Source organism: Artemia sp. Qi Xiang Cuo, chromosome 7 (assembly GCF_049724085.1).
Source record: "Artemia sp. Qi Xiang Cuo chromosome 7, ASM4972408v1, whole genome shotgun sequence".
NCBI classification, from domain to species: Eukaryota; Metazoa; Arthropoda; class Branchiopoda; order Anostraca; family Artemiidae; genus Artemia; species Artemia sp. Qi Xiang Cuo.
Window position 1 is genome coordinate 38,813,704 of NC_142800.1, and position 72,089 is coordinate 38,885,792.

The 72,089-nt window shown below is 35.1% G+C and overlaps 2 protein-coding genes across 6 annotated transcripts; one reads left to right on the top strand and one right to left on the bottom strand.

Moving 5' to 3' along the window:
* Window positions 1-1,870: 1,870 nt before the first annotated feature.
* cni (protein cornichon) lies at window positions 1,871-32,776 on the bottom strand. 5 transcript variants are annotated; one of them, XM_089091527.1, is made up of 6 exons: window positions 32,733-32,776; window positions 17,574-17,730; window positions 13,167-13,235; window positions 9,168-9,280; window positions 4,908-5,051; window positions 1,871-2,061 (listed from the first exon to the last, which is right to left on the bottom strand). In XM_089091527.1, the coding sequence occupies exons 2-6, from the start codon at window positions 17,652-17,654 to the stop codon at window positions 2,031-2,033; spliced, it is 438 nt and encodes a 145-aa protein (XP_088947653.1). In that variant the 5' UTR covers window positions 17,655-17,730; window positions 32,733-32,776; the 3' UTR covers window positions 1,871-2,030. The 5 variants fall into 5 exon arrangements, with proteins under 5 accessions (XP_088947653.1, XP_088947651.1, XP_088947652.1 ...); XM_089091525.1 differs by lacking the exon at window positions 32,733-32,776 and adding an exon at window positions 32,614-32,726; XM_089091526.1 differs by lacking the exon at window positions 32,733-32,776 and adding an exon at window positions 32,684-32,708.
* LOC148950253 (uncharacterized) lies at window positions 24,201-24,938 on the top strand. The gene is given in 1 exon segment (XM_089091814.1): window positions 24,201-24,938. A coding segment is annotated over 1 exon segment (738 nt).
* Window positions 32,777-72,089: the final 39,313 nt, after the last annotated feature.

Below are 72,089 nucleotides of genomic sequence, written 5' to 3' on the forward strand. Positions count from 1 at the left end.
CAAACTCGAGACTCGGTTTTGGTGGACCCCAAAACTATTTAAGAAAAAATGCGTTTTTTAAATTGTGAAAATTAAATAATGGTATACCTCTCCGAGGAGTTCCCAACGCCTCACTCGGTATTGGCAAACTCAAAAATAATTACGATTCTTAACTGTGTATTTACTTAAGCTATAAAACAAAAAATCTATCATCCCTATTTTAAAAGCAGATCTATACAAAAAAAAAAAATGAATATACCATAAACCATCCCCGACTTAAAAAAAAACAACTGTGTAACATTCATAGTTAAATTCAACTCTTTAACGATCTTAAATTGATTAATTTAAAATAATCTTTTCCAAAACAAGTTATCGAAGAATAGTAAAGAGCCATTTTAAAACTAAAAATGATCAGAAAGGTCACATAACAATTCAAACATAAAATAAACAGAAATTACTATGAATGATTAAATGAAACCTAGAAAGAACAGCCTCTATTCCTATCGCCTCTATCTCATTCCAACATATGGAAAATTGACGCCTGAGTAAAACTTTAAACCAAAAATTGGTAATTTTTTAAGCAATCTGCTTAGTTTATTGAAGCAACATTTTGAATTGACGAGTGAATCTATGTTTCACCATTGATTTTCGACACAATCGAAAGAAATGTGTTTAAAAGGAGAAAAGTATGCATAAAATGTAATGCATATCAGATTAACGAAACAAATTAACATAGCCAAAATAAATTTCAGATTTAAATTCTGCAAAGGGACCGAAACACAACAAAAATGTAATTTCCAAGCCAATTCGAGACAGAAAAAGTATGGCCCCATTTTAGGCGTAACGACTGATTTTGTTTTTTGGTCTGGTATGATCAAAACATTTTAAAGCCAAGTAACTCCTTTTGGTTTAGGCAAACAAACTTTAGACGAAACAAACTTTAATTTTCAAGTTTTTCCTTTGTATAGGGGTTCTTTTGACTCAGGAGCTTCTGGATATGCTTTAAGCTTTTAAGATAAAAGTGGTTTGACCCTTTTTGGGTAAAGATATATTTTCGACAGAAGAAAGTTTTTGTATTTCTAATCCCCTACGCTCAACAAAACATTTGAAGAGCCTTTGCCCTCTCTCTCGTAACACCAATTGAAACTACAACTGGATCCATCTAGCCGTTCCCGCGATGTTTCAGATACCCTATTTTGACAACCTGGGTAAACATAGTCTCTCTTGATTTACCTCGTTACTTTACCCTGAATAGATTCTAAGTTCCAGAGGGGCTTAATAGTGCAACCTTTTTTTAGATGGATTGTTGAGGACGAACGACTTTTAGCCCCCTTTTCACCTCCCCCTAAACACACAATTTAAAGTCCTCTCAACCTCCCACAAATACTTTAAGTTTTAACTGGATCACCCTGAGGTGTTCCCGAGATATTGCAGATATGCTATTCTGGTAACCTGGATACATCTGGTGTCTTTTGATTGACCTCCAGCCCCTTTTTTAAATTAACATTCTAGATTCATTGGGTCGCTCTAAACTCCCTAAAAATTTTAAACCAATCCCCCAAGCCATATCTGAGACGGTGCTGATACGCTAATTTGATAAACTAGGTACACGCAGTGTCGTTCTATTGACATTCTACTTTAACCGGGATAGTTTCTAGTCCCATAGCGGCTTATCGTGCCAAAACTTTTAGGGGATTGGAGACAAGAATATTTAGCTCCTACTTCCTCCTCTGCCACTCCACAAGCAAAAAGTCGAGGTTGACCCCTCCTCCCCCCCTGCAACACTACTTCAAAAATTTTGACTTTACCCCCAGCAATTTTATAAAATGGCTTTGCTACTCCCAATACTCAACATAATGTCCGTTTCGTTCTAAAATTAAAATAATTTAAATAGTATACTAAATCTTTAACTTTATTTCTAAAGCAAATTTATATTAAAAATTAATCACAAAAAACAAACAAATTTTGTTCTTAAGGACGGGAACTCAAAATCCTGCTTCGTGGGGTATCACGATAATTAATGTCAAGCTTGTCCTAATTTTACCTCTTATCTAATTTGCAGAGATCAACGAGTAAATCATCCTGAAAAAAAAAAATAAAACGTCAAAAAAGATAATAGAATATAAAAATAACAGTGCGAAATTACAATAAGACATGTTAAAAACAGTATAGATTACTAATCAGTGAGGAAAGCTTTAGCATTTAAATCATGTTTCTGCTTCTAAGACAAGAAGACCTAATATCGAAGAGAGCTCATAAATATTAATGTTTAGCTGCTATCTCCTATAAAGTTTCATGGTTGCATTTTTATAGGCCACATTTCTAGAGCTTTCTGAACTTTGTTGGTCATAAGAAGGTGCAAATTCTATAGCTTTTTCAAAGCAGAGTATAGAGGTTAATGACTCCTAGATACACTCATTCTCGGATAGCTACTTTATTCTAGTGTAATGAATCTCATCAAGATTACCAAAAGAATAGATTAAAGCTTGTGTAAATTAAGATACAGTAACATAAATTACTTGCTTTGGACTTTCAAGGAGGCACACTTGTGCCTCTATAAAGAGGCGACCCACCACAATTCTAAGTGATTTCCGGTCCTAGCGGTCGCAGAGAGACAGCGGTGATCGCATTTTGTAGCCCAAGCTCCAACTAAGAAACGTGCAAAATTTCACCCCCTCCGACTTTATCTTCATGGGTAAGTGGGCCGGAAGTTTCGACCCTCCGACCACAGCCCCTCTTTAACGTTGTCCGATGGGTTAAAATCTAAAAGTCGAGAATTGCTCGGGCCCAGGAGCTTATCCTTGAAATTTCAGCTCAATTCGATCACTCCTTCCCTGTTTTCCAAAAAACAAACATAGCCACTTAAAGTGCATTTTTCTTTTTTTTATCAGCCACACCTTCAGGCCACAGTTGGCAACGGATCCGGGTGAATGAGGACTGATTCGAACTGGAATTCGACCCAGCAGGGCCTTTTGATATTTTCAGACCGAAAAAAATTTCCCCCGAATTTACATTTACGAAAAACCTCGTTTTCCTATAAGAGCCCATGTTAATTTTTCCCACCACAGCCCACCTTTAACGTTGTCCGATCGGGCTGAAATTTAGAGGATAACCTTTCCTGAGGCCTGGAAGCTTATCCTCAAAATTTCAGCTCAATCCGATCACTCCTTCCCTGTTTTCCAAAAACCAAATATCAAGTATTGTGAGGATTTGCTTCCGTCAAAAATAGATTTCAGAGACTAAAAATAATGTAACGAGTGTCTCTGTGGTACAGTGGTCGCTATTCCTGACTGTCAGGCGGAAGACCCGGGTTCGATTGCCGTCAGAGAAACTTTTTTATATATTGAATTTAAAGTTTAAAAAAGAAACTCAGTTTCTTTTTTAAATCCAATCTATTAAATCCTTCGGCTCAACAGACGTCTCCAGAAGAATATCACAGTCGGCCTTCAGGTTACAGGTAAGTCTCCAATGCTTTGATAACATGCCGTATATCCGCAAGCTCGAAGAAAAGTTGAAAAAAGAAAATCTTACTGTGCATTTGATTTGAGTATTCAGGAATTAAAAGCCTTAACACAAGAATCTTCAAAAGCGGGGGGTTTAGGAGGCGGCAGCCCCCCAACTTTAACTCCTGACACGATCAGCTAACATTTAGTCAAGCAATAATAAGTAATAAACTGTACGAAAACGTGCAGGAATTATTTGAAAAAACTACGTTTTCTAAAGAGTTAAAGAGGCTGAGTCACAAGTTCGAACCTTAAAACGTACGGAGATTAGGAGGTACAGTTGGGGACTGCCGCCCCCAACCCCCCCCTTTTGCAGCCTTTAAATAAAAAAAAACAAGTTTTTTAAACTGAAAGTAAGGAGCGACATTAAAACTTAAAACGAACAGAAATTATTCCGTATATGAAAGGGGCTGTGCCCTCCTCAAGACCTTGCTCTTTACGCTAAAGTTTTTATTGTTTAAAAAAAAGAGTTGCGAGAAGTCAAACTTTAGCGTAAAGAGCAAGGCGTTTAGGAGGGCACAGCCCCTTTCATATACGGAATAATTTCTGTTCGTTTTAAGTTTTAATGTCGCTCCTTACTTTCAGTTTAAAAAACTTGTTTTTTTATATTTAAAGGCTGCAAAAGGAGAGGGTTTGGGGGGCGGCAGCCCCCCAACTGTACCTCCTAATCCCTGTTCGTTTTAAGGTTCGAACTTGTGACTCAGCCTCTTTAACTCTTTAGAAAACGTAGTTTTTTTCAAATAATTGCATGAAGAGAAAAAACAAAATAAAACAATAATGACAACTTTTTACAATAAAAATTATTTACAGTATGTGCAAACAACAAATTTGGCACAACTATCTCTCAAATTTTCAATTTTTTTGTTAGCTTTTTTCACTCATTTATTAGCTCAACATTTCAAATTTCTTCAAACAACTGGGAGTCCCTTCCATAGAAATGAACCCCCCCCCCCAAAAAAAAAACCAAAGAAGTAATGCAAAAAATGTTGTTTTTTTTCAGATTTTGACTACCTACAACTTTCAGGATCAAATTTGTGCATTTATGGCAATAAATCACATAACAATTTCTCAAAGAACAATGGATTTGGAGTAAAAAAAAAAATAAAAAAAATAATAGGTGCCAAAAGAAAGTAAATTCTTTAAACATTTAAACTATTCGATTTTTTAAAGATCTCTATCCATTTGCAGGTGTCAGCACCATGACATCCTTAAATTTATTTCCCATTTGGGTAAATTCAACTGTGTGAGCTAGGTCTATTTATACATATTCTAGTAGCACTCGTGAGCTTAGTACCTTATTGCTGTTTATAATAATTATTGATAATAATTCTTCCAATAAAGACTAAGTAAAAAATTAATGCTTCACATTACTGTGATAAAATTCTACTAAACTACAGTAAATATACCAACAATAAAAAAGCTTACCCGTAAAGGTAATAGAAGAAGGATAGAAGATAAAATATCATTTTTATCCATCCTTCCCTCATACACGCGTTTAAAACATCAGCATTCATAATATTCGTAGGATCATAAAGACCATATGATGACATTAGCGGCCGTTTTGAATACCTAAAAATAATCAACATGCGTTTTCAGAAAAATTTTCAAAAAGGAAGATAGACTTCCAGTCAGCACAAATTCGAAAAAGGAACCAGAAAACATCCTTATGATTAGAAACTTAAATTACATAGGATGTTCACAAACTTTTTGGGGCACCACCCCTAAAATATATCTACCACCTTTTATATTCTTAACGCTCACACCATCATTGAAAATAAGTCTCGATAACACCTAAATGTCGTGTCAATATATATCACGGAAATTAAATATCCCTAATACTTCCTGAAAGAGTACAATGTCCATAGGGTGCAATAGCACGAATTAAGGAGACCTTACAGCTGTGTGTACACTTAGTAATAGTACAGAGGTCCCAAATATTATTAGGATTTGTCTGTTCACCCCCTCCCCCTCCCGCTTAATATCGAGGAATAGGGTAAGGATTTAAACTACCCCATGTCTGTTTATTTAAAACCTCAATCAAGAAAAGAAGAGAAAAGGCTCTTTTTTAAAAACTAAATCTGTTTTGCTGCTCAAACTTATTTATATATTTATTCCTTATTGAAACACTGGAGAATTACTTCTTCCATCGGCTTATTCAAAATCTGCAAAAGGTGGTGGGTAATATCAGTTTTTTCTCATTTCACAATCAACACTTTTTTAATCACTTAAGCTACAAGAACATGCATAATAAAGAATAAAGGGAAATTGAAAAAAAAACCTGGCAAAGTAAATTAAACTGTTTTACACGACATAAAAGAAATAGCAAAAACGGACTTAAAATATAACTTGTTAAAATAAAAAGGATCAACCGATTCAGCTTCAATCTTTGCTTGACGACTATGTGACGATCAACTTAAGATGCCAAAGCCAATTCTCTCTTTAAACGCAAAGAAAACGTGTATTATAGCAAAATTCAAATTTCGAAGGCCATGTCATTGACCTACTGGCTAATTATACAGAATACACCCAAAAACGAAGTTAGCTTAATCCTAATGAAATATAACAAAATACGATGAAAATACAATACTTTACTAACAAAATTATGGGAACTACAGAAGAAAATTATGGAAAGCAGACTGACCAAAACGCATTATTTTAAATACCAAACCAAAGTACCAATTCTATATATTAAATACTTAATTAAAATATACCTACAATGTAGTTTTTCCACTAAACCAAAGCGAATTGTCTCCAAATACAGATATCTAAACCGGTTTTAACCAAAATATTGCAGATCAAAATTCTCGAGTATATTCTGAATAATTAACAAGTACCGTCATTGATACAGAACATATGGAAGAAAATCCATACTCCCACCTGCCCCAGGCAAGTATTTTTTGAAGACTGATAGCCTTATTATTTCCATGAAACATTAGCAGGCCCCGGATATGAAGTAACTATTCAGAACACTTCTGACTGATTAAAAAAGAACTTGGTATACAGCGATTTTTTCGTACTTGTTTTATATGAACCAATCTAATTGCATGTACTGTTCCAATAGTAGTGTCAGGCTAATATTTTTTTCTATTTTCTTCGTGTCAAATTATTTGAGGAATCAATTTATTAATTGTTTTCTTGGTCATCAATCTACCAATGTGTTAATTGTATGACGGCAAAACTAGATTTCAACTCTACCGGCGAATTAACGCATTGGTTTTCAGACATTCTTACCTTTCTCCAAACACCATTATTCTTAGCCTTGAGAAGTAAAGAGTTCAACATGAGTATTGAAGAAGTCTTCACAAAGGCTATCTCTTATCGGTGAGATTACAGACGAAACTTATTTTTTTTACAACTAATGGGATAGCAAGAATAAAGGCAATTTTCGGGATTGTACGTTTATGCCAGATGAAAAGGAAAAAAAAACAGATTGGCATCTTAAAAAAGAATTTTTTTTTCTCACGCTTTAAGCTAAAGTTTAAGTTTTTGGCTCAATCCTTTAAGAAGAACTCCTTAAAAACAAGGGTTGTTAAAATGGAATAAGACGCACATAATTTTGAAGACCACACTACCTTTCCATGACGATAAATAAAAGTTCAAATAGGGATAAAATCCTTTTAATAGACAGTGTTTCAAAACAGTGATAGAAATTCACAAAAAATACCAGATATTTCGGTCACATATGCAGTGACCGTCATCAGTAGTAAAACTAAAGAGTTTAGTTTTACTGCTGATGACGGTCACTACATATATGGCCGAAATATCTGGTATTTTTTGTGAATCTCTATCACTGTTTGTGAAACACTGTCTATTAAAAGGATTTTATCCCTATTTGAACTTTTATTTATCGGAATAAGACGCTTTCTTAAAGTACTAGAAAAAATTAGCGTAAAGAGCGAGGGATTAAGGACGGGGAAGCACGCCCCATATACGGAATAATTTCCATTAGTTTTCAGTTTAATATCGCTCCTTACTTTCAGTTGAAAAAACTTATTTTTTTTAAATTTAATTTCCGATCCGTCTTCAAATAATGCCAGGAAATTCACCTCACCCCTCCATGGAAATTCCCTCCCCCCCTCAAAAATCCCCCATGGAAAGTTTCTCTCATCTAAAATATCCCCTTCCCCAGGCAATTCTGTCATCTGTGAACATTCCCCCTCGGAAAATTTCCTGCAGACAATTTCGCCAGGAAAATTTCTCCTTAGCCTACTTTCCTTGGAAAAATGACTATATTTTTCAAATCCTGCCAAAAATCCCGCTCCATGGAAATTTTTTTCCCCCAATGGAAAGTTCCTCACGCGGAAAATTCTCCATGGAGAATTTCTCCTGCGGAAAATCCCCTTGCCCATCAGAAAAATCTCCCAGACAAATCCAACCCTGCTGAAAATTTCCCCCGGAACATCTCAACATGTAGAACTGAGTTGCTAAAGGGAAAGTGAGAAATATAAGGGAAATTTCGTATATGAATTCTGTCAAATTCCGCTCGTGTAAAATTTCCCCTGGAAAGTTAACCCCCGAGAATTCCCTCCCCACAGAAAAATATCGCCGAGGAAAATACATCCAGAAAAATATTTGTATTCATCCCAATAACAAAACTATAGGCAAATAATTGGTAATTTTCATATTTGGCAGCCCTATCCCCAGCGGCTATCGAAGGTCTTGTCGTTCCCAGAGGCATAATTACTGACTTATAATTATTGAGTATATCTTTCAACTATACTGAACAAAATGGCTACCTCAAATTTTTGGTCGGATAACTTTGGGGAACCAAGTGGCTTGAGAGGGGCGCTAGTGACTTTTTATTCTTTTTGGTCACTTAAAAACGGCACGAAAGCTGTTGATTTCCATTCGTTTTCAGCCCTCTCTCGATCTTCTAGAACCATTGTTTCAATACCATCACTCCTGGTAAAAACAAAAACAAATAAACACGCATCCGTGATCTCTCTTCTCACAAAAAAAATCCACATTTTTGCAGATGGGAGCTTGACACCGCTACAGTAGGGTTCTCTGACGCGCTGGATCTGATGGTGCAATTTTCATTCAGATTCCTTGACTTTGTGGGGGTGCCCCCCCCCCGTTCAAAAATAACGCAAATTTCCTCAGGCTCGTTGTCTTTGATGGGTGACATTAAACTTAATGAATTTTATAAATTTGGGACCATCATAAAAATCCGATTCTTTTGATGTATGTATTGTTATCAACATTCCGTTTTTTAGAGTTTCTGTTATTATTGAGGCATGTCGCCCGTTACTTATAGTTCGTTATCACGAACTGATTGATAGTCGGTAAGTGTCTATAACTTCCAGCCAATGACCAATCTGAAAATTCATATGATTTTGTATACGGGGTACCTGAACAGCATTTCTCCATGACACTATCAGTCAGAAGCTTTCGGATCCTCACAAGAGAGTATGCTATTTTTCTTTCATAGGTCTGTCGTCTGACAGGCTCTTCTGCTAGTAAATTAAACGAAATTTTATATCAAAACCAAATTTTCATGCTACAATTTCTTCAACCACTTGGGATTTCAAAAACGTTCATTTGGTCTGCTTACACATTATTAGTAAGTAATTATTGATTCTTTATATGAATGGTTTGTTATAAACTTTTACGTTCTACAAACAAATTATGGCATATGGCTTAAATGCTTCGGAATACAATGTTATTATATGAACAGAAACCTACCTATAACAATGATAGGCAATTAAAGGGACGTTCAAAGCCACAGTGGTCCATTCACCGGCAAAAAGGAACAAAAGGTTCATAAATATGTGGATCAAATACTCAGGTAGCACCAACTAGAAAAAAAAAACAACTAAATAAAGTATTTTGAAGATAAAAGAACAAGAATAAAAGACTTAAAACTATAAAGATAGATAAGTCAGCTAGATTGATACACACCAGTCATGTCTACACTAAACACTGAAACGATAAAATCATGATCACAGTCAATCTAATCAACGACGATAAAGGTCATAAGCCCAGGATATGGTGTCTGGTTCTTTACCACAGGCGCAGTAACAGGGGGGGGGCTGGACCATTCCTCTAATATTTCCCAAAACAACTACTTTTATAAGCGTTTTAAATCCTCCTTTGACAGTGACGTATTTGTGGAAATTAAAAGGCTCTCTAAATAACCTAAAGGAAACAAGTCAAAGTAATCAAGGAGAAACAGCATTTTTAGATATCACGTAAGTAACTAAAGTTAGCCATCTCGATTAAAAAAACTGGTAAGTATCATAAGTCCTAAAAGTAACAAGAGTTCACAATCCTAAGAATAAAATAAACATTTTAAATAAATATTAGTAAGTTATTTACACCTGCCAGGCAAAACAAAATATATGTAAGAGCTACTTTTTATACAGCTTAAAAAACACAATTGGGGTCTCAGACAGTATACAACAGAAAATAATATTTTATAAGCCAAAACAGAGATTCATCTGTAACTTAAACTTGGAAGAAAAAAACAACATATAAATTAACTTAAACCCAAAAAAATGTATGATTATGGATCAGAATGCTTAACAGCACAACTATTTTCGCTTACTAAAAATATTAGGTTGCATCTTATTGAACCATTTTGCAATAAAGTGGGCATGAGTTTTTTTTCTTAAAATTCAAAAATAACAGTTGGTTTCATATCAAACTTTCAATTTACGTTTGTATTTTACTGCTGAGAAAAAATGGCTAAAGACGTGAAGCAAAATAGGGTTGAAGTTAGTTTGTTTTAACATGCTCCCTTATTATCTGAGAAAGACGTTTTTAACTTACTAATACCTATTTAGTAGACTTTAGATAAATTTTGGAGGCTTTATTGTTTTCGCAAGCTTTTGCTCTACAAATTTCAATTATTTCATCTTATTGTGTCCAGCACTGAAATTGTTACATGTAAATTAAATCAGCATAATCATCATGTAACAAAATAAGCAAGATGCATGTTTTTTCCATGAAAGAAAGAAAAGAGTTTGCTTTCATGCCTCGAACAATATTTTCCCTGCAGAGTAGTTAATTGCTAATTAGAATAGATAATCAAAATGCGAAATATGCTGCAACATTTTTCTGATGTAATTAGAGATTCTGCCATGAATGTCACAATCTAATTCACTGCTATATATTCGTCCATATATTGAGCAAATGACTTACAAATACAATTCTTATAAATGCAAAAAAGAATAAATTAATTCAATGATTAAAATAATCAATTAATTTATCATGCTGATGGTACTAGAACCATTCTATTGAAAATTAAGAACCATATCAATTTTTCCTTAACAAGCTCAATAATTATATCGGATAAATTAATATTCTGATTGTTATTTAGTTTCTCATATACGTAATTTACCAATTTTTCAAGCTTCCACAAAAAAAACCCACTAAATATATCAAAATAGAACAGATAATATTAAATATACAACGACTTGCCTTCTTCTAAACATTAATTAGAATTTACCCCTCAATTTCAACTTAATCGATATTATCATACTTTTATTTTCAAGACTTTGAGGTTACTTTTAAATTGAGTACCCTTTAACGCAAACATTGAAAAAAAAATGGATAGACAGAAGAATCTAAAAATGGAGACAAACTCACAAAAAACTGAACATGGTATTTTTAATTCTAGAAGAAGATAAACAGGAACTGAAAATATCAGTCCTATTGAATGATCCAGTTGAATCAAAATATAAAAAAGGTAAAAACAAAAAGGCACAAAAGTAAGCTACATAAAGAAAAAAAGCATATAAGGCATGTGATTAACGCACAAGATTTACACTTCGGTATCTGAAGACTAAACCCCTGTTTCCTAACAAGCACATTTTATAAATGTACCATAGGAATGAGTGTGTTAAAAAATACCCAAAATTAGGAGGAAAGCTGAAAAAAAGTCGAAGAAAGACCGTACAAAGGATTTCGGGAACAGATTTCAGCAAGGGTGTATTCCACGTCAAGTGATTATAATTAATGATGCTAAGGAGGCGGGGCTTAGTGACGTTTCACGGTGATTAATCATCCTTAATTACGTTCTAAACAAAGAATGTACTAGGGCTTTAGAGCTTTAGGCATGTAATTTATCGTATTTAATGATTATCATAAATTAATCGTAATTAATGATGATTAATCACCGAAAAACGTCAATGAGCCCCGCCTCTTAGCATCGTTAATTATACTGTCACTCGACGCATTCCACATCACTCGACGTGGAATGCACCCTTACTGAAATCGGTTCCTGAAATCAGCTACGTGTGCTTCGCCCTTAAGATGGATTTATGGATTAAGTAGCGTTTATGGTCAAGCACTGTTTTAGGGATTGAGGTGGATATTTTGTAGCAAAAGGAGTAAAGAGCAATAGCAAGTAAGAAATAAATATTTTTTTCAGTGAGCTACATTTATCACCTGTAATGCTAATTGAATTTTAGTCATACCAGAAAAAATGAATTTATCAGAATCCAGCAAATGACATTAGTACAACCACAAACCAGCAATTGGGCCTATAGCTTCAGAGTTTTCATAGGAGATGAAATTTATTTGGATGAAGCTTATACATCAGTCATTATATCTTTTACAAGCAATACAAAGAGCATAAGATAGAAAAGTCTACAAAGAAGCCAACAGCTTAAATTTCAGGTGTTTTCTAGCCAAATCTCTCAGTAACAAGAGCCATCTTCCATGAAGATTTTTCCTGAAAATTTCTGAGCGAAAACAAGAAATATATCTCTTTATTGCTAGTGCATGGGTTTTAAATAGGAAATCTGTAGTCTATTTAAATTTTCTGCGGAAGTTGCACAGAAATGTTGTTGGGAGTACAAGGAAATAGGCCTTCGAGCTATATTAAGAAAAAATGGAATCTAAAACAGGGACGTGCGCAGGGGGGGGCCTCCGGGCCCGCCCCCCGAAAGCTCACGATTGTTTTCATTCTCCCATAATTTCTGATACTTCTCACAGAATAATGGGTTTGAAGGATTTGGCCCCGCCCCTCCGAAACAAATTCCTACGCACGTGCCTGTCTAAAAAATTTTCCTGAATAATATACATAGCCAATATTAAATTTATTCTAGATACATTTTTTCTAATTGGGATGTCTTGACATATATTTTCTATATCAGCAGATAGCTTATATAAGTCTCTTATATACTTCTTGGTCTAAAAGCCTTACAGTATGTTTCTCAGAAATTTATGCTTCATTTTAACACAACGTTCCTCAGCTCCAGGGATGTAGCTTGGCTCTAAGTTTAGAGGAAGATATAAAGAATGTGCCGACAAAATTGTCCAGTGTGCAGACAAATGCGGAAACATAGGCCAAATTAAAATTAAAACATAAGCTAAATTCCATGGTGTTGGCACGGTGTGCCGACACCTTGGTATCTAGGGCAGGGTCATTCCCCCACCCTCCCTTAGCTGCGCCCCTGCTCAGCTCAACATTTTGGCTGAGTTTACATAATCTGTCCCATAACTAAATTGCGAAGTGAATTTCCAAGAAAAATATACCGACGAAAAATAGCTAGAGCCCCCCCCCCCCTTCTTAGCTGCACCCTGCTCAGCTCAACATTATCGCTGAGCTTACATAATCTGTCCCATTACAAAGTTTCGAAACGAGTTTCCGAGAAAAATACACCAACGAAAAATAACTCAGGAAAATGTATAACATAATGAAAGTATGATGAAAATTGGGAAAAAAGACATACTCACTGGATTCAAGCTGCTGCAATGATCAATTGGATTTTTGTATTCCGTTTTTAACTCGTCAAATGCAATTACCTATTAGAAAAAATGAAAAATAAAGATTTTGGAGTAGCAAATATCATTCTATAAAAAGTTCAGTCAGAATACAACACCCATGTCCTCAGGCTTAGAAAAAAATTGAAGTTTGTAGGTTTGTTTCTTTCCTAGATATTAGCAACCACGTCATTTTTTTCTTACACCTTGCTTAGTTTCGATTCGGCTTCTAGATATTCTTTCGAATATCTAGTAAAGGAGTTTATCGAATCTCAATCAGACCTTATGAAAAATAAAAATAAGTGTCACAGTAAGGCCTTTTGGGTTCCTACCTTACTCTGTGGGGGGAGGGGGAGAAGTAGGTGGTCCCCAAATTCATTTCATTTGAAAATTTACCATAATAGATTACTTACCAGCAACCAAACTTAGTGGGATGTCAGAGTGAGTGGCTTAATTGTGCTTCTTGGGAGTCCAGAACTGACAAGACCTCTTTGATGGAGGAAAAGGGACATCTCCATCAAGACAGCTAACAGGGGGAGTTGTACGATATCTACCAAACTTATTCAAAGCAATATTGTGTGTCAAAGCCACAGTTTATAGACAGTAAGCTTATCGCAGATCATTTCTGGTCTTCGGTCTCGGTGCGAACAAAAAGCTCCTTTCACTTATTTCTGCCTTAGCGGATTAGTCTGTTACCGACCGTCAATCACTGAGAAATGGTTACCAAGTGCATTATTCGTAATTGCGAAAGCAGAAAAAAACTTGGTGAGCCAGCCAAGTGGTTTGCAAGTGTCCCATCTCACTTGTATTAATTAATTTATATAAAAATTATGAATTAATATATTTTTTACTTTACCTCCCCTGATCGGCCTATTTAGGTTTTTCTAACACCGGGGGCGGGGGGGTGGAGGAATTTTGTGAAAATAAGGAATTTTTTCTTCTTCTAATAAGTGGTGGAGTAGGTGTGATGGTTTCAGGGGCGGATCCAGGATTTTTTTAGGGGGGGGGGGGAAATAGGTTGATCCGACAAACTTACGTTAGGAGCAAGTTTAATTAATACAAACTTGCGTTAATTAGGTAAATTACACTACTTTAGACTACTTTACGGGGGTAACCCTCGCCCCCCCCCTCTGGATCCACAACTGGATAGTTTATCATGTTTTTCACGTCGTGATATTTATTTTCTCAGATAATAATCTCAGGTCATAATCAAATGTCATCGCTTTATGGCTTTGTTCAAATAAAACTTATTTTTTACTTGATTATCGTCGTAAATTTATTATTTGTCTTTCTTTCCATTCTTAAACCAATGTTATATTTATCTTTTGCATTATTACAGCCCACTATATATACATTCATATAAATTTATATGCAGTGTTACCGCCATACCAATTATTCTCCTTTCCTTTTTTATTCTTTAATAATAATTTCTGGTCGTTTTGAGTTTGAGTTATTGTAGGCTTCTATTTCTACTGATCTTAAGTTTAATATGGCCTTTACTTTTCTTTTGAAAAAAACTTTCTTTTTCGTAAAGTTTTCGTAATATATATATATATATATATATATATATATATATATATATATATATATATATATATATATATATATATATATATATCGGCGCGTACAAACAGCTCCTCTCATTTGATCTGCTATCAGCGGCCCAATTACCCTGGAACACGTATTTTGGCAGGAACTTTCTCAAAATGCCTTTGAAACCAACTTGAGACTTCGAAACCTATTTTTAATTCCTAAAAACGTCTAATAATAACATTACACTACTAACTACCGGTTTTCATGTATGTATTGGAATAAATTAATTTAAAATTAGTTTCTTCAAAATTAGTGTTCCAACGTTGAAGCCAAGTTTCGCGTCCAAGAGAAATCTGACTTGTCTACCCGTGAAAAGATCTGACTTCGCTTATGTTTATATCTGCCAAAACGTTCTCCGGAGCACTCGCACCCCGGTCCGGGTTTTTATAATGGGTGAGATAGAGAATGATCATACTGCTAATTATAGAAACTGTGGTCAAAGCTGTGTACTTTGCTATTTAAGATTTTTCTAAATCTCACTTTTTTTTCTTTTTTTTACAGAATCCCAGTTTGAAGCGAAGAGAAATATAGTAGACAAAGTCATTTTCATAAATATAAAAACAAAAATTAACTTCGTTTTCAAAATGGACTAAAAAGTAAAAAGCAATTTTTTTCTTGAGAATATATGAAAAAGGTGAAAAGGAGGGGCTTAAAACGGGTTGGGCTTTAAATAACATATGTCTCAAATTGACCTAAGATATAAATGCAAATGATTGTGTAATTCATATATATGATTCCAATGCATGTCATCTTTTCATACAAAAAGCTAACACACTTTTCTTTTATTCAAAGAAAGGTATTGCTTGAACTCTCTAACACTGGCAATTGTATGTAACAGTACTACATTATTAGCAGCATTGCTACAACAGAAAGTGACTGCTACAACTTGACAAACCTTGTTTTCTGTCTTTTTTTTTATTCTAAAAAGTTTAATTGTAACTTTTGATGACCTATTTTCTATTTATCCTGGAAAAAATGTTCTGCATGGTACGTTTTTCCTTTGCTTTGTTAGAAAAGATCCCATTGCTCAATGATAATAACATTTGTACCAACTATATCCAGGCACATGTAAAGTAGTTTATCTCAGAGGCTGATACAACTTCAAAAATAATATGCGTTGCACAGAATATAAGGAAGAATATGTACATAAATAGCATAAATCTACAGTTTTAGAAGGCCACAGATCTTAACATCTTCTTCCCCTTTATACATTCCTAGTTGATTATTTATAAGCGAAATATAAATGCTGTTATACTGATAGACAAATAGTAGAAGAGACTAAGCAGTTATTACAAGAATTCTGCCCTTGTGTATAAAAAAGCTTTACTACAGTAAAATTTACCAAACTTCGTTTTCTATATTTTTGTCATTTTGGCAACATGAAAATGTTCATAGTTCTTGTTGTTTTTCCTTTGTAAGACCTTATTATATATTATGTAACAAATACTGTAAGAAAAACATTTTTAATACCAAACTGGATTAGGTAATGTGACTACTAAAGTATTCTTGGAATAAGAATTGTCATTTGTTGGCCCTGACGTCTTAATTTTGATTATTTTAAAAATATCTTTTGCGAAATTTCTCTGGTGTAAAGGTGCTCCTTGGTTTAATTTTGGAGAGGACTATGTTATATCTCCTCCCTTTTTGTTCCAGTATTTGTATGCGTTACTACTAAACTTTTTCATTTTCTACTAAACGTTTTAAAATGTAGAGCTAAGAAAAAAGTCTCTAAAAATAGAAAGTAACTTGTTTCATTAAAGATAGAGCTCTAAATTTTTGCCATGATCATGTCTCAGATTTTTTTTTTAGAGTTGCCCCTTCAAGGGCCAAGCCTAAATTAAAGCTCTCCTTCCTCTTTACTCATTCCATTTGCTTTATTTTGCTATAAATTCTTGAATGGGCACATGACTGTGCTGATCCTAATGCATTTGCCATAGAGATGCCTGACCAGGGTCCCCAGAAGTAAAAAGATTTTGGCTTGTTTAAATAATTTTACACGCATGTCTGCACATATTAGGGGGGGGGGGGGGTGTCATCCGATGGCATAAAAATTATTATTTTTGGTTTTAGCCCCCTAGAAAATTTCTCTGATCCCCCCTCCCCCTGTCCTAAGAGCCAGAATTGTGTCTGCCTATGTGTTCATGAAAAAATATTGACCATATTTGGCTTTGGCTAAAGATAATCCTAAACTGGATAAATTCTACCCAAAGTTTTGTGCATTGGTGTCACTTATTTCACTTCCCATAATCTTCTCTAGGCTACGAAGACAGTAATACCTTGAGGGGAGGGTGTAGCTTGTGATGGATAATCCAAAAATAATCACTTGTCACCTTAAAGTCTCATCTGTGTGAACTGATGTACACAAACTAGCTAAATCAAAGGTGAACATAGGGAGAGGCAAAATTTTCGTCAGAACATCTGAAAACCTGCAGTGTATTTTAATATTCCAACTGTTTTCTGGAAGCAACAATTTTTTCTGGATATTGTTAGTTCTATTCTGCCACAAATAAAGAGCTAAAATTGATGTTTTGCAAAAAAGTTAGGAGTATAACGCCTAGCAAACATGTGAATTGCTTTGTTTTGCAATATATTCTTCTTGTTCTCAGATCTGTATCAAATGCTGTATCCCTTAGAATATTTTGCTATATCCCTTAGAAGCTGCTTTGCAAGAAGATTTTGCACTCTTTTGTCTTTTTTAACTATAAGAATAACCATCACGCTTGTCAAATTTATCAGAAAAAATACAAATTTTTATTTTATTTAACAATTTCAAAGCTAAGCACTTACATGAAAAATGGAGAAGAAAATCAGAACTGCATCTAAGACAAGAGCAATTATATAACTCAATGCAGCAAATCCAAATGCCATTTCTTTTCTTGAGTCAATATCAGTCAAGCTATCAAATTATCTCATATCTTCATTACAAAGCACACACAAATGACGCCTGAAAAAAAACAGATGCTTTATACTTTATAGTATGTACATTCAACATATTATTATAAATATATATATATATATATATATATATATATATATATATATATATATATATATATATATATATATATATATATATATGTATATATATATATATATATACACACACACACATATATATATATATATATATATATATATATATATATATATATATCATATATACATACACATATATATACACACACATATATACACATATATATACACATATATATACACACACATATATATATATATATATATATATATATATATATATATATATATATATATATATATATATATATATATATATATATATATATATATATATATATATATATATATATATATATATATATATATATATATATATATATATATACATATATATATAAGGCACTAGCCCTCTCAACTTCTAAATGATGAGCCCTTTTTGAAGTTTCTACAACAATACTTTCTATAAAAACCTTATATGCCACCAGGGCATAACTCACAATGTTTGCCCCGAGGGCTAGGGGGGGGGTGTCATCCTCAAAGATATAATTTCCAGAACTTATAACTAAGTTGAACAAAATGCCTATCTCAGAATTTTGATTGGATGTGATTGGGGAAATAGTGGGCATGGAAAGGAGGGGGGTAGTTTCCCTCCAGTCATTTTTGACAATTAAAAAGGACAGTAACCCTTTAAATGTCCAATCAAATGAGCCCTTTTCAAAGTTTCTATGACAACTACTGCAATACAATGAGCCCCGGTCTAAAACAAACCAAAAAAAAAAAAAAAAAAAAACAAAAAAAAAAAAAATCAAATATTGTTGGTACAATATTTGTGCCAAATACATTGTGCCAACAATGTTCTTTACTTAGGTAGCGCTGTTGCGCTGCCTATGAAAAGCTACACCCCTATAATGTAACTTAATTGAGACCAGTTGGATCAATATGTTATTTTGAGTGCAGATAAGAATGGAAGGAAACATGAAAATATAATTAACAGAGACATACTGCATTTTCTAAAGTAAGTATATCTGGCAGAGTGGCAGCAATTCAAAAAAATATAAGGCAGGGGGGGGGGTAGGAATATGTTTTTTTTTAATCTAGGGGGACAATTTTCATTTATTTATTTTTAATTCAAACACCAACAGAAGGTATTTTTCCACAATAATACAAAAGGAATTTTATGGGTATGCCAAAAATCTGGTGCTAAGGGGGGGGGGGCTTCTCCAAATTTTCACAACAATACAAGTATTTTGCCTTTATTTTGGGATTTCAATCTCTCCTTCAGTAATTTGAAAATGCATCTGATGTTGGTTCAACAGGATGTGAAGCTAAATCTAGGCCTTGGTTACAAGTTTAAGATATAGATTTGCATATCTTTAGAGCCTTAAAAATTAGGATTGAGAAAAGGTATGCGGCTAATAATACTTTCCTTTTACTTTCCCTTAATAGTACTTTCTCATTTGAGCAGTACCGGTACATCTATTTCTCTAGGTTTCACTTTTATAACACAAAGATTTAAAAGGTTGTCAAATGTCAAAGATTTGACATATAGCTCAGAAACACACATAATTTAATAGTTCCTGAATTTAATCACCTAAATACTGTAATTTGTATAGGCCTATAGTTGATATCTGAAAACATGAAATAAAAAAAAGTGATACTTGTTTCATATTGATATGCTGAAACAATATAATTTAATGCCAGGCTTAAGGGGGTGGGAACTTAAAGATGTCACAAAAGTGATAAATAAGAAGGATTTTATTGGGTAAGCTCCACCACTCACACAAATAGACATGCAAAATTTAGGCAATTGGGCTGCATCATTTTTGAAGATTCACATCTATCCTTTGGAAAACATCAGAAACCCTTCCATATTCCAGAAGTCATCAGTTGTTCATCTAGTATCCTTCAGACATGTTGTACTCTGGATTTTCTGATTTTTCCAGATCTTACCAATACAGGAACTTATTGCATATAAGCAAAAAAAGAAATATAGATAGCAAAACCAGAAATATACAATTTAATGTTTTGTTCTAATTATTCTATTTTATAAATGAAATAGACTTATTATTATGAAAGGTTATCAAAAGTAATTGCCTTTTGGAATGGGGATGAGGAAGAGGTAGGTACTTCAAAATACCTCATTGAGAGATCATTAAGGCTCTGGATCCCTTCCACAGACTTGATACACCAAAATCAACTACTTTCTAAAATGCCCCTCTTGGGGCTATTTGGTAAAAATCTGGATGGTGATTGAAATTCTTACTATCTTGGAAATTAGCTAGGTTAAATGAAGAGAACTTTCAAGAACAGATCCATAGCCTCAATCATCTCCACCTCTTCCAGCTCCAAAGGGCACAAATCTTTGACAATCTTTGTGCTATGAAACTGAAGCCTTGAAAAATATAACTAATGGTCAAATAAAGCACAACGGAAGTGTTGTAAGACTCATATCTAAATCCTGGCTTAAAAGGTGTTACAAATTTGAAAAATCTATTTCTTCAGTTAAAAAAACAAAAAAAAATAGACATTCCTTAAAGCCTTCTGAAATAATAGGAATTGGACTTTCAAAAACAAGAGCCAAAGAAAAAGAGACTGAGGCATCAGTTTAGCGATTGACCACTTCCAAAGGGAACATTTTAACTAGGTAAGATTAATACAATTAGATTCCCTATTTTATTGTCTTTCCAAATATCATGGTTGCTTTTCTAATAATGAATGCTATATTTTAAATTCTAGGTTCCTTCCTTAAGGTCCATTGACCCAGCTCATCTACTTCCATAGATAGGAAGAAGTCCCTCAAATAGAATTTCATTCCATAATTTTCAAAGGAAATATTTTAAATAAGTAAAGTGAGTACCATTACATTTTCTATTTTGTGCTCTTTCCAAATATTATTGTTGCATTTTTGACAATGGAAAGGGTAGAGAGAGAAGCTTGATAACACTTTTGCATGCTGTATTTTAGACTCTAGATTCATTCCTAAAAACCCCATTGGCTAAACTCAACTACTTTCCAAGGTAGTATGCCTCAACTAGAATTTTGCCCTAGGATTTTACTGGAGCCTCATACAGCAAATGAATGTGCTGTTATTTTGTTATTATTTGCTTCCCTTAGAAGAGCTATAATTCTATAGTGTTATCCCATAGACTATAAACTAAACCCAGATGTGTCATGCATAAAGTGCCTCTAGTGCTCCAAGAGGTAACAGTATGTTATGGCCCCTGTAGCATTATGTGATACCTTGCTTTATGCCTGTGGATGTGCACCAGCTTGCTATTGCATGCTTATGCTTATTTGCCTAGATGCGTTATGCTTGTTTGCTTTGCTTATAGCATTCTTTATTATAGGTACCTGGGTTTTAAATAAAGATTTATCTACCAAACATTACATGGTTTCAGAAGTGAGTGATGAGTAATGGATGTCAACCAGCCAAGTATCAGTTGGGACTCGCTGTGTCTTCTAGATGAGTGGAAACGATTTGAGCAGCATGCTGGTCTTATGTTTGCGGGCTCCTTATCTGGGAAAACTGAGAAGATCATGTGTGCCTACCTACTTATCAAACAGTTCATGGTAACGAACTGTAAGTAAGGAGCGACCCGGCTCAATGGTAACCAAAACTCTAAAAAACGGAATTTTGATACCAATAGATACATCAAAAGAATCAGATTTTAATTCTTATTTCAAATATATAAATTTCATCAAGTTTGATTTTACCTATCAAAAGTGACGCACCTGAGAAAATTTGGCTGATTTTCGAAAAAAGGTGGAAAGACCCCCTAACAATTATTGAACCTTATTCAAATTCACAACATCATATTCAGCGTATCAGAGAACCCTACTGTAGAGGTTTCAAGCTCCTATCTACAAAAATGTGGAATTTTCCATTTTTTGCCAGAAGAAAGATCACAGATGCGTGTTTATTTATTTTTTTTCTTTTTCCCAAGGGTGATCGTATCGACCCAGTGGTCCTAGAATATCGTGGGAGGGCTCATTAGAACGGAAATTAAAAGTTCTAGTGCCCTTTTTAAGTGACCAAAAAAAATGGAGGGCAACTAGGCCCCCTCCCATGCTCATTTTTTCCCAAAGTCACCCAATCAAAATTTTGAGATAGCCATTTTGTTCAGCATGGTCGAAAATATTATAACTATGTCATTTAGAATGACTTAATCCCTCGAAGCCCCCAGGAGGAGGGCTGAAAGTTATGAACTTTACCCAATGTTAACAACATATAGTATTGGTTATTGGGACCGAGCTCAATGGTAACCAAAACTCAAGAAAACGGTATTTTGATACAAATAGATACATCAAAAGAATCGGATTTAAATGCTAATTTCAAATACATAAGGTTCATCAAGTTTAGTCCTACCCATCAAAAGTTACGCGCCAGAGAAAATTTGGCTGATTTTCGAACAAAGGGAAAAACCCCCTAAACGTTATAGAACCTTAATGAAAACCCTACTGTAGAGGTTTCAAGCTCCTATCTACAAAAATGTTGAATTTTGCATTTTTTGCCAGAAGAAAGATCAAAGATGCGTTTTTATTTTTTTTTTTTTTCCCAGATGTGATCGTATCAACCCAGTGGACCTAGAATATCGTGGGAGGGCTCATTGGAAAGTAAATTAAAAGTTCTAGTGCCCTTTTTAAGTGACCAAAAAAATGGAGGGCAACTAGGCCCCCTCCCATGCTCATTGTTTTCCCAAAGTCACCTGATCAAAATGTTGAGATAGCCATTTTGTTCAGCATGTTAAAAAAAAATTGTAAGTATATCTTTTAGGATGACTTAATCCCCCAAAGTTCCCAGGAGGAGGGCTGAAAGTTATGAACTTTACCCATTGTTAACATATAGTATTGGTTATTGGGAAGTATACAGTACAGACGTTTTCAGGGGAGATTTTTCCTGGTAGTGAGGGGGGGGAGTCGGGCAGGGACGTACGCAGGGCGGGGGGCCTCCGGGCCCGGCCCCCCCCCCCCCGAAATCTCACGATTTTTTTCATTTCCCCATAATTTTCTGATTTTTCTCACAGAATAATGGTTTTGAAGGATTTGGCCCCCCCCCCCCGAAACAAATTGCCCCCCCCCCGAAACAAATTCCTGCGTACGTGCCTGGGGTCGGGGATTATGTAGGAGGATCTTTCCATGAAGGAAGTTTTCATGGGGGAAGGGACATTGCTATAAAGGGGACGCCGGACTTCCCAGCATTATTTAAAAAAAGATCAGAAATTAAATATAAAAAAGCAAGTTTTTCAACTGCAAGAGCAGCAACATCAAAACTTTAAACGAACAGAAAATATTACATATATGATTGGGTTCACCCCCTGGTCAATACCTCACTCTTTAAGCCAAAGATTTTTTAGTACTTTCATAAGAGCTATTTATTCTAATTAATGGCCTTTGTGATTAAGTGGTCATTTTTAAAGAATTGGAACTAAATTCGAACTTTAGCGTAAAGAGCGAGGTATTGACTAGAGGGCGAACCCCCTAATATACGTATTAAAAATATATGAATATAGAAGTTCGTTACGTAAGTTAGGTATATTTATTACTAATAAAAACATTCGTAAATAAAATTAAACAAGTTTCGAGAAAGCCATTTAACCAAATAAAAGTAAATTAATATGAAAATTTTTTTTAATTATTCATGTACTGTGAGCCAAGATCAAAATCTGCATTTATTCAAAAAGTTCAAAAATTAAGTTAAAAAAACATGTTTTTTTTAACTGAAAGTAAGGAGCAACATTAAAACTTAAAACGAACAGAAATTACTCCGTATATGAAAGGGGCTGTCCCCTCCTCAACGCCTTGCTCTTTACGCTAAAGTTTGACTTTCTCACAACTCTATTTTTTTTAAACAATAAAAAAGTTTAGCGTAGAGAGCGAGGCGTTGAGGAGGGGACATCCCCTTTCATATACGGAATAATTTCTGTTCGTTTTAAGTTTTAATGTCGCTCCTTACTTTCAGTTAAAAAAACTTGCTTTTTTTTATTTAATTTGGGTAGGAGACAAGGGAAGAGATACTTAATACCTTCAACTTCAGTGAGAATGAAAAGGTCAAGCTTGAGCCATACATGACAAAATTCAAAGATTATGCAACACCTAAAACAAAAAGCGTTTTTGCTAGGTACATCTTTCAGAAACGTGACCAACATGAGGGAGAAAACAGAGAAAGCTACATAACAGAGGTGAAAACCTTGGTTAAGGCCTGTAGCTACAGGGACGATGACGAAATGGTACGAGACAGAATAGTCTGTGGAATACTGAACCCACATATCAGAGAGCGCCTGCTAGTAGAAGGGGATGCCCTAACCCTTGAAACAACTATAGAGAAATGTTGCAAGTTTGAAACAACCCAGGCACAGCTAAGAATGTTTGATGAAGGTAGCATAAAAAAAGAAGTTGATTCCATTCACAAAATCAATTGCTGCCCAAACAGAAGAAATGACGAGTTCAAGACCACCAGACCAAGATCTAGAGAATGCACGTGGAGGCAGCTACAGCCCTAATCATTCATGTCCTACAAAAGGAAAAACATGTTCAAAGTGCCGCAAGCCTAACAATTTTGCACGCGTCTGCAGAAGCAACAAGGTTGTAAATGTAGTTTCAGGCACCAACAACACACTTGAAAACTCTGATGATGAGGACAAGATATTTCTGCATGAAGTCTCGGAAACAAATAACAAGGAAGAAGCCATAGTTTCCCTCGAAATAAACGCCCAGTTGCCAGTTGGTTTCAAAGTTGACACAGGAGCACAAGCAAACATCCTTCTTATCAAGTATTTCAACATGCTCTAGCCATAGCCAGAAATAACCAAGGCTAGGCAGAAGCTTACTAGTTACTGTGGTGACAGGATTCCTATTCAAGGGGCATGTACTTTGAGCTGTACCTACGAACAATCAAGGCCTTCCAACCAGCAGTTCTACATTGTAGAAGCAGACTCTGTTCCCATAATTGGCTTCAGATCAAGCTTGGATCTGAATCTTATTAAACTGATCATGAATGTCAACTCTGCTGCAAGCACTGAAATACCAATCTGCAATTCTGTTTTGGAGGTTATTAAAGAGTTTAATGATGTCTTTGAAGGGCTAGGAAAGCTGGATGGCAAGTGCCATTTTTATTTGAAGGATAGAGGTTCATGCTGTAAGGAAAATTCCATCAGCTCTTTGCAACAAGCTTAAAGCAGAGCTTGAGAAAATGGAGAAAGATGGTGTCATTGAGAAGCTGACTCTCCCTACTAAATGGGTCAACTCCATGGTGGCTGTTGAAAAGTTGAAGACTCTATATCCAACTTGCATGGAGCAAAGTACTTCACAAAGCTAGACGCATGTTCAGGATACTGGTCATTGTTGCTAGATGAGGAATCCTCCAACCTAACTATATTCAACACTATCTTTGGAAGATACTGTTTCAAGCGTATGCTGTTTGGCATTATATCAGTGCAGGACGAATTCCAGAGGTGCATTGAGGAAGTGTTTGAAGGTCTCACTGGCTTTATAGTCGTCATAGATGATCTGCTAGTTTTCAGTTCAACCTTGGAAGAGCATAATCAGCATCTTGTTGCTGTCTTAAACAAGGCACAAGCAAAAGGGGTGAGGTCCAACCTCAGTAAATGTAAATTTGGTGTACAAGAGGTATCATACTTTGGCCACATGATTGGCGAAAAAGGGATGCGCCCTGATCCAGAGAAGCTATGTGAAATTAACGCAATGCCAAAGCCAGAAAACAAAGAAGAGCTGACCACCCTCCTAGGAATGCTAAATTACTTAGCCAGGTACATCCCAAATCTATCAACAAAATGCAAGGACCTTTGTGACATCTGCAAAGACAAAGACTTTGTTTGGGAAACAAAGCACAATGTTGCCTTAAAGGAGATAAAGGGCTCCATTGTGTTGCACTTTCATTTCTTTGATCACCAAAGTACCTCAATTGACCTGACAGTTGATGCCTCATCACATGGCCTAGGAGCATACATCTCAACAAATGGACAGGCAATAGCATATGCTTCTCGAGCCCTTACGCCTACCAAGCAAAGATACTCACAGCTACAGAAAGAGCTTTACACCATTGTATTTGGCTACCAATACTTCCATCATTACATTTATGGAAGGCAAGTCAATGTGTTCACTGATCATTGCCCTCTTGAAACCATCTTACAACAGCCTTTGCACAAGGCCCTTGCAAGACTACAAAGGATGATGCTCTCGATTCAGCCATACAACTTGAGTTTCACTTACCAACCCTGTGCTGAAATACCAGTTGCTGATGCTTTATCAAAGCTCCACCTGTCAGACATTGACAAGGCAAGCCAGAGAGAACTCAAAGCGTATGTACACCAAGTTGTCAAGTTACTTCCGGTGAGTAATTCAAAACTGCAGGAAATCCGCAACCTGTCTAAAGAAGACCCCCAGCTAGTTGCACTCAGACAAATTATAGAAAATGGCTGGCCAGTTTGCTGCAAGCTATGTCCTGGTCACGTACTGCCATTTTGGGGAGTCTGACACAAACTCTGCATCAATGACAAAATCATATTCAAGGGAGACAGGATAGTGGTACCAGCATGTCTGAGATCCGACTCTGACAAGTTAAAACAGCTACACACGTCCCATCTAGGGCTGGAGAAAACTAAACAGAGAGCCAGGATGCTAATCTACTGGCCTTGACTGAACACAGACATAGAAAATCTCATTGTCAGCTGCTTCAAATGCAAAAAAAACAGAACGAGTCTACAAAAAGAGCCATTAATCTGCTCACCAGCTTCAGTTCTCCCCTGGCAACAAGTTGCCTGTGACATATTCACCTGGCATGGAGCCAGCTACCTCCTAGTGGTGGACTACCATAGCTGCTTTTTTGAAACTGATCTATTGTGTGAATTAACATCTGCAGAAGTGATTTTGAAACTGAAGTTGCATTTTGCCTGTCATGGCATACCCCAGGCATGGGCACCCATAAGCTGAATTCCAGGGGGGGGGCAAACTTCGTCTAATTGCTACTTTTAATGCTATATAATAGAAATCTCAGAACAAAAATATAAAAATAAGGCAGCATCATTCAGCCAGGGGGAGGGCAAGAGCCCCCCCCCTGCCCCCCATATGGGCGCCCATGACCCCAGGTCATTATGTTCAATAATAATAGACAATTAGTGTCCCAAGAATTCAAGAGGTTTGCCAGAGACTGGGGATTTGAGCTAAAAACTTCCAAGTTCAATATACCCCCAGTCAAATGGATTAGTGGAAAAGACTATCCAGACTTGCAAGAGCATCATGACCAAGGCAAGTGAAAATGGATTGGACCCATACCTCGGAATTCTGGAATACCATAACACCCCAATAGATGGTTTAGCTGCCCCCTCACAAATGCTCATGAGCTGCCAGCTCTGCTTGAAACTGCCATGCACAGAAAAGCACTTGGAAAAGAGAGTGGTACAGACTTCTCAATTCTTGGTGAGCAGAGAGATGGCTCAACACAGACAGAAATCCTACCAAGACCAGCATGCTAGAGAGCATCCCGAACCCAGAGCAGGTGACCAGATCTTCTTCAGAAAACAGCCAGAAGTGCTGTGGAAAAGCAGCAAAATAATTAAAGAGGCAGATGAGCCTAGATTGTACTACCTATCAACTAAAGATGGTACAATCCTTTGCTGCAACCAAAGACACTTAATCAAAGCAGCCTCTCCACTCACACCCGATGATAGACCTGCCATGAAGTACCCCTCCAGGGCTGTGTCAAGGTCACTAAACCTGGGACATGTTGGAGATTATCCTAAAACTACTGCAAGCATGAGTCTGCACAGATCATTGCAGAGATTCCCAACTACCACCACCAAGCCCCGTTTGGCCATAGCTGAGACCCACCTGCCAGCAAGTGAATCGTCTAGCACAATTCAAGCACAAGCAACAGCTGTTCAGGCCACAAGATCCAGCAGAGTGGTGAAGCCACCAGAGAGACTACACCTGTAATGAATAACAAAGTGACAATGAGGCATTTGTGTCTAGTGTAGGTCTGCCAAAACCCATTGGCAGCTGATGGGAGTGATCCTTGTGCCTCTCAGTGTAGTGTTCTGTTGTGAGCGATAATTTGCCAAGTTATTGCCAGCTAGCAGAGTAAGTCTAGCGCCTCCATGCCTAGAGATAGAAGGAGCTCATCTCTTGGAAATATAAGGCATGTTTTTTAAGTAAGTACCGTTTTGCAATTCCGCTGCCACAGCACTAAGGTCGTGATTCTGCGCATGCGCGCTGGTTACCTACATCTCTTGTCTACGCACTGACGCCATTACAGTCTGATTCTTAATTGTATACGTTGTTTACTGAGTGTTTAAGATGCCTCCGACAATCATAAGTCCTGCCGATTGTGAAGTACGGGCGGTTATACAATTTCTTAGTGCTAAAGGTGTAAAACCAATCGATATTCATCATGAGATCTGTGAAGTTTACGGACAAAACATTATGAGTGATGGAATGGTAAGGAAATGGGTGAGAGCATTTAAAGATGGCCACACAAATGTGTATGATGAAGAATGGAGTGGGCGTCCTTTGGTCTTTAATGAAGATTTGGTGCAAAAAGTGGAAGAAAGTGAGAGAAAACAGACGCTTTACAATTTCATCAATGTGCGACTGGTTTCCTCAATATTCTCGTAGTGTTTTGTATTGCATTGTGACTGAGAACTTGAATTACCAGAAATTGTGTTCACGTTGGGCTCCAAAAAAGTTGACGGATTTGCACAAAACCCAACATTTAGGCAGTGCATTAACTTTCCTTGAGCAGTACCACAATGAAGGTGAAGATTTTTTAGACCAAATTGTTACTGGTGACGAAACATGGGTGGCCTACGTCACACCAGAATCAAAACAACAATCCATAGAATGGCGACATTCATCATCACCCAAAAAAGTGAAATTTAAGCAAACAATTTCTGCCCGGAAAATCATGTGCACAGTTTTTTGGGACAAAAAAGGAGTATTGCTTGTGGAGTTCCTGCCTCGTAATAAGACAATCAATGCAGCGTCTTATTGTGAGACATTGAACAATCTGCGTTGTGCAATCCAGAACAAAAGACGTGGCAAGTTGAGTAAGCACATCATTTTGCTGCATGACAATGCCCGTCCACATGTGGCTAATCGGACCAAAGATCTCATCATATCTTTTAAATGGGAAACTCTAGATCATCCTCCATACAGCCCTCATCTGGCGCCCTGCGACTACCATTTGTTCCTGCACTTGAAGAAACACCTGGGTGGTCAGCGTCTTCAAGATGATAACAAAGTCAAAACAGTTGTGATACAGTGGTTAACAAGTCAGGCGGGAGAATTCTATGAGGAGGGTATTCAAAAACTGGTGTCACGTTATGACAAGTGCCTCAATATTCACGGAAATTATGTAGAAAAGTAGATTAAGGTACAGGTTTTCATGTAAAAATAAAATTATTGCAATATCTTTGCACGTCTTTTTTTAATTCCAAAACGGTACTTACTTAAAAAACAACCCTCGTAGCTGAAGGGGGATGTAGCATTATGTGATACCTTGCTTTATGTCTGTGGTTATGCACCAGCTTGCTATTGTGTGCTTATGCTTATTTGCCTTGATGCATTATGCTTGCTTGCTTTGCTTATAGTGTTTTTTATTATAGGTGCCTGGGTTTTAAATAAAGATTTATCTACCAAACACTGCAGCCCCAAAAGGTAACTTATTATCTTGTCTATAGTCTTAGACATGCCTCTGATGTAAAGTTAAGGACTAATTAGATATAAAAATTAGCTTTTAAACAAGGCCTTGAACAAGTCTCTATGATGTTTTAGTTCCCTGTTAGCAACAAAAAAATACAGAGCAAAAAGAAGGACAAAGAATGTTACTCATCAAAAATTGAATTTAAAAAGAGCAAAGGATGATGTATTTGCTTTCTTCCTAGCAAAATTATATTCATATATATATATATATTCATATATATATATATATATATATATATATATATATATATATATATATATATATATATATATATATATATATATAACTTTTGCCTAAATAGGATGGGAAGGAGTTTTAAGGGTAATTCTGTTATAAGAAACGACTTTTAGAAAATTAGAAATTTTCAGACAAATAAAGAGGTAAGCCTTGAATATATTTGGTTAGAGGAGCATACACCACTGTGCTGGCCTCAGTCAGCTGGACACTGCAGTGAAATGTTAGCAGAAGTAGGGTGAGACCTCTTCTTTGGCATTCTGGAAAAATAGCAATGGGTTTTTGGACCATCCCTCTTTACTACAGCATGATGCAATGTAAGGGCAGTAACAAGAACCCTGCCTTCTTGGTCAAATTTGCATCAATAATTTGTCAGCATAAATTAAAAATATGGTCTTTATTTTGAAAATTGCAAGGAAAAATTATATTTTATATATGTGATTTATAGAATAAATATCAAGCAATAAAAGTTACATTTCTAGCATCAGAAAAAAATCGGCTTTCTGTTATATATACATCAAAATAGGATAATTGGGATAAGAATATTTACATCAAGATAGGATAATTGGTATTTGCAAAAAGAGGTCCTTCTAGGTATGTCAATAAACTAATAGTTTCAAGTGTTTGATCTTAAATAATTTTAATAATAAACATATTGATGCATAGCTTAGACTTTTAGCTATTCATTAATATATACAATTTTTCTCAATTCCCCTTTGGTAACAAGGTGTGAGAGTTTTAGTTTTACATATTTTTGCTCAATTGGATACTGGTTTTTTACCCTAGCAGGCAAGGCTAGCAATGGTTCTAGGCTGTTTTATTGTTAAGTTTCCTTCTGTGGGGCCTCTACTATAGATTAAAATCCTTTATGAAATCCTAGGCTATACTTTACAGTAAATTTTTTGCAAATCATATTATTGAGTTAGAAATAAAGTAAACATATCATTCAATGCCTTTTCTTATGCTCTTTCCAAATATAATAATCATTTTTGTCAGAAATGAATTTTACCCCCACCCCTATATATACCAATTAAGGGTTAATATTTGCACATTAGGGGGTAGGGGTCAAGTTTAAACTTACCTCCCATTTACATAAGAAATAAATTTTACCATGCCCACTCCCCCTAATGTGCAAATATATACCCTGAATTGGTATATATATATATATATATGGGTGGGGGCTAAAATTCATTTCTGACAAAAATGATTATTATATTTGGAAAGAGCATAATAAAAGGCAATGAGTGGTATGTTTACTTTATTCCTAAGTCAATAATATGATTTTCAAAAAAATTACCTACTTTACCACCTTTTGAATATTTTTAATGTAGCATAGAGTTATCCAAGTTGGTAAATTTTGTTATTCATATTATTGACTAATGAATAAAGTAAACATACCACTCAATGCCTTTTTTAAATGCTCTTTCCAAATATAATACTAATTTTTTTGGAAATGAATTTTATCCTCACCCCTATATAGGCTATACCAATTCAGGGTATATATTTACATGCTAGAAGGGGTGGGGGGGGGGGGAGTTTAAACTTACCTCTCATATACATCAGAAATAAAATTTACCCCCAACCTCCCTGCAAATATATACCCTGAATTGGTATATAGGTAAATATTTACCAAATCATATTATTGACTTACAAACAAAGTAAATAACCACTTGATGCCTTTTTTTATGCTCTTTCCAAATATAATAATCATTTCTATCAGAAATGAATTTTTTCCCCACCCCTATATATACAAATTCAGGGTATATATTTGCATAATAGGGGGGTGGGGATATATTTGATTTCCAATGTAAATGGGAGGTGAGTTTAAACTTTACCCCCACCCCCCTAATGTGCAAATATATACCCTGAATTGGTATATATAGGGGTGGGGTAAAATTTATGTCTGACCAAATGATTATTATATTTGGAAAATTTGTAAGTCAATAATATAATTTGGTAAATATTTACTGGTATATATAGGGGGTGGGGGTAAAATTCATTTCTAACAAAAATTATTAACCTAGCCTATATTTGTAAAGGGCATAAAAAAAGGCACAAATTGGGAGGCTATGTTCCCATTATAAATTGATCACTCCTCTTAACAGGTAAACATTTACGGTAAAATTCTACTTTAGCTACTTTTGGCTATCTTGGGAAGGGGTTAGGTTAGGAAAATGAGACTTTCAGGGATGGGTCTACAGGCTAAAGTATGTCCCGGGAAGGTATTTTGAAGTACCTACCTCCAAACCTTCTCCCTCTAGAGGGTCATGAAATTTGCCTACATGACAGGTCTATACCCATTGAAATTTTGACAAAACAACATTTTACCTTAATTTTCAGTTATCAGTTTCTTTTTCTCTGGCTTTAGCTCTGAAAATGCAATTTCTAGTTATTTGAGTAGAATTTTAAGACATATAAATAGTTAATTTCCAAAATTTAGGAAATGTATTTGCATATCTTTAAAACCTCTATAAATTGGGATTGAGCAAAGTTGTGAAGCTGAAAACAATTTTGTTGTACTTCATTTTCAGCAGAAGATCTATTTTGCAAGGTTTCACTTATATAACTCATATATTTTTAAAGGTCATCAAAGGTCAGGACTCTCTAGAGAGAGAAGGAGCAGAGGTGGATACTTCAAAATACATTCCCAGAACATAATTTAGCCGGTAGGCCCATCCCTAAAAGTTTCATTTTCTTAACCTAACCCCTTTCCAAGATAGTCAAAAGTAGCTAAAGTAGAATTTTAGCAAATTTACCTCCAAGTTAGCTCCAGTTCAGAGCTGAAATAGGCTTAGTCTAGCTTTAAGGTGGCTGGGATAACCAAGATGGGGCCTTGCAACAATGTTTTTATTTATTTTTCTCTAGCCAACAGGAACTATTTTTTAATACTTCAGCTACCTGACTTTCACCCTTGCTAGAAAAATTAGAATGTGAATTGTGAAATAAAATAATCCAAGAAGGTTCCCACTGCAAAAAAATATTGTTAGGCTACTATTCAGGTTCTAAAAAACACTCACACTCAGGGTTGCCAACTGCCGACGTCAAAAAAGAGTGCAAATCAAGGCCAGAAAAGAGTGCAAGTTGTTAAAAGCGTGTGGAAGTCAAAAAATTTGCGCGCGCGCGGCTACCGCCGTGCGCGCAGCCCCTTTCACTATTCTGAGTTTCTGACCATTCTTAGGCCATTTAGACATAATTACCAGTTATCCTTCGATCGATAAACATATTTTCTTTAAATTTTTCAATTGTATTTTAAATAAAGTTAGGAAGTCAACCTCTAAATAATAAGTTAGATAATTATTATCACTCTTTTTTTAGCCTAAAAGATAATGCTCTGCATGAAATTTGCAGAAGTTTATCTTGATTCCTTGGATCTTTAACTGAACTATAGTTGACTGCATCCAATGTTTAATTAAAGTTTTGTCGCCATTTTATCCAAACGTTTTGAAAGGAATATAAGAGGTCCAAGTAACTAGTCGTGAACTATAGCTGACTTTACTGTAGTCAAGTCAAGTACCGTACCCTAGAACAGCGAAAAAAAATGGAAGCAGAAACAAAACAGATTTATCATCCTTTAAAACAGCACACAAAATTGCGCGTTTATTGCATTTTCATTTGCATTTTAACACGTTGTGCCTCAGTGTCCCCCAGCAAATTTGGAAACCGTTGAAGAAGAGGCACAAGAGTGTTCACATCTCCAGATAAGGCAACATTTGGACTTGAGCATTTGAGATTTTCCAACGTTAGGTCATTTTAATAGATCCGTTTGCTCATTTGTGAGTACAACTCCAAAAAGAAATTCAGACAGCTCATCTGGATGCAGTGAACCTGCTGAGCACTCAATTAGCCAGTGTTTTGCAGGCTTCTAATGAGTCACAGTACATTTGGTCCCAACTTTATACAATCAAGTACAAGAAAATGAGCTGGGCTCAACTGAATTTTAAATGGATCTTGTACTCACCCTATTTCTTTCTTTTTGACATAGCACTTGAGGAGCAACAAATACGTCTTTCGCATTGTTTCCAAAAGCCTGTGAATCCATGTTCCCTCAGCTTGAAACTCTGTGTTTAGTATATTGATATTTTGTTAGACAAATGAAAGACAATATAAAATAACTTTCACAGATGAATCACGGATAAAAGAAAGAATTTTATTAGCCTTTTCTTTGGCTCCTCTATCCCCAGCGGAGTCAGCTTTTCCATGGTTGGTAAAGAATAAAAGGAGTGGGTTCCACTGCGCAAAGATCCGTTCAACGGAAGCTTCAAGGGTGAGCCATGGTATACTTGAAGTCTGCAAAAACTTATGGTTTTCCACACGACAGAAATTTTGGTAGATTTTTAGTTCATCCCGTCTTTTTGGGCTATTTGCCACATATGCAACTACGTCACGAATAAAAATGTCAATTCCATCTGGCAACTTCTTAGCTGCATATGCAGGACAGAGAGCAAGAGAATGGCTAGTGCAGCCTATCACAAGAAAATCTGGCAAATATTCTTTTAACAGTTCACCAAGACCTTTTTGATGCCCAGTGTTAACACTGGCATTGTCAAAGGTAATCACCATCACATTTTGCAAAGGTATTCATAGGCTTTCCAAATGTCCAAGTATTAGACGTTTTTACCCTTCTGAACTGCCCTCACTTACTTGCAAAAGACCCAGATTGTCTTCTCGCACTATATCTTGGGAGTCTTTGTACTTTGGTGTAAGGACCAAGACCTTCTGCCAAGATTTATCGGTAGATTCGTCAACTACTAAAGAGATATGAGCTTTCTTCAGTTCACGAGAAAGCACATCTCTTTCTACAAGGGTAATGACGTGTCTAATTATCCCACTAGTTTTAGTTCTGCCCTGATTGAAGCCTTTACAAAGTTATGAGTCTCCAAAAGTACTTTTCAGGACTTTGATTATAGGGTCCATTTTTGTAATGGGAATGTCTTCCAAGACGACCCATGACATAAGTTTCAAGCTGGCTTCAATTATAGAGTCAGCATGTAATTTTTTGAGAAGTTCTTCGTACTGCAGCATTGATGTTTGAATGTTCTGAACCCTGCTCTTGTGAAAATTTGTTCTAAGATGGCGCCTTACGTTTGCCAAACATCCGATTATGTCTTTATAACACACTATACAGTCCTATAGTCCCGCCCAATTATGTCTTTTCCTAGGTCCTGGCACCATTTAAAAAACTACCAGAAATTATATAAAAAAAACAAATTTTCTCAATTGAAAATTAGAAGCAACATTAAAACTTCAACCGAACAAAATTACAACATATATGAGGGGGGTTGCCTGCTCCTTAACACCTTACTCTTTACGCTAAAGTTTGAATTTTCCCAATTCTTTAAAAAAGACTCTTGAAAAACAAGGGTTGTTTAAGTAGAACACTAAGAAGCTTTTTTAAAAGTACTAAAAATCTTTAGCGCGAAGAGCAAAGTGTTGGGGAGGGGCGACCCTCTTCAAATACATGGTAATCTCTGTTCTTCTTAAGTTTTTAGGTTGCTCCTTACTTTCAGTTGAAAAACTTCCTGTTTCTTTTAATAGTGTTAAAAACCAAGGCTGAAATAAGTATGCAAAAAAGGAAAAAGGCTTGGACAGAAATACTAGGCACCTGTTTTCTTCTTGTCTCTTGTACAAGATTACTTGCTTACTGTATAAGCTCTCGGGAATGTTAAAACGGGTTATTAGCCTATTCGAGAATATAGGCACTTAGTATACCTCCCCCAACTGAAATTTTTAGTCTTTAAAAATCTTATCAAACCTAAGACAGGCCCGCATAATTCAAGCATCCACAGAAAAGGATCATTTTTTTAGTATACATGTCTTTTTGGTTCTATATTGTTTATTTTTTTGGTAAATATTGAGCAGTTCATATTATTGACCCATGAGTAAAGTAGACATACCACTCGATGCCTTTTCTTATGTTCTTTCCAAATATACTAATTGCTTTTGGCGTAAATTCTCTTTACTCCCAACCCCTAGGTTATGTATTTACTCTTTAGGGGGGGGGGGGAGGGGGAGCTTGTAAAGTTCATTTCTGACGCAAAGAGATGTTAAATTTGGATTCAGGATGAAATTCTGACTATAGAGGTAAGTTTGAACTTTACCCCCATCCCAATGTGCAAATATATACCCTGAATTGGTATATTTGGGTGTGGTGAAGTGAATTTGCGCCAAACACGATTATTATAGTCGGAAAGAGCACATGAAAAGGCATCGAATGATATGTTCACTTTATTCATAGGTCAAAAATGTGAACTGCTCAATATTTGCCCATTTTTCATTGTCATTTTCAATTGACTCGAATATTTTTGGCCCTCGATTCATTTCTGAAAATGTCATTCACCTAACTCAACTGCTTTCCAGGGTAGCAAAAAGTGTCTAAAGTCATATTTTCCTAATTTACCCTTTTATATCATTTTGATAGTATGGGTCCCCAGGGGCATCCTGAGGGGGGGGGGGTGGGGGTGGGGGGAGGGGAGGTGCGCACCGCCCCTCCAACTTTTTTGGCATTCGGTAAAATTTTCGCTGAAGGTGAAAATTTGGCAGAAATTTTGCAAAATCGGCTGAAATTTAGAAAAATTCTTCATTTCTGCAGAAAATTTAGCATAAATCAAATAGCGATTCGGTAAAACTTACAAAGATTGCCCCCCCCCCAATAAAATGAGCCTCAGGACGACCCTGTGGGTCCCATCCAAAGCAAATTCTTGGACCCCTGGCGGGTAAGATAAGATGTTTATTTCAGAAACAATGGCTATAACAAGAAAATATGGATCATTTACGCTTTTAAATGGTACAAAGGCATAAAGGTTTGGCATAATTTTATCAGTTTGAGATTAGACTTTAGTAGGTTAATTTTGATTGTTGCTTCTACATCGCCTTTGTTCATGTTTCATAATCACTTTTCCATTTCCATGAAGAACAGTTGTGCCCAACAGCTTTCAACTTCCTTCTATAAAACTTGATTTGAATTCACCACGTTTTCACTGGTTATCTATGCTTTGATCTACTTATTGGTAAATGGCTGAAAACACGAGAAAGAGGCCTGGGGAACAGCCAATGCATAGATTAGACCCCGAAGCCGCGCCGAAAAGTCGGCGGCGCGCCGCCGAAAAAAAGACGGCGGCGCGCTGCCGAGCTTGCATCAGCGCGCTGACGCTGCCGCTGATTCTATCGGCTGCGGCGTCACTAATACACCGCCGTTTTTTATTTTTTTTCTCTCGTTTTTGGTTATCGATATCGACCTCCGGGCTTCAACCGTCATCCCGGCTAATCTGTTTCTTAAAGATAAATACTTTCATCTTGGGCTCGCCATGTATATCGGTTCGTAGGAAGGAGAAGAAGAAATGTTTCTTGAAACAAAAATTCTACCTTCCACTTTAAAATTCTGTTCATTTTTCTTTCTGATTTTTTCGGATGAAAAGAGGTGGATAAAAGAGCATTGGGCAATTCAGGATGATATCATAGGCAGCGCAATCGAGCTGCCTAAGTAAACAACAATGTTAGCACAATGTATTATTTTTTTCCATACCAGGACACTTCGTATCAAAGGAGTTGTCGTAGAAACTTCGAAAAGGGCTCATTCGATTGAAAATTGGAATGGCTAGTGTCCTTTTTAATAGTCAAAAGTGATTGGAAGGCAACTAACACCCCTTCCATGCCCACCATTTCCCCGAACACATCCAATCAAAATTTTGAGATAGCCATTTTGTTCAGAGTAACTGATTTCCAAAGAGAATATATGTTTTTTGAGGAGGTTACTCCCCCACAACCCTGAGGGCAAGGGTTTTGTAGTTATGGCATGGGGGTATATAAGAACGATGTTGGCACAATGTATCATTTATTGTTTTTTCCATTACACAAGGGCCCTTCAGATCGAAGAAGTTGTCGTAGAAACTTCAAAAAGGGTTTATTTAATTAGAGATTGGAGTGGCGTGTGCTCAAAAATGATTGGAAGGCAACTAACACCCCTTCCACGCCCACCATTTCCCGAAACACATCCAATCAAAATTTTGAGATAGCCATTGTGTTTAACGTAGTTGAAAGTTCTGGAAATTAGGTCTTAGACAATGACAACCACCCTCAAGGCCCTTAGGGTAAGGGTTGTAATTTATGCCCTGGAGGCATATACGGTGTTTATAGAAAGCGTTGCCGTAGAAACTCAAAAAGGGATCATTCGATTGGAAATTGAAAAGCCTAGTGCCCTTTTTAATAATCGAAAGTGATTGGAAGGCTTGACATTTTTTTTAGTAGAGATCGATGTGGGTATAATGTATAATTTTGTTGTTGTTGTTGTTGTTGTTTAGACCAGGGCACTTCGTATCGAAGGAGTTGTCGTAGGAACTTCGAAAAGGGCTCCTTCGACTGAAAATAGAAAGGGCTGATGTCCTTTTTAATATTCGAAAATGTTTGGAGGGAAACTAATGCCCCTCCCACGCCCACCCTCCCATTTTCCTTTATGTTTAAAAAGTAAATGTTGCCTTAAGATTAAATCAAAATGCACTGTGTTAATGCTAATTCCCCATAAGGCATCTCAGCAGTATCCCAAGAACAACTGAGGGTATTATATTCCAACTTTTGGAGTTTCTTCTGCTCTTAAAATTTGACCAAATCAAAATAGCGTAAGTGTATCCAAGCTATCAAAGAAAGTAAACAAATGTTTTTGCGAATGTTATCAAGTTTTCCATTTCAGGTCAACTACATTAAACACTACTAAATTAAACACTACTATTTGTGTCCAGATTTTTAAAATAGTCTATTTTTTTAAATGTTGCTGAAATTTTTTTTTCAGCCTACAAATAGCAGGCCGAACTATAAATTCTTAAAAAAACGAAGAATTTAAAGTATTATTTTCTTTTTCCCTGAAAAGACTATGTCAATATAAAACGAACAGAAATTAATTAAAAAACTGTTTCCGTAAAGTAAGTCTTTCAAAGAAAAGCAAAGAACTCCATTAAATAAAAAATTATCAAAATTAAAATCAAATAATCTACCAAGCGTGAAAATACCACAAATCAGCATCGATAAATAAACGAAAACCAAAACAAACAGAAATTACAATAAATAACTGCGTCAAACTCAAAACGAGCCGAAATTAACATAAGTTGGGCTCAAAACCCCTATCTCTTCCTAAGGCCAGAACATAATTTGCACTTTACAGAAATAAATACAAATGAATATGCATTGTCAGTTTAATATACATATACTGATATTTAGAAATCGAAATGTTAATAATATTTGATTTATTAAAGTTATAAAAGTAAAAACATTTATATTTTTTCAGTAAAGTGAAAATCATGCTTTGCCTTGGGAAGGCATAGGGGTTTTGAGCCCAACTCATGTTAATTTCTGCTCGTTTTGAGTTTGACTCGGTTATTTATTGTAATTCCTGTTCGTTTTGGGTTTCATTTATTTATCGATGCTGATTTATGGTATTTTCCCGCTTGGTAGATTATCTAGAGCTAGTATAGAAATATATCTATAGAAATCAATTACATTTTTTTGCACAGTTAGTAGAGCACACTGAAGTTTAAGCAGCCTTCAACTTTGACTTGAAACGTTATAACTTGACCACTTCTTTCAGAAAAGAATTTAGGAGGGTTATTCCGTGTTGATAAGAAAAGAGGGTAAAGGTGCAGTTTAGTTCTCCCTGTAGTGTAGGGCACAGGAGCCCTATGGTAAAGGTGCAGGTTAGTTCTCCCTTATAAAACAACTTATTTCAGCAGATACAAAGAAGAAGCCCGTTTGCGGTATTCTGTGGGACCCCAAGGTCCAATACTAGTATCAGATACCGCGAGTGGCAGTTTACGCTCGTCAAGTTCTGGCTGTACCAGCCAAATGTGCCCCAGCTAAACGGCTTTTTAGCATGACAGGACTGATTGTGACTGCAAAAAGATCAATGGATCCAGGCGGAGCGAACAAACTCACTTTTGTTACATCAATTGTAACTGAAGTGATGTAACCGCTGATTTAAAATAGTTGGTGTTGTTAAGCCATGGTATCTGATTTGTATACAGATTTTTTTCGATGTTGTTATTTGTTTTTTTTTTTCACGTCTTTCTCGTATGTATTTGATGAACAGGAGATATTTGAATTTCAGACTTTGAAAGTTATACACATATTAGCCGAAATAATTAACAATAAGGAAATGACTAAACATGGGATTTTATAGTAACAATGCGATGTTTAACATAAACACAACAACTAAGTAAGTCAAGTAAGTCATGTTGTTCCATTATGTTTTTAGCCAACCATTTAAAAATCCTTACTAAAATCGAGGTTTAACGTGCTTGGTGACGTGGAAGATTCTTATTATTTTTAATCAGAAAAATCTGCACGCCGTGGCGCCCCGCTGGGCTAAAATCGGCGGCACACCGCCCAAAAAATTTCGGCGCGCCTGACGGCACGCCGCCGCCGATACTAAATCACACATTCGCCGCCGTCATGTCGGCGTGGCGTGGCTTCGGGGACTAGCATAGATAACAAAGATGATACTGGCCAGCTGTTCTATCTTTTGCGCTTAAATAGTATAATTTTAATTTTTTATTTTGCTTAATACTTTCTCTATTATCATTTCATAAAAGTGTGCAAAAAAGAGTGCAAAGAGCAAATAATGAGCAAAAAGAGTGCAAATCCGGTCCGTGGTGTGAAAGAGTGCAATGAAAAAAAAGAGTGCATTTCACACGAAAAGTGTGTAGGTTGACAACCGTGCTTTTGATCCATGTAACAGTGTTGCCAAATCAGCTGCGTTGCCCCCTGACCAGAAAATTTTGTAACTTTCAACACTTAAAAACGTAACATTTTCGTAACTTTTAATAGGAAAATCTCTTTTCAAAGCAGGATGCTTTAATTTCACTATCAAGAGCGGTACTTAAAGGGGAGAGGAGACATTTGCTGCCTGTATAACTTGAAAAAATATCTTTTTACGTAATCTCATTACAAATCCTCCCTCCAACTTTTAAAAGGTGCCTAAAAAGTATACAATAATAACAATTCATACTTCTTTACCTTCAGAAAATTCCTATTTATTCAGCTGTAAGTGCTGCTTTCAGTTTACCTGCACAACAAAAAGACAACCCCCCCCCCATCGATGCGTTTATAAAACCCCAGGCTGCTATTTTGCTTATCTTGTTATTGTTGTTGTTTTTAATTTCCATTATTGGTGTTTTAAACCAAAAGTTGATGAGTAATACGTACAAAATAAAAGGCAACTCAATAAACACAGGATACTTTAAAGTTTTAAAGAAAATAAGAAAACCAACTAGATTTTTTTATTATTTATTGTTAAATTTCAATAAAAACGACCTTAATAAACCAGCTTCTTAAAAAGACCCAAAAAATAATTTTAATCGCTCCCTTCCCGTCTAATATTTTAGATTGGCTCGGTCTCAGTCTCACTTCCTCTAGCTTTAAGTTTGCATAGCTCCAACAAGAAGATTTACGCAATTCCGAGTGACAGAGTTTTTGTTTTGTTTTTATTTTATCGAACAAAAAATATCTCAATCATTGTCTTCAGTTCGTATACAAAACAACAGTAATTTTGCAAGTTCAAGTTCAAGTTCCATTTATTTCCATAAATAACAATAACAAAAACAATATCCCAAAGGGCTCAATGGCCCGTTATTTGGGAAACGACACAGAATAAATGACTAATATTAAAACTTGGCATAAACAATACTAAACAGTGTTTAACTTATAAATCTATAAGTAAAAGAAGTCAACTCACCGACAGTCCACACGAAACAGCGACCCTCCTATCACCCTAAAATAAATAAATAAATAAAAAATTAAAAATTCTCTACAACATCGAGGATCCAACCCCAACAAAAAAAAACAATACAACAACTATAAACTAATTAATATTTAGCTTAATAAGAAACTTTTCATCTGTCTTTTAAAGGAGCCAAGTGTTTGTGACTGACGAATCTCAGCAGGAACCAAGTTCCAAGCACGTCCCACAGTCACGACCAGACCAAAGTCTGAACGAACCGAGGGAGTAGCCGGAATCATAACATCCTCCCTGTTTCGAACTGAGTAAAAATTTATTTCCCCTACTGGCTTAAGTAGTCCCGAAAAACAAAATGGGAGATCTCCGTGGAAGAATTGATATGCCAACGAAGCTAGAGATATAACATAAATATCTCTAATCTTAAGGAGATTAACAGGAGAGTGTGTAGTCGACTGGAGAACTGTTATCGCTTTCTCATGAAGAATATGAACAGGAGCAAGTACATAAGAAAATGTAGACATCCACACAGACGAACAGTAACATATATAAGGGAAAATGAGAGAGAAATATAAAAGACGGAGTATAGGAAAAGGAAATAAACGCTTTAATTTACGGATGATTCCAAGTCCACGGGAAATTTTCACTCTTATTACTTGAACGTGCAACTTAAACGATAAATTTTCATCCAAAAGAACTCCCAGGAATCGCACATATCGATCCGGGGGCGACTTATGGAGCCTCTTGGTGTAGGAAGCTCAGTAATTGTGGGGCAGCTCACACCTGTACGGGAAAAAATAAGAAGGTACGACTTTTTTACATTTAAAGCTAGTTGATTTATGTCAAACCAATTGAGTATCTTTTCAGTCATTGCTTGAAGCTTTAGAATAAGGGATGACTCATCCGGAGCTGCAGCACCTAGAGTAGTGTCATCTGCAAATGATACCAGTTCTTCTCGACTATCAGATGTGGACGCCGACATAGTCTGAGAGTAACATTTGTGACACAATCCACAGCAAACATTGGGAATTGGGGTGTTTAGAAGTCGGTAGAGGTCGTTCACATATATCAGGAATAGGGTTGGCCCAAGAATAGAACCTTGGGGTACTCCGTATTCAATTGGAACTTCCTTGTCTGTATCTTCCATGGCAATAGATCTGTCAGTAAGGTATGAAGAGAGCCAAGACAATGCTTCCCCACGCACACCATGATGAGAAAGTTTACCAATGAGAATCTTGTGTGTAAGGCTGTCAAAAGCTTTCTTTACATCAAGAAAAATGGCTGCAGGAATAAGATTAGAGTCTAAAGATTGTCGTATAAACTGAAGAAGTTTATTACAAGCATGTTCTGTAGAGTACTTTGCGCGAAACCCAAACTGATGCTTATGGAAAAAAGATTTAGCTTCAAGAAACCTTACCAGACGTTTGAGCATTGGCCTTTCAAATATCTTAGAGAACACTGACAAAAGAGAGATCGGCCTATAATTCCCAGGATCCTCACGGTCACCTCCTTTAAAGAGAGCTATCACACGCGACAATTTAAGACGTTGAGGAAATACTCCTAGTTGAAATGACCTATTAATCAAATGGCAAAGTGGGGTGATAATCGATGGAAGGATATGTTTAATTACTTTAGCAGAAATTTTGTCAAAACCTGTTGAAGAATTCTTTAAGGACAAAACAATATTTGTAATTTCCTGCACTGTAACGTCCTCAAGAGCCATTGATTTCAAGCACGGGGGCCTAGGAACTGCTTCCAAGTCTGAGACACCGAGCAGTGAGAAACACTATTAGCAGTTGATTGCATAATATGCATTTTTCCGTTTGTAATTTGAATCGTAACTCCCAACCAAAAGAAAGTCAGAAATAAAAGAAGAATTCACACAATTCATTCCTAAGAATGTTTTTCTAAAGCTGTTTTGATGGACATCATAAGTCCAGGCACGAACAAAGAATTTTTAGGGGAGGAGGTCAAACATTAAAAAAAAATCATTTTCAAAATGAACCAAAAAGTTTAGAATTATTTTTTTTTTCTCAAGAATATATGAATATAAGCCAACATGAAGGGAACAAAAAATATTGGGTTTTACATAACAAAAACACCAAATTGATCTAGATTTTTAAATGCATAAACGGGAAAAGTCGATGAGTTGAGTAAAACAAATGAAAAAGATCAAATTATGCAAAAACGAATCGTTTTTTTGCCCCGAATTTTTATTTATATTTAATATTTTCAAATTTTTTATTTTCAAATTAAAAAAAAAATATATAATGTCTCATCCAAGATTACAACCTAAGCTAACACAGGCTTGAGATGTGCTCTTGCCTTGTGCTATACTGATAAAAGTGGGAAGTAACTGAACATTCGGAAGTGGTTGAAAAATAGTTCACAAATTAAAAAAAAAATTGTGTGACAAAGAAATAAAAGGAAGATGGAACAAAAAGATCAGTGAGTTAATAAAAATGAACTGGAAATGGTTTAATTGGAAAAATTAAGGGGGCTAATAAAAAAAAAACTATAATTTAATAAAGAAATGCCGAGAAATTTACGTTTTCAGAGGGTTGGGGCCCCAATCCAGCCTGCTTGGTCCCTATGAATCAGTTTTTAAGTAAACTGTAAGCCTACCCTATTCAGATACAAGACTGTTTATCTTCTTCATAAAAATGGGCATTAGTCTAGTTGTCGTTTTCTAAGACCAAATTTTTAGTGATTGTCCTTTTCTGAAGAAAATATGCTAAGCACACAAGCAGCACCATTAAATTATTTATTTTATACTATTTCCAAACATTATCGCCCCTTTTCTGAAAATACACCCACCCCCTTAATAGTCCGGGATATATCCCTAGGAAAATATTAGAAAAAAAAAATCAACCAATAAAATTCTTACTTTACTATATGAAAGAATACGAAAGAATGTAACGATAAAGAATGTCATCACCAGATTCGACATAACGATGAAATGTATTTATACAGTTATATATGGGACCGCAGATGGGGAGGGGTGTATAATGTCAAAAAAGTGACCATGATATTTGGAAAAAGTTTAGCATAAAATCGAAAATTCCGGCTCAACTAACCCACCCCCCTCCTCAATGCTTAGATATAACCCAAAAATGGCTCATTTTTCCGGTTTCATGTATTTTGTCAATACAAGCTGTTCATAATACCATACATAAAGAACAACTTTTGTATATAACCTGATATTATGCCAAACCAATCAGAGGGGGGTGGTGAGGCTGTTACGGAAAGAATCATACATATATCATCGGTACTTGTCAATTAGCTGATACACACGCAAGATAGATGCTAAAGGAAACTAGTCAAACGGGTATCAGTCAGTAGAGAATTGGATCGCAAAGCGTGGTTTGTCATTGCGTTTACAATATTTAAACAATTGTTTTTTGGGGTTTAGGGGGAAAAAAGTACTTAGATTAGGTTAAGTATTTAATTTATACTATGCTTTACCCCCCCCCCCCCTCCCCTAATGTGCAAATGTATAGACCAAATTTGGTTCTAAACTTTTTTATTTTTATACGTACCATTTTGTTTTATTTTATCAGCAGTAAATACTGGTAATAGACCCCTCTCCATATAGTATTAGTCTAACTGTTGACGGAATAATATTAAATTTAAACTTATTACCTTGAAATTAGGCCAGGTTACTAACTGACTATTGTCTTTAAACAAATGACAATCGTATGCTAATGAGAGAGAATGTTATCTTAACTTACTATGCGAGTAAGCGAAGTGGGTATTTTCTCATCCTAATAGCTGAGTGATTGTTTAATAAGATTAAATGACCGAGAAGTGAAAAAATGTCGATACGCAAATATTTTTTTAGACCACACTGCTTTATTGATTGGAACACGCCTTCTCACAGAATATAAATGGAAATCTATCAGAAAATGAAAATATATTTATACTTAAACTAAAACAATAAAGGTCAGCTAACCCCAGGCCCATAACCCATAATTATATCTCACAAGTTCATCACCCAATGTTTGAATTATAAATTGAACGGATTCGTTTGCTTGCAAGCTTAGCTGCAGTTCGTTTACCTTTTCCCAGCATTTAACCCAGTCTGACCTTTGTCCGCAAGGTCATCTTTCGTATCCGAACTATTATTAAAATTAGTACTGGTTAGATAGATAAGATAAGATAAGGGTTTATTCCAAAAACAACACAACACAAAAAAAAATGACCTTCCATAAGCTAACGCTGGTTCGGAAGTATTTACCCTCTTGAAATTAACACTTATAATAAAATACTAAAGAGAAAGAAGAGAAAAAAAAGAGAAAAAGAAGAAAGAAAGAAAAAGAAAGAAAGAAGAAAAAATAAAATCTTACACTCACTCGGCTCCTGGTCGCAATAACCAAAAATCAATACTTCACATACTCCAAAACTTCCCGCCGCCATCCCATAAATAATAAATAAACAAAACAAAAAAAAATTAAAAAAATAAAAATATATAGGAAAAACGGGTTCCGGGCAAAAATTTTACCTACTTTTTAATTAAACTATTATAAATCGAATTGATCCTAAAATCCCCTTCATCTCTGTTGATACTAATACCCCCATATATTATCTTTTTTATTTCTATAATTTCCCTGAAGCTTTGTAAAACAGACATATCTACTATTTTTGTTTGATCAAATAAAAAACTGTGATGAGGAAAATTATAAAGATGTTCTGCAAGAGCTGACTCAAACGTTTCTGGTGTTTTGTTTTGTTTTAGAGTGCAATCTATGGCATTCTTGTGTTGCTGTAGCCTATTTTCTGAAATCTGTTGTGTTCTTCCCACATACAATTTACCACAAGAGCATGGAATTTTGTATAATCCCTTTTGCAAATTTCTAGGTACCTTGTCCTTCCCTCTATTTAAAAACGAGCTTATAGTTTGTCCTGATTTAAATGCTGTGTTTATATTATGTTTTTTTTAATTCTCTTCTTAATTTTTGTGACAATGTTGGGATAAAAGGCAAAGTTATGTAATTTTTTGCTTGAATTGACCCATCTTCTTCTAATATTTTTGGTTCTGTCAACTTTTTTTTTCCTTTTTTCAATTATTTGAAAAATCATATTTTCCGGATAGCCATTACCTACTAGAATATCCTTAATAAAAATTAGTTCATTGCTTATGTATTTTGGTGATACTAATTTTAATACCCTATCAACTAAAGAAATAACCACACCCCTTGTTACCTGGATCTGATGATTTGGTGCGAAAGATAAGTAACGTTACATAAGTAACGGTTGTTATTAGTCGGTTTACGGTAAATTGAAAACGTTAGTTCGTTATTATTTCTACGGATCAAAATATCTAGAAACGGTAACTTATTCTCTGTTTCCTTTTCAATTGTAAAAATCAATTCTCCTCCCAGATTATTCCAGACGTAAATAATTTCTTAGACCACACTGCTTTTCCATTTACAAAAAAAATAAACAAGAAAAACGGGTTTCAATTTCTATAAAGCAGTGAATACAAACACTTAATTAAACGAAAATACTCCGAATATTTCGGCCCCACACCCGGGAGCCTTTCTCAACGGAAAAAAACAAAAAAAAATTTCTTACATCAACATAAATAACATGCAAAAACAAACAGAAAAAAATATAAATAAATAGGAAAAGAAAACTCATATTAAATAAACAATTCCATTCACTGGCGTATAAACAAAATCGAATGTTTATATTGATTGGAACACACCTTCTCACAGAATATAAATGGAAATCTGTCAAAAAATGAAAATATATTTATACTTAAACTAAAACAATAAAGGTCAGCTAACCCCCGGCCCATAACCCCTAAATAGATCTTACAGGTTCATCACCCAATATTTGAATTATAAGTGGAACAGATTCGTTTGCTTGCAAGCTTAGCTGCAGTTCGTTTACCTTTCCCAGCATTTAACCCAGTCTGACCTTTGTCCGCAAGGTCATCTTTCGTATCCGAACTATTATTAAAATTAGTACTGGTTGAAAATTTTACCTGCTTTTTAATTATACTATTATAAATAGAATTGATCCTAAAATCCCCTTCATCTCTATTGATACTAATACCCCCATATATTATCTTTTTTATTTCTATAATTTCCCTGAAGCTTTGTAAAAGTCCTACAGACGTATCTACTATTTTTGTTTGATCAAATAAAATACTGTGATGAAGAAAATTATAAAGATGTTCTGCAACAGCTGACTCAAACGTTTCTGGTGTTTTGTTTTGTTTTAGAGCGCAATCTATGGCATTCTTGTGTTGCTGTAGCCTATTTCACTAAAATCTGTTGTGTTCTTCCCACATACAATTTACCACAAGAGCATGGAATTTTGTATACTCCCTTTTGCAAATTTCTCGGTACCTTGTCTTTCCCTTTATTTAACAACGAGCTTATATCCTGATTTAAATGCTGTATTTATATTATTTTTTTTTAATTCTCTTCTTAATTTTTGTGACAATATTGGGATAAAAGGCAAAGTTATGTAATTTGTTTCTTGATTTGACCCATCTTCTTCTAATATTTTTGGTTCCGTCAACTTTTTTTTCCTTTTTTCAATTATTTGAGAAATCATATTTTCCGGATAGCCATTACCTACTAGAATATCCTTAATAAAAATTAGTTCATTACTTATGTATTCTGGTGATGCTAATTTGAACACCCTATCAACTAAAGAAATAACCACACCCCTTTTTACCTGGATCGGATGATTTGATGCGAAAGACAAGTAACAGTTGTTATTAGTCGGTTTACGGTAAATTGAAAACGTTAGTTCGTTATTATTTCTATGGATCAAAATATCTAGAAACGGTAACTTATTCTCTGTTTCCTTTTCAATTTTAAAAATTAATTCTCCTCCCAGATTATTCAAATGTTTCAAAAAACCTTCAATTTGTTATTCCCCATAGTTCCAAATGACTAAAACATCATCCAAATATCTGCCCCAAAAATTAGGTTTAAAAAAATATGTTTCTATAGCTAAATTTTCTACATACTCTACATAAATATTTGCTAACAATGGACTTAAAGGCCCTCTCATTGCCAATCCTCTTATTTGATGGTTAAAATTATCTCTAAACTTGAAGTAATTAGTATACGTAGTAGTTATTTTGACTAGATTTAATATAGTTTCCAGTTCGATTCCCGAAGATAATTCTTCTATCTCATTTTTAAGTTCCTCAAGTTTTTTGTATAAAATACTAAACGATTTATCGAAAGGAATATACGTATACATGGATTTTATATCAAAATTGAACAATCTAGATTCTTCTGATATTTCTACACTTATAAGTTTATCTTTTAAAAATTCCGAGTTTTTTATATACGAATCTTGGAGATATAATAAAGGTGTCATTGCTGCCCATGTCTCGATTTTTACCGTTGGTGAATTAGTTGTTGAGACAATAGGTCTTAAAGGGATACCTGTTTTATGTATTTTTGGCAGACCATATATTCTTGGGCTAACTGATACCCTTGGAAAGAACTTGTAATACATCTGGGGTGTGATACTTCCACTTGTTTTAAGGTATTCTAAATCTTTTCTTAATGTTTTAACATACAATTCAGTTGGGTCTGATTTAAGTTTTTTTATATGTTGAAGTATCACTTAGTATTGTTTCTATTTTATTATCATAATCATCTTTTTCTAGGATTACTACTGTATTTCTCTTATCCGCTTTCGTTATTATTAGAGAATCATCTTTTTTTTAAATCTTTTAAAATTTTAATATCTTTGTTCTTAACTTTTTCTTGATAACTACCAAAATTTGTTAAAATATTCACTACCTCTAGTCTTAACACATCTACATTATTTATATCTTTTGAAAACCTATGAATCCCTGTTTCAATCTTTGAAATAATTTCCTCTATCGGTACATTTTTAGGATTTAGTCCAAATTTTATATCTCTTTCAAGGATTTCCTTTTGTTCTTTGGTTAACTCCTTTTTGCTTAAGTTAATCAACCCAGGGCCTGGGAAATAATTAGGCTTATACATTGATAGTTTTTGTTGTTCTTGTTCCCTTTTCAACTGCAGAAATTTTTGGTTTAATCTTTCCCTAGATAATCTTAGAACATGTTTAAAAGAATTTTTGAAGATTGATTTAATTTGTTGGAAATCGTTTGTATTTAGAAAATCACCAAGGCTATGTTTTAAAAAATCTATTTCTTTTACAACTTGTGATCTCTGGAAACGTTAATCTTTCAGCACATGGTTTAAGTTTAGTAAATTTACCTTTCTCGTGTGCTTTTCTTCATTATATGTATTTAAATGATAATTAAAACAGAAGGGTTTTGGAATTATTTTATTTACTTTGCACTTTTCTAAAAACTTTTGTTGTGTAATTATATTGGCACGTTTTTTTGCTAAATTCAAAAATAATAAAATTCAATTGGTTTTTTGCCACCCATAGGCTAGACGTAAATAATTTCTTAGATCACACTGATTTTTCTTTTACAAAAAAATTAAACAGGAAAAACGGGTTTTAATTTCTATAAAGCAGTGAATACAAACACTTAATTAAACAAAAATACTCCGAATATTTCGGCCCCACATCCGGGAGCCTTTCTCAACGGAAAAAAACAAAAAAAAATTCTTAGATCAACATAAATAACATACAAAAAGAAACAGAAGAAAAAATATAAATAAATAGGGAAAGAAAACTCACATATTAAATAAGCAATTCCAGTCACTGGCGTATAAACAAAATCGGATGCTTATATTGATTGGAACACACCTTCTCACAGTATGTAAATAGAAATCTGTCAAAAAATGAAAATATATTTACGCTTAAACTAAAACTAATAAAGGTCAGCTAACCCCCGGGCCATAACCCCTAAACAGATCTCACAAATTCATCACCCAATGTTTGAATTATAAATTGAACAGATTCGTTTGCTTGCAAGCTTAGCTACAGTTCGTTTACCTTTCCCAGCATTTAACCCAATCTGATCTTTGTCCGCAGTATCATCTTTCATTTCCAAACGATTATCAAAAACAATGCTGGTTGAAAACTGTACTTACTTTTTAATTAAACTGTTATACATAAAATTGATTCTAAAATCCCCTTTATCTTTATTGATATTAATACCCATATATATTATTTTTTTTATTTATATAACTTCACTAAAGCTTTGTAAAAGTCCTACAGACGTATCTACTATTTTTGTTTGATCAAATAAAATACTGTGATGAATAAAATTATAAAGATGTTCTGCAACAGCTGACTCAAACGTTTCTGGTGTTTTGTTTTGTTTTAGAGCGCAATCTATGCATTCTTGTGTTGCTGTAGCCTATTTCACTAAAATCTGTTGTGTTCTTCCCAAATACAATTTACCACAAGAGTATGGAATTTTGTATAATCCCTTTTGCAAATTTCTCTGTACCTTGTCTTTCCCTTTATTTAACAACAAGCTTATAGTTTTTCCTGATTTAAATGCTGTATTTATAATATGTTTTTTTAATTCTCTTCTTAATTTTTGTGACAATATTGGGATAAAAGGCAAAGTTATGTAATTTGTTTCTTGATTTGACCCATCTCCTTCTAATATTTTTGGTTCCGTCCACTTTTTTTCCTTTTTTCAATTATTTGAGAAATCATATTTTCCGGATAGCCATTATCTACTAGAATATCCTTAATAAAAATTAGTTCATTGCTTATGTATTCTGGTGATGCTAATTTTAATACCCTATCAACTAAAGAAATAAACACACCCCTTTTTACCTGGATCTGATGATTTGATGCGAAAGACAAGTAACAGTTGTTATTAGTCGGTTTACGGTAAATTGAAAACGTTAGTTCGTTATTATTTCTATGGATCAAAATATCTAGAAACGGTAACTTATTCTCTGTTTCCTTTTCAATTGTAAAAATTAATTCTCCTCCCAGATTATTTAAATGTTCCAAAAAACCTTCAATTTGTGATTCCCCGTAATTCCAAATAACTAAAATATCATCCATGTATCTGCCCCAAAATTTAGGTTTTAAAAAATATGTTTCTATGTCTAAATTTTCTCCATACTCTATATAAATATTTACTAACAACAAATTTAAAGGCCCTCCCATTACCAATCCTCTTCTTTGATGGTTAAAATTATCTCTGAACGGAAAGTAATTAGCATACCTGCTAGTTATTTTGAGTAAATGTAATATAACTACAAGTTCCATTCACAAAGATAATTTTTCTATCTCATTTTTTCGTTCTTCAAGTTTTTTGGATAAAATACCAAACGATTTATCGACAGGACTATATATATACACGGATTTTATATCAAAACTGAACAATCTAGATTCTTCTGATATTTCTACACTTATAAGTTTATCTTTTAAAAATTCCGAGTTTTTTATATACGAATCTTGGAGATATAATAAAGGTGTCATTGCTGCCCATTTCTCGATTTTTACCGTTGGTGAATTAGTTGTTGAGACAATAGGTCTTAAAGGGATACCTGTTTTATGTATTTTTGGCAGACCATATATTCTTGGGCTAACTGATACCCTTGGAAAGAACTTGTAATACATCTGGGGTGTGATACTTCCACTTGTTTTCAGGTCTTCTAAATCTTTTCTTAATCTTTTAACATACAATTCAGTTGGGTCTGAGTTAAGTTTTTTATATGTTGAAGTATCACTTAGAATTTTTTCTATTTTACTATCATAATCATCTGTTTCCAGGTTTACTACTGTATTGCTCTTATCCGCTTTCGTTATTATTAGAGAATCATCTTTTTTTAAATCTTTTAAAATTTTAATATCTTTGTTCTTAACTTTTTCTTGATAACTACCAAAACTTGTTAAAATATTCACTACCCATAGTCCTAACTCATCTACATTATTTATATCTTTTGGAAACTTATGAATCCCTGTTTCAATCTTTGAAATAATTTCCTCTATCGGTACTTTTTTAGGATTTAGTCCAAATTTTATACCTCTTTCAAGGATTTCCTTTTGTTCTTTGGTTAACTCCTTTTTGCTTAAATTAATCACCCCAGGGCCTGGGAAATAATTAAGCTTATACATTGATAGTTATTGTTTTTCTTGTTCCCTTTTTAACTGCAAAAATGTTTGGTTTAGTCTTTCCCTAGATAATCTTAGAACATGTTCAAAAGAATTTTTGAAGATTGATATAATTTGTTGGAAATCATTTGTATTTAGAAATTCACCAAGGCTATGTTTTAAATAATCTATTTCTTTTACAACTTGTGATCTCTGGAAACGTTAATCTTTCAGCACATGGTCTAAGTTTAGCAAATTTACCTTTCTCGTGTGCTTTTCTTCATTATATGTATTTAAATGATAATTAAAACAGAAGGATTTTGGAATTATTTTATTTACTTTGCACTTTTCTAAAAACTTTTGTTGTGTAATTATATTGTCATGTTTTTTTGCTAAATTCAAAAATAATAAAATTGAATTGGTCTTTTGCTACCCGTAGGCTAGACGTAAATAATTTCTTAGACTAATTTATTTGATCAAGCAAAAATATTAGATACGTCTGTAGGACTTTTACAAAGCTTCAGTGAAATTATAGAAATAAAAAAGATGATATATGGGGGTATTAGTATCAATAGAGATGAAGGGGATTTTAGGATCAATTCGATTTATAATAGTTTAATTAAAAAGCAGGTAAAATTTTCAACCAGTACGAATTTTAAAATTAGTTCGGATACGAAAGATGACCTTGCGGACAAAGGTCAGACTGGGTTAAATGCTGGGAAAGGTAAACGAACTGCAGCTAAGCTTGCAAGCAAACGAATCATTTCAATTTATAATTCAAACATTGGGTGATGAACTTGTGAGATCTATTTAGGGGTTATGGGCCGGGGGTTAGCTGACCTTTATTGTTTTAGTTTAAGTTTAAATATATTTTTATTTTATGATAGATTTCCATTTATATTCTGTGAGAAGGCGTGTTCCAATCAATATAAACATTCGATTTTGTTTATACGCCAGTGAATGGAATTGTTTATTTAATATGTGAGTTTTCTTTTACTATTTATCTATATTTTTTATTTTGTTTGTTTTTGTATGTTTTTTATGTTGATGTAAGAATTTTTTTTTGTTTTTTTCCGTTGAAAAAGGCTCCCGGATGTGGGGCCGAAATATTCGGAGTATTTTTGTTTAATTAAGTGTTTGTATTCACTGCTTTATAGAAATTAAAACCCGTTTTTCTTGTTTAATTTTTTTGTATGTCCATACGCATGTCAGTGTAATTAAAATGGGAACAGCGGATGTTTTCACGGGGGAATATTCCTAAATTATTTCCAAAATGGCTGTATTTATGATCAATGTGATGATGATGAAGCATAAGATTTATGATTAATATGAAGGAGCATAAACATAACAATAGAGTGTTTCTGAATCTGAAAACAGAGAGATGGAAAAATGAAAGAAAAAAAGATGTTGACGCTTCTACATTGACAGTTTTTTTCTGTTTTTTTTTGTTGAAAAAATTGTTTTTGGTAAAAAAGTGCTGCTTCGAAAAAAAAATCCATTTTTGCAAAAAATGTTACATAAGTGTCACATTCCCCAAAAGTGCCACTTTAAAAAAGTCCCAAAAATGACACAAAAGTGTCACCAGTGGCAACCCTGCATAAAAAGTACTACTTCCTAAAAAAATTACCGCGTGTTGGGCAAGGCACGACCCGCGCAATACATCTTAAGGAGAACATCTTAGTCACTCTTTGGCTTATCATATAAGTCAGTTATTTTTTCATTTCTCTATGGCTAGTTCTACACAACGGGGCTCTAACTGAGAGAAAATAGCAACTTACATGAGATGCAGCTATTTGTAAAAAAAGTCTCATCTCTGGATTCTACGTTTTCATGGATGTTCACTCTTATGGTTCATTTACACATTGCGGAAATCCGTCCGGATTTAGCAATCCGTGCGGAGATTCCGTCCGTTTTGGCACTTGACAAATTTTCTAGCTTTCCGCAACGATTTGTCAAATCAGGACGGATTTTTGGCAAGAATTTTAATGGTTCGTTTACACATTGCGGAAATTCATGCGGATTTAGCAATCCATGCGAAAATTCCTTCCGTTTTTGTGCTAGAAAAATCTCTAGCTTTCTGCAACGTTTTCGTCAAATCAGGACGGAATCTTGGCAATATTTTTAAATGAATAAAATCATGAGCATGGATTATCAAAAACTAAACGATCTTATAACTTTGGTTCAAGGCTACCCCAGCTTGTATGATCCTGCGCACCCAGGCTTTAAGAAAACTAAGAAAAACGGTGTCATTTGGCTCTCTATTGCTCAACAGCTTTCAGAAGACGGTAAGAACATAGGTCACGCTGTTGCAATAATTTGAAATCTTTGCCTTAAAACGCAGCGTTATTTTAGCCATAGTTCAAACAGAAATGGACGGATTTCCGCAATGTGGAAACGAACCATAAATGAATAAATCCGTGACTATGGAACATCAAATTTTTACTTCTGTGCCTCCTTCGCAGAAAAATGACTAAAGCGAGAGTCAAATTAGCCAATATCCTACTTCTAGAACTTGTCCTCATCCGCGCTGATGCATTTATTTGAAAACTTTTTCTGGTTCATCGTTGGAAAAGATATGGACGGATTTCCGCATGCATTTCTGCAATGTGTAAAGGAACCATTTGGTTTTGTAATACCGCTTTCAGACAATCCATTTTCTTGTACAATGGAACGGAAAACTGGAACTAGCAAAACCACTGCATTTTTATCCACAACCTCCATCCCCCCCCTCGATGTGAACAAGTATAGCCCAAATTATATATTTTCAATGTATTTTTTCCATTTACTGATTTCGTCAGCGTTGACTCAATTTACGGCTTACCAAGTTGAAACATGGAAAAATGCATGGAAAATATATAATTTTGGCAATGTGTTGAATGTTAGAGAGTTTTGGTGGTAAAATACAGTGGAAGACCATCCAAAATGTGTTGATTTCAAATTTTCTGCATATTAGTCAGAAAGCATTGTTTTTGTAACGTGTTTTCTTCTGAATATTCCCAAATCTATCCTTATACCCAAAAAATGTTATCTATTGGTTTTCAAAGTCACCCCCGGTTAAGTTAACGGGAGTTAAATTAAATTAAGTCTTTAATTTTAATTAAAAGGATTGAAAAATATTTTCAATCAAGTTTCCATCAACACATTTTCTGTCAAAATCTAAGGGGCAAATAATCAATAGAGGGGGTAGCCGATTCTCAAATTTAACCATTGTGACCTGAATATTGATACCTGGCTTTTCTATAGTTGAAAATTACTTATAACTAGTAGCTGTTCATAATGTCATTAAAAAACAACACACTTTTGCTTATAACCTTTGATAACCTTACAGTATATTCAAGCATTAAGTTAGGGGTGGGGGATACGATGGGGGTACCGAAGACCCCCTAGTACTTTAATAATGAAGTGCCTATGTCATAATGTTTGATTTTGAAATAAATTCTTATAATCTTGACCACCTATTCTTTTCAAAATAATATTTACCTATGTTTAGTTGCCTATGTTAAAGATAGGAATGGGGCCACACTTAGCGATAAGAAAAGAATTAAAGAGAGATGAGCAGAACATTTTGAGAATTTGCTAAGCCGAGATAAAGTCGCAGGAAAAGATATAGATAAAGATAGAGATATAGATAGGAAAATGAAAAAGTTTGTGATATCCAGGATGTGAAGGAATATTTGTTTTGTGAGGAAGAATTAGCAACAGTACTAACAGGATTAAAAAATAATAATGCTCCAGGTGCTGATAGGCTGGTAAAAGAGTTTCTTAAATGTGGTGACTCTGAGGTAAGAAATAAGTTACTGAAGATTATGAATATGATTTTTGAAAAAGGGGAAGTACCTAACGGTTTTACGAAAACCTTAATTAAGCCACTTAATAAGAAAGGTGATAAAAGTGAATGTGGTAATTATCAAGGCATTAGTCTGAGCTCGCTAGGCAGCAAATTACTTAGTAATATGATAATTCTTAGACTTAGAGATGCTGTACACAAAGTTGTATGGGAGGGACACAGCGGTCTTCGAAAGGGTAGAGGATGTGTCGACCAAATTTTTACTCTTAGGTTAAAAATTGAGAAGTGCCTGAGTTGTCAAACCTGAGTTGACCTGAGTTGTCAGATTATGAGCAAGCGTTCGATGCTGTTGATAGAAGAGCTTTAGTAAAGGTTCTATCCTTGTGTGGTATACCAGACAAGTACATTAAAGTGATTAATGCTATGTACGAGAATAACACTGCTGCGGTTAAGGTAGGAAATGAGGTTAGCAGCTGGCTTTGAATTAAATCAGAAGCAGGGTTGTGTTCTATCCCCTTTTATGTGGATAATTTTGATGGAATTTGTCTTAGGGAGCCCAGGAAAGGCAATGGGAGACCAGGGAATCAAATGAGAAGGAAAAAGTTTCCTGGACTTAGATTATACTGATGATTTAAGCATCCTAGATGAAAGTGTGAAGAAAATGAATGAACTTTTAGAGGTTTTGTGAGGTCAGGGTGCTAGAATAGCTTTAAAAATTAATGTTAAGAAGACTAAGTCCCTAAGGATAGGAATAAGTAAAGATGAAAAGGTGACGTTGGGTAATGAAAAGATTGATCAGGTGGGCAGCTTCACTTACTTTGGTAGTATTATTAGTAAAGATGGTGGGAGTAGTGACGATGTTAAAAGTAGAATAGCCAAGGCTCAGGTTTTTCTTTCACAATTAAAAAAAGTTTGGAAGAATAGGTAGATAAGTCTTCAACCCATGATTAGAATATTAAAAGCTATAGTGATGACAGTGGTCAAATATGGCTCTTAAGCATGGGAGCTCTGAAAAGCGGATGAAAATTTGCTAGATGTTTTCCAGAGAAATTGTTTAAGGAATGTTCTGGGTACCCGGCTGCCTGACCTTATTTCAAACAGTAGGCTGTACGAGAAACTTTGTTCAATACCGCTCTCTAGGGTTATAATGAAAGTTTGGTTAAGGTGGCTAGGGCACGTTGTGCGGATGAAGGATAACAGATTGTCGAATATTGTTCTTTTTGGCCAAGCGTCTAGAGCTAAACGGAAAGCAGCTCGTCTTTGTCTGGGATGGGAGGGCGTCATAAAGAAAAATTTAAAGGGAATGGGAACTTCGTGGGAGGGTGTGAAAAGGAAGGCTTTGAACAGATTTGGATGGAGGAGGAGCGTGCGTAGCTGTGTTGGCCTCAGGCGGCTTGGTGCTGCGGTGAGAAGAATGGAAGAATAGAATAGAACAGAATTTTATTTTAAAAATTACTATCACAGCATGATCGCCAGATTTGAATTTTACGTAAAAAAAAAAACACCATATATATCTCAAAAGTACTATATATATATATATATATATATGTATACATATATATATATATATATATATATATATATATATATATATATATATATATATATATATATATATATATATATATATATATATATATATATATATATATATATATATATATATATATATATATATATATATATATATATATATATATATATATATATATATATATATATATATATATATATATATATATATATATATATATATATATATATATATATATATATATATATATATATATATATATATATATATATATATATATATATATATATATATATATATATATATATATATATATATATATATATATATATATATATATATATATATATATATATATATATATATATATATATATATATATATATATATAATCATATTCAGAACGAGACGTTCACGTCAAACATAATTCATCGTAAAAAAAACATGAAAAAAATACACTTAGTTAAAAAGTCAAAATTAAAAATAAATAGAAAACAATAAAACCAATGAAAATACATAAAAAATATGATGGGTCAAAATTTAGAAATTTTTCTTATATATGTTTACAAAACTAGGTATAAATCTTTTTGCTAACTACTGATGAGCACAGTATACCAGCTGAAGTTTCTCAACAGGCACTGCAACCCTGCGCGGGAGTCGTTTTGTTGTGGATCAAGGGGGGAAAGGGTTTTGTGAATTGGGCTGCTCAGTGATTTTCTTCAAGAAATCTATGCAGAGTTTCTCTCTTCTTTTTTCAGAGTCTGCATTTTAAACTTTGTCAGCAGCTCTTCATACGACATTTCTGCCTGCTTTGATACTATCATTAGAGTTCTTTTTTGAGGTCTTTCGATCCTGGTGCTTTTCTCAGTAGTCAGTCCAAAATGTCATACAGGAGCTGCATATTCCAGAATTGGGCAAATAAAAAACGTAAATATTCGGAGGGGATGATCTGGAAGGGCGCCATGTTTCGAAATAAGCTTGAGCATCTGCAGCCCAGCCTTCCCCTTTTTTACTAGACTAGATGTGTTTGCTTCCCATTTTAAATCACTCGTAATAATAACTGCCAAGAGTTTAATTCTTCTTAATTTAAGAGAATCAGAGATAGTTGGTAGAAAATTTGGTTCAGAAGAATTTAAAAATGAAATAGTTAAAATTGAAGATTAACTGTCATCGACTTTCATATTTGAACTGGAAGCTTTAGTCTTCGCATTATCAATTAAAATTTGAGCTTTGCTACATTCATTTGCTTCACAAATTTTTCCAAGGGTAGGGTTGTCAACATATTTCCAGCGGTCTTCACAATCATTAGCAATATCATTGATCATGACTAGAAAAAGAATAGGACTACCTTGAGGTACACCACAAAAATGGCTCAGGTTCAGAGAAAGACTTCTTATATTTTAAAATTTGGAACCTATTTATTAAAAAATTCTGAATCATTTTTACAACAGCAGCATTCACTCTAAAATCAATTAAAAGCTTAGAAATTGAAATATTATGATCAATCAAATTACAACCCTTTTTAAAATCAATTTTTATTAAGTTTAGCCATTGACCAGGTTCATCAACATGCTTAAAAATAAAATGTAAAAGACTGACTAGATAATGGAATGTTGCTGTATTCTTTCTGTTACCGCACTGACGAGGATCAAGGAGGGGTTCAACTTCAGCTTTCAGCCAATTTGCTACAAAACTTTCATATATTTTGCTGAACAAGGGGGTCAAAGTGATTGGCCTCACACCATCGAAATTAAGTTCAGTATCTTTTTAGGGATTTGAGTAACATACCCCGTTTTCCATATTTGTGGATAACCTGAAGAAGTTGAAATGCAGTTAAAAATTTTTGTTAGTGGCTTAGTCAATTTGTCAGGAAATGCTTTTATTAGTTCAATCGGAATATCTATGGAAGCTAGACTAATCCGTTTAAGTTTCTTTATTTTACTAAAAACTTGATCCTCCGAAATATTAGGTAAAGGTACGCCCTCATGTGGAATTTTCTGAAACTCTTGGTTTGTTTTATTTACCTCAAGACGCGGCAAAGACTGGTTTATTCTGGCCAAATGACCATTTAACTGGTTAGCAACTGTTTCATCGTTAGAATCTGAACAATAATCAACACCACTAGGGGATTTTCTACAAACTCGTTTTATTTCCTTATACGACTTGCTAGGCTTTGCTTCAAAAAGATTATCAATTTTTTTGTGGTAATACTCAGCCACAGCTTTTCTTGTCCTTTTACGTACTTTGCTGCGGAGAATATTAGCATTTCCTATTTTCCCTTCTTTTCTTAGTTGAATTTTATACTGAACCAAATCTTTAATTTGATTGTGAGATGTGAGCTGTTGTGAGCTGTTAGTAGTAGCAGTAGTAGTAGTAGTAGTTAGTTTATCTACACGATTATTCTTCTTTCTAGATGTCTATCTAATGTATGACTGAACAAAACCCCAAATGCTGTCTGTCTGTAGCCTGTAATATAATAAAACGTCAGGGGCGTCCAGCAGGGGCGTCCTGAGGCTCATTTTTTTAGGGGGGGGGGCATCTTCGTAAATTTTACCGAATCCCTACCTGATTTATGCCGAATTTTTTGCAGAAATAAAGAATTTTACTAAATTTCCGCCGATTTTGTTAAATTTCTGCCGAAATTTTCGCCTTCTGCAAAAATTTTACCAAATACCAAAATATTTGGGGGTGGCGCACCCCTCCCCCCCCCTTCGGGACGCCCCTGCTAACCAGTGTTTCTTATCTCTTCGACAGGATCATCTGATGTGAGAGATTTGAATCTCCTCTTGTCAGCGACGTCAGTTGAGACCCCTATGTGGGTGTAACTACTTTCAAAAAGGCAAATTACCTTCCTTTTCAACACGTCGTCATCGCTTGCAACTACTTTCAGTAATGCAATTATCTTCTGTCTTAGCTTCAATTCATTAAGAAAATACTTTTCTTTAAATTTGTTTTTCTATCATCAACTATGTCGACTATCGATCATCCATCACATACAAAATTATTCATACTAATTTAGAGGCCAACGCTTTACTAACAGAGCCGCACCTCTAATAATCTAATTTAATATATTGGTGTTTGTAGGATATTAATTACATAGCTTATTAAGGGGGTTTGGAGGAGGAACATTCAGTGTTTTTGCAAACCTCTAGTTAAGGGTTTTGGACCATAATTATTACAATGATACCATTTTATACTTCCAACCTTTTCTACTGAAGAAGTAACACCAAAAGTTTTGTTTTTAGCGCTATATCACGTTTACGGATGGTAGAATTGCCGAAAACCACGTAAATGTGAGCAATAGCTTTCAAATGAGCCATTAAACATCACTCTAAAAGTTCTGGTGGCCCACTAGGCCAAGCTTCCCCACTTGAGACATAACACCGAAGTGCCATTTGGAACTTGCTGATGTTTGAAAACATATACAATACAACTTTTGACAAACTATCAACATAAATTTTTTTTCTACGACTTTCAAAAACAAAGTTAACAATCAGGTCTATTATCCTACACTTCGAAAACAGTTTAACTCACCACTTGTGTAAATTAACCTCCCATTTAGATCAATCCATATTCAACTGCACTTCCGTGCAATCCAGCCCTTATCTTAAAAAATCCTTGTTCAACTCAACACCAGTTTGACCCAAACCTTTCTGACTCAATCCTCTTTCAAAACATTCGCATTCAGGTCAACCCTCCTCAGAGCAACAATTCAACTCAAAAATGTAATTCAGCCCGTTTTGTCCAAGCTGACAAAAGCTTACTCGAATGTCTTTATTTATTGGTTTACTTTCTTTATTTTTTTTTAATTTTTATGGTGTTTTGATGCAAAACTACCCCCCTCACTTTAAAAAACGATATTTTATTCTTCTGTCCTATATATTTGAAAATTAGCGAAACTTTTCATGCCCAGGGCCCGAACACATTTGAAGGTCATAGTTGTATTAATAGCTGCACCCTCGTCTAGAAAAAACAATGCTTCTTATTAGTCAAAATCTTAAAACACGTTAAAAGAGAAACACTGGAAAAATCCGATTCAAGTGTCATTTCTGGAGTGAAAAGGCTTGAAAGCGTGAAAGGTCCACCACTGGTAATGTTCTTGATCGAAAACTTTTAAGATTTTGATAAAACCCCCTCGTCGAATACTCCTCTTCCCAGTCACCTTTCCAAGTGAAGAAAAAAAATTGAAAAAAATACCAAGGAAAAAAATACATTCAATTACAAAGCTAATTAATTATTAATAGAGGCTGTTTATTTTCATTTCATTACTAAAATTAATAACGAAGCAAATTTTTGGAAACTACAAAAACATTGCTTGATACCCTGACGTGTTTTTTTTCTTAATTTTTTTTTCAGCACTAGCCAGTCACTGGAACATCGCAGGGGCGCTGGAATGGATGACGTTTTGAGGTTTTCGGAATTTGTTTTTTATTTCCCCTGGTGATATGTTTTGAAGTTACATAGCATACTTCACTATCTCCTCCCCAGTCATACATTAAAAAAATTATTATAATATATGAAAAAGTACGGAGTAGGAAATAAAAATCTGGACGTTTAGATGGGGATTGGATAAAGTCCAACTTGAATGGAGCAATTACTAACTTTGCCATGTGAGTAAAGATACGCGAAATGTATCTTGAAAGAAAAGTGTTATTACTGGCTACCGGTGACGAAAATTACCTGACATTGCAGCTCTGTCGGTTCTTGTCTTTGATCAAAATTAGAACATTCACTAGCAGATCTCCAACCGTTATGACTATATATGAGTCTAGTTTGACCAAGGCTAGAGTTTGAAATATGTGTTGTATGCCCAATCAATGATAAATCATGATAAAACTATAATACTTTAGAAACAAATTTAGGCTATACATTTGCACATTAGGGGTGGTGGTAAAAAACAACGGGTCTACTTGCCTAATGTGTTAGCTACAACTATTCTGATATTATGAAGTAGTAATTGTTTTTTAACTTCACAGGAATAATTCTTGTCTTTGGTCAAAATTAGTTTAGCTTGCCCAAATGGGTAATGTAACTTAGAAACTGCGAACGAAGCGAGAAGCAAGGTTTTAGCAGCTAACCAACAAGGGTTCAATATAATGATTGAGGCAAACAGTGATTGATTCAAATGGGAGTTCACTTAAATGAGGAAGAACTGTACCGGGGTCTAGTTAAATGGGGGTTAAGTTGGACGAAGATTCAGTTAAATGGGGTTGAGTTGCACGTAGGTCCAGTTAAACGGGGGCTTAGTTGCACGCGGGTTTAGTTATTTGGGGTTAAAGTGCACGAAAGTTCATTTGCGCGAAGGTTTAGTTGCGTGGGATTCAGTTACACAGCTACATGAAGCTGCGTTATGTGCAAACCCTATCGGGTGTATTTTTTGTTCTTTAAATGCGTTTGAATGCAACGTCATTAACATGAAAAATGTTTATTTTTGAAAAATTAAAGCTCTAAAGAATAGTCAGCCGAAGGGTGTACGTCCAATGAGCCACCAAAATATTGCCATGTCCCACCGGTGGGGCTTGCGCCCAACGTTAGGAATTACGGTACTAGACGGAATGTACTAATCTGCCGTCACGTTTATTTTCAGGTATTTGATTTGTTTTCTAAGGGGAGCATCGAACCCTGAGTCATAGGACATATGCTTCTTTTTTTCATGCTAGACCTGGCCTACATGATAGCGTCAATCACGCTTTGGATTAGATTCCTATGATCTTTTTTAATGTCTTCCAAGGTAAAAAAAAATCACTCTAAAACAACATTTGAAAATGACAAGGTCAGAAGATACTGCACAGTATGATGATGAGAAGCCTTTTTTTACCAGTTTATGTTATTATTAAAGCCCCATGACCCTATTAATCACGGAAATCTATCATTTTTGGAAGATCAAACAGCCAAAGCCTCCACCATTCTTCTACTACTTTTATCCCATCTTTTGACGGTGCACTATAGTCTCAGAAGATACTTTTGCTTAAGGCCAGTTGCACCTATGTTAAAAGCTTTCGTAAGGTCAGAGATTTCATACAACCTAGCAGTTTGGCCTCAAACAAGAAGCCTCCCTAAATTACTTCACCTTCTCCAAACACGACTTACGAGCACATTTATTGACGACTTCCACTTTAGGTTTATTTTGATTTTGTGCTCAAGTCCGACCACAAAGTTCGAAGAGATTCGTAAGCTGTCATTTCCAATTAGATATGTTCAACTGGAAGGTATTCAGCATTTCTATCATGGTTGCAATTAAAAGGCGAGGTTGGTCTAACGTTGCTATTCTTCACAAAATTCTTGGTCTGTTTTTTCAAAAGTATCTTCACTTCCATTTTTATTTTGTGTAAGAATGTCTTTCAGTTTGAAAAAGAAGATTATTTGCGCGAGTGGGATCTTCTGCTGCTACTCCCTAAAAGTTGATACTAAGAGCATCCCAATTATCTGATAGTTACTTAACGCACATTCAAACTGACAACCTACGTGTTTGAGCTGAGGCAGATACATTCAGAACTAGGAATTCAGTAAACTTCTGGCGCAATTTGAACTAAGAACACCTTTTGGCACTCATGCTGAACTGGTGACACTAGAGCGTGATATCGATCTTCCAATTAGACTGTCAATAGTTTGCAAGCATAACAACAATCATTTGAATTGAATAGCTGTTGTACTTGACACATATCACAGAGGGGGATTTCCTTTTTATTTGCTCACAACTGAGGTATCAGATATTACTAAACATATCCACATAGAATGCAACCTAGTTCACTGTAATTTTTGCTACAATCTTGAAGAGCCTTGCGAATAAGTTTAATAATAGTTTCCACTTTCCTGCCACAATGCTCAAATCATATTTAGGACGTTCACTTATAATTTGAACTCAACTTTACAGAGCAAAACTGCAAGAGCTAATTGGTTTTCACAGTCAAATACATTGTTTCATCAATAATGGTGAAAAAGGTGTCACTCTTGACTGGTCAAACAAAATTTCATGTTGGTATGGTCCTAAAGCTAGTCATGTCATGTTTGTCACATTCTCCTTGCCTAGCCTAATTTATTCTCAAAATGCATTGTGTGGAAGACTTTCCACAAAAGGTTTAAGTGTTCTACAAGTAACGACTAAAGATTATTCTTAAAAATGAAAGTGGTAAACCTGGTTTTTAGAGTTTCCTTTTGGTTTTTGTCTGTTGTAAGAACATAATTATTCCTTGTGGTGAGCTTTCTTAAGAAACTTCGAAAAGGGCTAATTCGATTGGGATTCTGAGTGGTTTTTGCCCTTTTTAATAGTCGAAAGTGATTGGAAGGCAACTAGAACCCCTTCCACGCTCACCATTTCCCCAAACACATCCATTCAAAATTTTAAGATATTGTTCAGCGTAGTTGATTTTTGGATAGAAGTTATGTTTTTGAGGAGGACAGTCCCCCAGAGCTCTCAGGGCAAGTTATGCCCTGGGGGCATATAAGATTTTTATAGAAAGCGTTGTTGTAGAAAATTCAAAAAAGGCTCATTCGATTGGAAATTCAAAGGGCTTGTGCCCTTTTTAATAGTCGAAAGTTATTGGAGGGCAACTAACCCCCTTCTCACGCCCACCTATTCCCCTAACACATCCAATCAAAATTTTGAGATAGCCATTCTCTTCAACGTAGCTGAAAGTTCTTAAAATTAGCTATTTGAGGATGACAACGCTCCCCCCCTACATCCCTCAGGGCAAAGGTTTTAAGTTATGCCCTGGGGGCATATAAGGTTTTCATAGAAAGCGTTGTCGTATAAACTTCAAAGGGGGCTCATTCGATTGGAAATTGAAATGACTAGTGCCCTTTTTAATAGTCGAAAGTGATTGGAAGGCAACTACCACCCCTTCCACGCCCATCTTTTATCCAAACAAGTCCAATCAAAATTTTGAGATAGTCATTTTCTTCAACGTAGTTGAAAATTCTGTAAATTAGGTCTTTGATGATGATAAGCCCCTCACAGCCCTCAAGATAAGGGTTATAAGTTATACCCTGGGGGCATACAAGGTTTTTATTGAAATCTTTGTCGTAGAAAATTGAAAAAGACCGCATTCGATTGTAAATTCAAAGAGCTAGTGCCCTTTTTAATAATCGAAAGTGATTTGAGAGCAACTAAACCCCCTCTCACGCCCGCGTTTACCCCAAACACATAAAATAAAAATTTTTAGATAGCCATTTTGTTCAACGTAGCTGAAAGTTTTGAAAATTATGTCTTTAAGGATGACACCCCCCCCCCCACAGTCCTCAAGGCGATTGTTGTAAGTTATGCCTTGGGGGTATATAAGGTTTTTTATAGAAAACGTTATCTTAGAAAATTGGAAAGGGCTAATTCAATTGGAAATTGGAACAGCTAGTGCCCTTTTTAAAAGTCGAAAGAAATTGGAGGGTAATTAACCCCCCTCTCACACCCACCTTATCCCTAAACACATTCAATCAAAATTTTGAGACAGCCATTTTGTTCAGCAGATTTGATTTCCAGACAGATTGATTATTCCATAGTTGATTTCCTCATATGCCCTGGGGGCATATAAGGTTTTTATAGAAAGATTTGTCGTAGAAACTTCAAAAAGGGATCATTCAATTGGAAATTAAAAGGGATAGTGCCCTTTTTAATATTCGAAAGTGATTGGAGGGCAACTAACCCCCTCTCACGCCCACCATTTCCCCAAACACATCTAATCAAAATTTTGAGATAGCCAATTTGTTCAACGTAGTTGGAAATATTGGAAAATTAGGTCTTTGAGGATGATAACCCCCTCAGAGCCCTCAGGGCAAGGGTTATAAGTTATATCCTTAGGATATATAAGGTTTTTATTGAAATCTTTGTCGTAGAAACTTGAAAAAGGGCGAATTCAATTGAAAATTCAGAGGACTAGTGCCATTTTTGAGTCGTAAGTGATTTGAGGGCAACTAAGCCCCCTCTCACGCCCACCTTTTCACCAAACACATGCAATCAAAATTTTTAGATAGCTATTTTGTTCAACGTAGATGAAATTTTTGGACAATAGGTCCTTAAGGATGACCCCCACCCCTACACAGTCCTCAGGGCAAGGGTTGTACGTTATGCCCTGGGAGCATATAAGGTTTTTATAGAAAAAATTCTCTTAGAAACTACAAAAAGGGTTCATTCCATTGGAAATTGAAATGGCTAGTGGCCTTTTCATTAGTCGAAAGTAATTTGAGGGCATTTAAACTCCCTTTCACGCCCACCATTTCTCCAAACACATCGAATCAAAATTTGAAATATTCATTTTGTTCAACGTAGTTAAAAGTTAAAAGAAAACTAGGTATTTTCGGATGACGACCCCCTCAGAGCCCTCAGGGCAAGGGTTGTAATTTATACCCTGGGGGCATATAAGGTTTTTTATAGAAATTGTTGTCGTAGAAACTTCAAAAAGGGCTCATTTGATTGGAAATTGAAAGGGCTATTGCCCTTTTTAAAAGTCGAAAGTGAATGGAGAACAACTAACCCCCCTCTCACGCCCACCATTTCCCAAAACACATTCAGTTAAAATTTTGAGATGGGCATTTTGTTCAGCGTAGTTGAAAGTTGGAAATTATGATTTTGAGGATGACAAACCCCCCAAACCCCTCAGGGCAAGGGTTGTAAGTTATGCCCTAGGGGTTAACTACAAGGTTTTTATAGAAAGTTTTTTTTTGTAGAGACGTCAAAAAGGGCTCATTAGATTGGAAATTGAAAGGGCTAGTGCCTTTTTTAATAGTAAAAAGTGAATGGAGAGCAACTAGCCCCCCTCTCACGCCCACCATTTCCCAAAACACATTCAGTTAAAATTTTGAGATGGCCATTTTGTTCAGCGTAGTTTTTCAACTACGTTTTTGAAAGTACTGGAAATTATGATTTTGAGGATGACAAACCCCCCAAACCCCTCAGGGCAAGGGTTATAAGTTATGCCCTAGGGGCACAACTATAAGGTTTTTATTGAAAGTTTTATTTTGTAGAGACGTCAAAAAGGGCTCATTCGGAAATTATGTCTTTTAAGATGACACTCCCCCCATAGCCCTCAGCACAAGGGTTGTAAGTTATGGCCTGTGGGCATATAAGGTTTTATAGAAAGCGTCATCGCAAAAAATTCAAAAAGGGCTCATTCGATTGGAAATTGAAAGCTCTAGTGCCCTATTTAATAGTCAAAAGGGATTGGAGGGCAGCTAACGCCCCCCTCAAGCATACTATTTCCCCAAACACATCCAATCAAAATATTGAGATAGATATTTTGTTCAGTGTAGTTGAAAGTTCTGGAAATTAAGTCTTTGCCAGGGTTGTCGTAGAAACTTAAAAAAGGACTCATTCAGTTGGGAAATGAGAGGGCTAGTGCCCTTATTAATAGTCAAAAGTGATCGGAGGGCGGATGCTCCCTCCCATACCCATCATTTCTCAAAGCACTTCCGATCAACAGTTTGATATGGCAATTTTGTCGGACGTAGTTGAAGGGTCCTGAAATTATATTTTTGAGTATGACAACCCCCAACAGCCCTCAGGGCTAAGGTTGTAAGCTATTCCCAGGGGGCATATAATGTCGTATAGAAAGTGTTGTCGTAAAAACTTCAAAAAGAGCTTTTTGATTGGAAATTGAGAGGGCTATTGCCCTTTTTAGTAGTCGAAAGTAATGAGAAGGAGAATTCCCCCCTCCCCTAACGCCCATCATTTCCCTAATCACTTCAAGTCAAGATTTTGATATGGCCATTTTGTTCAACATAGTTGAAAGATCTTGAAATTCTGTCTTTGAGGATAACAACCCTCCCCCCATAGCCCTCATGACAAGGGTCGTAAGTTGTGCCCTTGGGGCATATAACATTTTTATACAAAAGTTTTCTCGTAGAAGCTTCAAAAAGGGCTCATTTGATTGGAAATTTAGAGGACTAGTGCATTTTCCTTTAATCAAAAGTGATGAGTAGGCAAATGTCTCCCTCTACGCCTGTTAATTTCTGTAACATGTTAAATTAAAAATTTGATGTAGGCATTCTGTCCAGTCTATGAGAAAGGTGTGGAAATTAGATCTATGAGAAAAACAGATCTCCCCAGTCCTCAGTGACAGGGTTGTGAGTTATGCCCTTGTGATATATAGGGTTCTTATAGAAAGTGTGGTCATATAAACTTCAAAGAGGGCTCATTGGATTGGCAATTAGACGTTCTAGGGCTCTTTTTAAGAGCCAAAGTGATCAGAGGGCAGCTACCCTCTCACCCCTACACACACGTCATATTGTCCCGAAATGTTTCTAATAGAAATTTTGATAAAGCCATTCTATTCAAATTAGTCTAAATCTCATATAACAAGGCTTTTGGGGTTAAGAGAAACCCCAGATATTAGGGGCAAGGGTTGTAAGTTATGTCCAGGGGGTATTAATGGTTTTTATGGAAGGGATGGTTGTTTAACTTCAGATTTGGCTCAGTCTTTCTCCCTGAAAAAGAATTTGTCAATGTAAAACAAACGGAAATTAATCAAAAAAAAACTTTTTGCACAAAATAAGTTTTTCAAAAACAAGTAAAGAACTCCAAAAAAACAAAAATGAACAAAACTAGAATCCAATAATTTACCAAGCATACAACTATCACAAACCAGTATCAATAAATAAATGAAACCCAAAACAAACAGAAATAAAAATAAGTCAAACTCAAAACGACCAGAAATTAATCTGAGTAGGGTTCTAAACCATATGCTTTCTAAAAGCCAGAATATAATTTGTACTTTACTGAAAAAATTCTTTTAAATGTTTTCACTTATAACTTTAAGAAAACAAAAATTGATTAAGATTTTAAGGAATAAATATCAACATATGTATATTAAACTGACAATGCACTTTTTTTTCAGTAAATTCATTTGAATTTTTTTCAGTAAAGTACAAATTATATTCTGGCTTTTAGAAAGCATAGGGTTTAGAACCCTACTCAGATTAATTTCTGCTCCTTTTTAGTTTGACTTATTTTATTTTCTGTTTGTTTTGGGTTTAATTTATTTATTCATACTGATTTGTGGTAGTTGTATGCTTGGTAGATTATTTGTTTCTATTTTTGTTCATTTTTGTTTTTTTGGAGTTATTTACTTTTTTTTTGAAGAACTTAATTTGTGCAAAAAGTTTTTTTGATTAATTGTTATCAAAAGCCAATTTGGAATTTTTATTGGAAGGCTAGCGGAGGAGGTTTATTTTAAATTTGGATTAAATAGAGAGGATTTGAAGAAATTGTTGTTGGTAAGAGGGGATAGTTAGGATTTAGGTGAGAGAAGGAAATTTTTGTGAAAGTTTAGGCTGGCGGCTGGCCCATACTTTTGCCGTATGTGTTGATATGTGAATGAGCATATATTTCATTTTGTATCCGAGCGTGAGCTGTATGAGCTGCTGAATGAGTGTTTTGGAATAGTGTTTGGGAGTGAATGCTGGTTAATTTAGTGGATGGCTGAGAAGAATCCATATGCTATTAAACAGTTGTGTAAATTCGTTTAGAGATTAAACATAGGGAATCATGTTTGACAGGATTGCTTGTTATAGTTTTTTGGAATAGAATTCTATCATGATTGTTGTTTGTTGGCTCAAATGTTGGAGCTTGTTAATAGAATGTAATGGGATGTAACGGGATGTAATGGGATGCAATGGGATGTAATGGAATGTAACCGGACCTAATGGGATGTAAAAGGATGTAATGGGATGTAATGGGGTGTAATGAAGTATACTGAAATGTACGGGAATTTAACGGGGTGTAATTGGATATTATTGATTATTATGGGATTTAATGGGATGTAATGGGATGAAAACGAAAGTAACGGGATGTATAGGAATGTGATGTATGGTATTGGAGTGGTGTGGGATTTAGCGAGACATTAAGGGATGTAATGGAAATCTATGGGATGATCAAGGATGCAAAGAGTAGTATATGAATGTAATAGGACGCAATAGAATGAAATAGACCGTAATGGAATGGGCAGGGGGATCTTAAATTATATTGGGGGGTAGTGGATTGCAATGAGATATAAAGAGATTTAATGGGATGTAATCGAATGAAATGGGATGTAATGGGAGGTAATAGGATGTAATAGGATGTACTGGAATGTAATAGGGTGTAATGGGACTTAATTGGATTTAATGGTATGTAATAGAATATACTGGGCGGTAATGGGATAGAATAGAATGTAAATGAGCGTAATACGATGTGATAGGATGTAAAGTGATGTAAAGGGATGTAATGGGATGTAATGGGATGTAATGGGATGTAATGGGATATAATGGAATGTAATGGGATGTAATGGGTTATAATGGATTGTATAGGGAGGTATAGGGATGTAATAGGATGTAATGGGTTGTAATAGAGTGCAATGGAATGCAATAAAATGTAATAGAGTGTAATGGGATGTACTGGGATGTAATAGAATATAATGAGATGTTATGGATCATATCGGGATGTAATGAGATATTACGAAATACAAAGAAGTAGAATAGGATGTAATGGGAAGGAATGTAATGAGATCTTATGGAGTGTATTAGAGGGTTTCGGAGTGTACTGGGATATATTGGGGCGGAATGAGATATAATGAGAGATAATAGAATGCAATAGGATGTAAAGGAATTTACAGAAAAGCATAAAGATGTGAAGGGACGTAATGGAATACGATGGAATGCGATGGGACGTAATGGAATGTAAAGTGGGATAATAGGATGGAATAGAATGTAATAAATTGTCCCGAAGTGTATTGGAACGTAATAGGACGTATTAGGATATATAGTAATTTATAATGATGTATTAAGATGTATTGGGATGTAGTGGGATATATGGAGTGTACTAGAATATTATGGAGTGTAATGGGATTTACATCCCATTACATCCCATTATATTCCATTACATCCCTTTACACCCCATTACATTCCTTTACATCCTATTACATCCCATTGCATCCCATTGCATTCCATTAATGGGATGTAATAGGATGTAATGGGATGTACTGGGGTGTAATAGGATGTAATGGAATGTAATGGGATGTAATAGAATGTAATGGGATGTAATGGGATGTAATAGGATGGAATGTAATGAGATCTAATGGGATGTAATAGGATGTAATGGGATCTAATGGGATGTAATGTGATGTAATGGGAGATAATAGGATATAATGGTAAGTAATGGGATGTAATGGGGTGTAACAGGATGTAATGGGATGTAATAGGATGTAATAGAATGTAAAGGAATGTAATGGGATGTAATAGGTTGTAATGGGATGTAATGGGTTATAATGGAGTGTAATGAAAGGTTATGGAAAGTAATGAGACATATAGGGATTTATAATGTTGTATTATGACGTATGGAGATATAACGAAATGTAATGAGGTGTACTGAGAAATATTGTATGACTAAG

Bases quoted from the DNA above. Each gene is read 5' to 3' on its own strand.
- cni (XM_089091527.1), bottom strand. From the start codon at position 17,654: ATGGCATTTGGATTTGCTGCATTGAGTTATATAATTGCTCTTGTCTTA. The intron at 5,052-9,167 runs GTAGGTTTCTGT...GATTATTTTTAG, and splicing joins ATTGCCTATCATTGTTATAG to GTATTCAAAACGGCCGCTAA. The intron at 2,062-4,907 runs GTAAGCTTTTTT...TTTTTTTTTCAG, and splicing joins TTCTTCTATTACCTTTACGG to GATGATTTACTCGTTGATCT.